Source organism: Lactuca serriola, chromosome 4, assembly GCF_051521515.1.
Source record: "Lactuca serriola cultivar US96UC23 chromosome 4, Lser_US96UC23_V15, whole genome shotgun sequence".
Taxonomy (NCBI): domain Eukaryota; kingdom Viridiplantae; phylum Streptophyta; class Magnoliopsida; order Asterales; family Asteraceae; genus Lactuca; species Lactuca serriola.
This window is the reverse complement of record NC_136411.1, coordinates 32,193,232-32,265,320: the sequence shown is the minus strand read 5'-3', so window position 1 is coordinate 32,265,320 and position 72,089 is coordinate 32,193,232. Positions and strand designations below refer to the sequence as shown.

Below are 72,089 nucleotides of genomic sequence, written 5' to 3'. Positions count from 1 at the left end.
CGTTACGTGCCATATCAAGTCTAAGTACGGTTATGACACTCGCAACCTAGATAACAGTAATTTACTTTTGTAATAATGAAACAAGTGAACTAACCTCATAGTAATAACCGATTTGATTACTAGAGGGGATTAATAATACCCTTAGGATTTAGTTCACCACGTATTTATTAGTTTTATTCAATATTTTAAAAACCGGTGTTTTAGTTGAACCGGTATGGTGACCGGTTCCCGGTTCAACCAGTTTAACCGGTTCGACCGCCGGATGAACCGGTTTCTATATTTTTCATATTTTTTTCTATTTTCCTACACATACATACATATAGAAATTATGAGTTTGATGTTTACAAGTTCAAACATTAAAAATTAACATAAAAATAAATTGTAGATGAATCCAAATACATTAAAATAACACATAATCATAAGTTTTTATGCTTTACATCAATCCATATACGTCAAAAAGAAAATAAAGTATAATACCGAAACGAAATATAGTTTTTGATAAATACAAACACATCAAAAGAATAAAAACATTTACCATATGTTTTTATTTATAGAAAACTAAATAGATTTGAAAAAAATCACCAAAGTTTATTATGTAAATGGTTCTTTTTCATGCGTTTTTATTCAGTTTAACCGGTTCAACCGGTTTTTTCTAAAAACCGGCCGGTTCAATCCGGTTCAGAAATCAATGTAAAACCGGTGATAGTTGAACCGCTCCCTCTCTCGGTTTTCGGTCCAACCGGTTCGACCGGCCGATTCAAACCGGTTTTTAAAACATTAGTTTTATTTATGTAATAAGGCTAATACACCTCACAAGGAGCAAACTGGGTTTTTCAAGAAAACTACGTCTAACGATATATGTATAGTAGATACTTGTACACCTCATACTAGAACAGATAAACAACCATCAGCTATTAAGGGAAAATATAGGATTTCCCGGGATAACTCGATTTCTTATAAACAGATTGTTCAACAAGTAACTAATGGATGTTCAAACACACTTTCTATAAGAAAATATAGGATTTTCATGGGAAACACATTTCAAAGGATCAAAGAAACATTTTTCACCAAAACTAAATATTTATGAACTCACCAGCTTTATGCTGATACTCTTTCAAACTGCTTGTATTCTCAGGGCAACAATAGACAGGTACTCTTGCCAACTTTTGGAGAAGACGGAGCATTTTGGAGTCACGTCTTTTACCTTTGTTATATACTGTTATGTACAAACTATGGTTTCAAACAGATGTAAATAATCATATTGTAATGTAATGGTTGTGTTTACTTTGCTTTCTATGATACAACTGTTGTGATACTGCGCATGACGTCACCCACCCCCGGACGTTTCCGCCATTGTTTTTTGACGGTTAGGGGGTGTGACAGAAGACATTCCCTCTTTGGCACCTAAAGACCAAGCTATAGTTGCCAAATTAAATTAATAGTGTGATATAGTTTGATAATAAAACATGTCTTCCAAGTGTTTGATATAATGTCAAGAAGAGAAAGTTTTTGTGTAAAAGAGGCAGGTTTGATATGTTGGACTTATTGGGAAGATTTTGTTAGAATATGTTAAGGTAACATGTTTATACTTGTGTTGAAATATTTTGTTAGAAGTAAAGTAGATAATATTTTGTTAGACTTCTTAAGGAATTGAAGTTTAAGCAATAAATAGAAATGAAATATTTTTTTAGAATTGATGTGAATATGTATAGTTATGTTATTTTGGTGTTTTTATTTTATAAAAAAAAAGATGTTGTAAATTCTATTAAAATATAAGTTAAAACTTATGTGTATTTTGTCAGAATTTATTTATAGAAATGCATTCTGTCAAAAAGTCTTTAAGAATGTTTTATTAACAACAAATATATTTGTTTAACTGGTAATGCATTCTAGTAGAATTACGAGTAATGCATGTTACTAGAATAACGATAGCATATTCTAGTAGAATAACTAGTAATGCATGTTGTTAGAAAAAATTACAATTGTTTGATGTCTACTACATTCTATCAGAATTTATAGTTGTTATTCTTTTAGAATGCTCCGAATTTTTTAATATTTGAAAGTTGATTATGTTTTTTTTTTGTGGATTTAGGTTTTGAAGACACTGTCATTGATGTGGAAAAGGAGAAAAAACATGGAGAACTAGAGTGTATTCTTGCAAAATGTATAAAGTGTTTCTTAACAATAATATTCTTTTGGAATGGATTAGTGTTTTTTTTTTGGATTTTGATGTTTTTTTTTTCTATTTTAACCATTTTTAGTTTTAATCTTTAAGAATAAATGTAATTCGTATTGTTTAGAAAATGTTATTCTTGATAATATGTTGTATAATTCTGTAAGCATGTTTAATATAAAAAGTATCTTGAATGAAACAATATTCTACAAGAATAAAACCACAAATATATTTACTAGTTTATTGTTGTCTTTTTGTCATGCTGACAGAATAAAATCGGTTATTATTAAAAATAATATTAAAATTTAATTAGTATTAATTTAATAAATTCAGATTTTTAAAAAATAAGAGAATTAATGATCCCTTAAAACCCGAAAATTTCCTTTTTTAAAATAGGTTAATTAACCAAAATACCCTTTTGCTGAACTTTGTGTGATTATATAATATATGTTACCCTATGATAATATCATAGATCCTCAGATCATGATTGTTGATTCTATCCATCCAGTGGTCCAGATCTGTGTATTTTGGCACACAATAGTTAGTAAAAACAAAATAACCTAAGCCTATATATATATATATATATATATATACATACATATATATATATATATATATATATATATATATATTCCTTTTTTCTCGATTTGGCCCTTATAAATTTCATTTTTTTCAATTTGGCCCATACATTTTTTCAGATTAAACCTCAACTTTTTTTTTTTTTCTAAAAAACACTCTTACATATTTGTTATCTTGGAAGATTTCTAGCAATGCCATGGTAAATACTCCCAACTTCATTATGGTTTGGAGTAAATCTAGAGAGATGGTCATGTAAATCTATGGCTTGATGATTGGTCAAGAACATTGTAGGCGCATGTAGTGATATGGAAAAATTCAACCCAATGAAGGGTTATTGACATTGATGGGTTTTTTATGTTGGTTATAGAGAAGGAAGGGTGAAAGTTGTTCTTATTGGCTTTTTTAATATCGTTGGGGAGTCATAGGTTTTTGTGATAGAAGATGAGAAAAAGTAGAATGGAAAAAGGATATCAGCCATTGACGAGAAGAATAAGATGGGAGGGGTTGTTCTTTTTTTATCATTGAACATTATGTCTCCTAATGAAATAATGAAGCCAACAATAACAACTCTCACCATTTCTTCTCTATAACCAACTTCAAAAACTCATTGCTGATAACCCTTGATCAAACTAGTGATTGTTACGCAACTGGTGTTGAAATTTTCTAGATCCTCACATGCGCCTACAATGTTCTTCACTACATCGATGATGCCACAAGAAAGATAAATTTATGAAATCGTCAAACAATAGATTTACAACACAATCTCTCTAGATTTACTCCAAACCATCATGAAGTGAAGCTGGGAGCATCTGCCATAAAATTATGGAACCAAATGTCGAAATCTTCCAAGATAACAAAGATGTAAGGGTTATTTTAGAAAAAAAAAAACAACAAAGTTGAAGTTTAATCCCAAAAAATAGAAATATATAAGGGCCAAATTGAAAGGAAACAAATGAAAATGTAAGGGCGAAGTCAATAGTAAGGGCCAAATTGGGAAAATTAGTAAAAATATATGGATTTTTTTGGGAAAAAATAAAGTTGAAATTTAATCCAGAAAAATACCAATATATATGGTTTTTTTTTTTGGAACGACAAGCAATATATTAGAAAAAGAAGAAGCAACTCAAGCGAGAAGCTCGAGAAAAATTACAAGAAACAGTTTAGAATGGGAGAAGGGCTCCAAGTAGCCGAATCTAAAGAAGTACATTTAGATCTATGCTTAATCCAATTGAAAGTAAATAAATTAATATCATCCGTTGTGACCATGGTAGCATGCATGACGTTCCTAAAGACAACTGCATTACGCTCCTTCCAAATTAACCAGAGAGTGGTATAAACCAAAGACAATCTAAGTTTCTGCATTTTTTTTTGCTGCTGGTACACGAATTGATCATCTCCAACAGGTCAACCTTTGAACATGGCTGATTAACAAGGATTGAAGACCAGTCAAATAGCCACCTCGATAACACCATAGAGAAGGACTTGCAAGTGAAAAAAAAAGTGATTGATATCTTCCTCCACCTCACAACAAAACGGACAACATGCAGAAGTGACGATAATACCCCTCTTAATTAGGTTTGAAGCAGTGACAATTCGATCTTTAAATGAACGCCAAATAAAGCAATTAACCTTTTTTAGAATCCACTTAACCCACTTAAAAACCTCATAATTACCAGTTTTCAATCTCACAACAATCAGATGTCTAAGAGATTTGTCAGAGAAAATATCACCATTATCATCTGTCCACAGCCATCTGTCACCATTCATAATTCACAGTAAAACGAAAGTTAGCGAGACGATTGCACATAATTGAGAGTTGATTAGATTCAAGATCCCTTTTCAGGTTTCTTTTCCAATCCTAACAATAGTGAACATTCATATCAACCTCATTTTTGATCTTATCCATCACCAAGCAATTCTTGTTGTTTTCAACGGCATAGAGATTAGGAAAAATGTCCTTTAGAACACCATCTCCGCACCAAGAGTCTTTGCGGTAGAATGTGTAGTCTCCTTTCCCAACAACCAGCTAAAAAGACTACAAAGAGAGATATCATAAAGATTAGGATCCATGCTAATCTGTGAAATATCCAGCCACACACCTTTAATAGACTTTTTAGCCATTAACTTACCATCAATAAGAAAAGGGTTATGGATTGCTTTAATGCAGGAAAACCAAAACAAATCACACTTATTTTTTAAACGCCACCACCACTTCGCGAGAAGGGATAAATTAGATGAATCAAAGCATCCAACTCCGAGACCTCCTATCTCCTTCGGTTTGGTTGCTAAATCCGAAAGCACCCAATTAATTAATTTTCCTTTTCTCTTCGTCGCCTCCCCAAAGGAACCTTCCTCTTATACCATCAAGAATATTAATAACTTTTTTAGGAACTCTAAAAAGAGAGAAATAATATAATGGGAGATCATTAAGAATAAAATCTATGAGAGTTAGACGACCCCTAAAGGAAACGCATTTTGATTTCCATCACTACAACAAAAATGGGTATCAATAATCAGTCTTCAATTGTCAATAACCAGTCTCTGAGAAGAATTAGGGACTGATTTAGCTAGTCCCCAACTATTCCCCGAAACCTAGTCCTAGATAGTCAAATTTTTATGTATCTAATACATCAAAGCATCAAAGACAAAAAAAATCAGTCTTTGATGATATCTCATTCAACTTGGGTGGACCTAGGGGTGGTCCACGGTGGCACCGGCAACCCCTAACTTTTCCGACCGCAGTGGAAAAATTTTCAAAAATTTTCGAAAATTTTATTTTTTCTACTATCGTGCAACCCCTACTGTAAAATCTTGCGTCCGCCCCTGTCATCCAGTCTCTAATTTTTTGTTCTTCAAATCCTCAATTTGATGTCATATCAGTCTCTAATACTATATTTTAGGGATTGAATATTAGTCATTTATAATGTATCATTCAATCTCCAATTTGTTTTATTAAAATCACTATTTATATCATTTACAACTATGATAGACATTTTACATTTACTTAAAACTATATATTGTTCTAAATGTCTCATAATACTATATATATATATATATATATATATATATATATATATATATATATATATATATATATAGGTAAATCTCCAGAATAGTCCTAAAATTTTAGTGTAATTTATAAAAAAGTCCCGAACTAATTTTTGTTTACAGAAAAGCACAGAATACTGGCTAATATTTCGAAGTTTTAACCGCTATTATGTGCTTTTCTGTAAACAAAATTTACTTTGGGACTTTTTCATAAATTAGATTAAAATTTTAGAAATTTTCTGGAGATTTACCTATATATATATATATATATATATATATATATATATATATATATATATATATATATATATATATATAGGGTTAGGTTATTTTGTTTTCACTATCTATTGTGTGCATGTATGATTGATTCTGGATCAATCATTTTAGTTAATTTAAGAAAGTAATTAATTCATCTTACATGTTGAAGATATAATGGATATTAATTACATCTTCAGCATTTAATATGCATTAATTACTTTCTTAAAATAACTAAAATGATTGGTCCAGAATCAATCATTCATGCACACAATAGATAGTGAAAACATTTGAATTTAACTCTCTCTCTCTCTCTCTCTCTCTCTCTCTCTATATATATATATATATATATATATATATATATATATATATATATATATATATATATATATATATATATAACGTTATATATACAATGAAATACAATCCATTACACAAAAATCACACTTTGTCAATTCAAAAGTAGTGTGCGTGTTTAATAATCATTACTACTTGAAACTTAATTATATAAATAATGTTTTGACATAAGAAATATGTAAATGTTATGTAAAACTTGCTCAAAATTCTACTTTCCTTGCCTCACAAACCCTTTATAAGCTAACCAATCGTCTTGCTAATTTTCCTCTATTGTTCCTTTGACTTCACATTCACATAAGAAACGTACCTAACAATAAAAGTGTATCATAATAAAAGTGCATCGACATTAGTAGTAAGAAACATACACACATCTTCATTAGCATTGCAAAAAAAAAAAATTACCAATTTATCTACGAGTCTTCAGTTGTTTTGAGGAGAATACCAGATGCATTAATAAGGCGATTTAGGCAGCGATGCGTGTTACTATGATCTTTTGCACAGTCCTGCTATAGAGTCTTTTAGTTGATTTTCAATTATCACAATTGTTGATTTAACGGGTAGGTAAAAAGATTAAACTTTGAAAAAATGCAAAAAAAATGACTAATTTAAGACGCCTATACATGTCTGATGTTCCAAGTACTTTTACAGCTTGATCCCGCACTTTGAAAGATGTTACGTCGATTTCTCTTAGTAACTTTGTAGCTAAACTAGTTCCTGCCATAATCGGGTCAAAATCAACAGATGGTTTAATGCGTTGAATGTTGATACTATTAAAGAAAGCCTATATTGATATATAAGTTGATAACAAAATCTCCAACATGAACTTGAAGTTATTATACATTTGACCATACGAATGAACTCGATGTATCTGCCAAGTTATTATACATGTGATCAATCACTTTTGTTGAAATATATAACAACTGATGCATTATTAATTATATAATAAATTAATAATCACTATGACAAGACTAATTATAGGTAAACTTTCACCTTAACATTATCTTGCGAGTATGCCTTTTCTCTTATCATAAATCTTGTCACACTTGGAGATGTCCAAAAATTGGTATCACTCTCATCAACTCATTCTTCCCTACACATATCAAACCTACAGAAAAATGGATATGATCAATAGTAACTAGAAGTGTAAGTGGATGTTACATACCATAGGTTACCCATTTGCAGCTGGATCTGATCAAATTAAAGAAAAGACACAAATTAATCTCTTCTAATTAAAAGTAAATATTATACTAAATGATTATATAGAATTTCTTTTAAAAAAACAATTACAAACTTAATTTCTTCTAACAAACACTAAAACTAAAAACTGGCACTTAGATCTCTATTTGGATTCAAGAAAGAAGCTTTGTGAATTATTTAAACGATTATTATATTGAAAAAAAGAGATCAACACAGAGTTGAAAAACAAGGGTACATATACAAATCAAGGCACCTAAATCATTATCTAAATGACATAACCAAAGTCACTTAAACAAGACCAAATTTATAGAACATACTCGCACTGAATAAACCCAACAAATGTAGAGACCCGATTTAGCCTAGATAAAACACCTCAGTTAGACACATGGCTAAAACACAATCATCAGATAGGATGAGAAGAGAATGTTAAAGACCAAGTGCGAGTATGAACGAAAAATAACACATGAAATCAAAAGAAACAAATGACATCATTTTGAACCTAGACATCAATTTAGGTGACTTAAGCCTCAATTACACAACTTTATTCACATATTGCTCATCAAATCATTAGAGTAAAGAGACTAAAAACCAGAATTAGACCTACATCAACACAAACTGGAATTATTCAAGCAGATGGTGGTCAAAAAGAACATATTCACATAATTCAGGAATTTTAACTTGGCAAAAAAATCTTATGGTAAAGAAAATTCAGAGAAATCAGTCATTAAAATTAAAATATACAGAGCTGCTAATGTTGAAATTTTGATTCCATATGAAGCTAAAATCTTTGATGCATTGTAGAAATCGGTTCCAAACCGTTGATATATTAAAATCGATTCAACATCTACGTTTTATAGAAACTGATGCATCTTAAAAATTGATTTCAAACCTCTGATATGATCATCAGGAAACTTAACTACATAGAAAACATACAAATCTATTAGTATCTTAAGCAAATCAAACAAATCAAATGCGCAAACATACCTTGATACGCTACCTAGCTAAAGACACTGAAATGGCCTGCTTGTCTGACGCCGTAGAATGGAGATGCTCGGCTTGTCGAGAGCACCTAATAGGTTATCGATCGGGGTTAACAAGGTCTTTAAATTTTATTTGGGAAAGTAAAATTTAAATTGTGTATTTTTACTTTTTAGACGTTAACAAGGTAGCCATCTAAAAAAAATATTTTACATTTATATATAAAACTTTTTATATTTCTAAAATCAAAAACACAAGGTTCTATATGTAAACAAAAAAATATACATGTGTAAAAAGTAAACACATTAAACATTGTTACATATTTATATAGAACTAACTTTTTACAAAATTAATGTTTATATCTATAAATATTAATAGCCTTTATTAATTAATAATAAAAAGATACTAGTAAGTTACTACTTCGCATGAGGGAGGGGCAAATTGTGTAACTGTCAAAGTCTAGGGAGTAAACCTACAAATATACAAAATTCACGTAGGTAAAATGTGAAAAACAAAAAATTGAAGGGATAAAACATGACAATGTCATCTATAACTAAATAATAAGTCTTAGATACCAAAATTCAGTCAGATATAAGTATTTATTTGAATGTCAAATAGTGTGTGTCTATTTGGGACTGCAATTTGGTCTTTAGAACACTTCCCATCCAAAGGACAAATTGTTGTAGTTGTATCAATAACAATAACCGGAATTTAGTCCATAATAAGTCCCATACACAATTAAAACTTATACAAGTCTATTAAGGACTGAAATTCAGTTTCATAAAGCTTTCCCTCCAAAGTCAAAATTAGCGCTAAAGTATTCGACATTGAAATTCAGTCCTCGATATGTTTCCCACAAAACCTAAATCGGCGCAAACAGATTAGAGATTGAATTTTAGTCTCAAATAAGTTTGGTCAGTCACTAATGTTACACACATTAAAATCAGTCCTGGATAGAATCCGAGACTAATTCTTCGGTCCCAGATACATAGTATCCAAGACTAAATAATCAGTCTTTGAGATTTTAGTCATAGAAACCCTTTTTTCTTGTAGTGCATAGATATAGTTTACATCGAAACTTCTCAATGATAGGGTTCCAATACCTAGAAAGTTTCATATTTGCCCCTACCGGAAGTCCAAGATAAGTAAAGGGAAAAGAATCGGGCTCACATTTCAAAATGTTAGCAAGTCTTTCGATCTCCAAATCATCAACACCAATACCATAAACTTTACTTTTGTTTAAATTCACCTTCAACCCAGAGGCAATAAAAAAGCAACGAAGCAACCTATTTAGGTTTAGAAAATTAATCTTTGACCATTCACCCATGAAGGTCAACATCTTCGGAAAGCATGAAGTGAGAAATAGAAACGTTGTTGTAAGGGAGAGAAAGACCTCTAAAATGATGCAAATCACAAGCCGCATACATAGAAGTATGGAGACCTTCCATTGCAATAATAGAAAGGAATGCTGAAAGAGGATCTCCTTGTCTAATTCCTCTCTTGATAGTGTATTCCTTTGTGGAGTTCCGTTGACCAAGATGGAAGCCATACTAGACTCAAGACATCCCTTTATCCATCTTCTCCACTTCCATCTAAAGTTCATTTGTTCCATAACCGAGTCAAGAAACTCCCAACTTAAAGAGTCAAAAGCCTTATCAAAGTCCACTTTGAATATTAACGCATTTTTCTTGCTTTTTTCGCCCAAGAGTAAATCTCATTGAGAATAAGCAGCCCATCCAAAATACTCTTACCTTCCATATACGCCGTTTGAATGGGGCTAATGATTTTATCCAAAACTTTCTTAAGCTGATTTGCAAGAGCATTAGAGAGCACTTTGTACAAACAACCAACAAGATTAATTATTCATTTCCACAACAGTATATCAAAATGTATTTCGTAGTTATCAACCTTTTCTACTCTAATCTTTTGTTTTTATTAGTTACTACATATATTGAACAGAAAGTCTAAGCAATAATTATTAAATTTATGATAGCATATTAAATTTAATTATATATAATAATATAATAAAAGATATATAATCATATAGGATTATAGATGTTTATACGTATATGCCTAATCATAAATGATTATACATATATGTCTGTTCACATTGAGTAATCATAAATGATTATGACAGTTGGTGGCAGAAGAAACAGTGGTGACAAAGGTGACGATGGTATAAGTAACGAAGGTGACAATGGTGGGGTCGGCTGGTGTCAGAGGTGGTGGTAGTGGTGGTGGTGGTAGCGGTTATGGTGGTGGCGATGGTGGCGGAGGAGAAAGGAATGGTTGGCGCTGATAATCATTTATGATTATGGCAGGTCTGTTGCGACGGTACGCCGGAGGGTTAGAGCAGTAGATGTGAAATACGTAACTGAGGTTGAATCTCAAGATCTTTATTTTATTTTTAATCTCAACGGAACCTAACTCTCTTTCTCTCTCTCTCTCTCTCTCTCTCTCTTTATATATATATATATATACATATAGAGAGAGAGAGAGAGATAGGTTCAAATGTTGTTGACAAGTATTGTGTGCATCCAACTCCCAATCAGAATTAAGAAAAAATAAATTAAATAATAAATCATAAAAGGGTATAATAGTAATCTTAATTATGATAAATATGGTAAATAATTAAAATCATTAATACCCTTTAAATATGGAAATTTTGTTAATAAACACAACAAAATCACAAAACAGATCCCTTTATTCGACATCTTCCTCTTCTAACCCTAGCCCAAAGTCGACTCTCCCTGTTTCTCTTAAAATCATCATGCACCACCACCATCATTTTGTTCTCTGTTTACAGGCCCCGAAAACCTTTCTCCTCTTCTTATTTCTACACCACTAGAACAACAGCACCACCCCACACCACGATCCAACGACCAACTTTATGAATCGGAGAACCACTAGCTGCGAAATTCCTAGGGTTTGTCCACTAGTTGCTGCCGAGAAGATGATAAGTTTTGTGAGTTTTTTCATTGTTTAAAATTTCATAAAATTCATCTGTGTCTATGTGCAATTCGTTGGATGAAATTAATCCAACTTCGTCTGTTTCAATTCTTACTTTTGTGAGTTTTTTCATTGTTTAAAATTTCGCCAACTTCATCTGTATATATTTCACAACTTGTTGGATGAAATTGGATTAAATAGTTTGTCTAATAATAAGTGAGTTATATTTGGATTAATTGTTGTGTTTGTTCCTTTTTCTTTTATTATGTTACTCTTATGCACATAATTTAGTGTATCACAATCTCGTTCCTGATTGTTTAATTCATATGGACATTATAGATTTTGTTAATGTAAACACCTTCAGCAGTTTCATTTACAAACAATTTGGTTTATTCTGATAAAATTTTAGCATTTATATGTTGATAATGCATTCTAATAGAATTCTATTGTTGCATTCTAATAGAATTTTATTGTTGCATTATAATAGAATTTTACTATTGCATTGTAATATAATTTTATTGTTGCATTATAATAGATTTTTAGTTGATAAGTGTGCATTCTAATAGAATTTTACTGTTGCATTCTAATAGATATATTCTGCCAGAATGTATTCTATGTATTCTGTTATATTCTATGTATTCTACCATAATATATAAAGTGATAGTTAATTGCAAGTATCATGTTTTAACCACTATTAGTTTTTGTTGTATTTATGATAGGAATTGCTGGAAGAATGCATTGAAGACCTAATAGGAATAACTTGAAGAATAAATAAAGTTTGATCATACCCACAATTTAAGAATGTTGTTACTTGTAAGAATTTTATTCATTTTTGTTGATATTCTTTTAGAATATATATAATTATATTAAAATGTATAAGACTTTTAATCTGGAAGAATATGTATGAATTTGTATTTAAGTTTGAATGTATAAAAATATATTAGAATGTTGTTATTTTTCAACCACGGACTCAAGAATTTTGTTATTCTTCAATAATATTCTAATAGAATAGAATTCTGAAAGAGCATCATTCTAACAAAAAAAATATTCTGACAGAATAAAATCGGTTATTTACAAATTATGTTAGAATTAAAATTGAATTAATTAAAAAATCAGATATTTAAAATCATGAGAATTAATTATCTAAAAATCCGAAAATTTCCTTTCATAATTGTAGTTAATTGTCCAAAATACACTTTTGCTAAAGTTTATGTGATTATGTGGTACATGCTATCCCACTGTAATATCAGACACTCTCAAATCATGTTCATTGATTAATTCTATCCGTTGGTCCAGATCTATGTATTCTGGCACACAATAGTTAGTAAAAACAAAATAATCAAACCCTATATATATATATATATATATATATATATATATATATATATATATATATATATCACTGTTGTAAATATCTCGACTAGGTCTCGATTAATCTCCGATTAATCCCTAGGCGCTACTCGACTGATTAGAGGGCGCCTAGCGATTAATCCCTGCATACATAATGAGTGAAACATTATAAAACGATGAAATTTTAACATTTTGAAAATTTTTTATCTCAATGGAAACTATTTGAAGCATGATTAGTGTTGTATTAAACATGTTAACATATTTTGTTATCATATTAGTGTTTTTTACGAACTTCGATATGATATTAGTCATATTTATTTTTTTAAATTCAACAAATTAACAATTAATGGTACCAGACTAATCCCCCGATTAATCTCCGCCTAGCCGATTAATCCCTTGACCCAGTCCACCGACTAGCTAACGTCGAACGATTAATGTTTACTAAATTCTTATTGGTGCATTCTAGCACACAGTAGATGTGAGAAACATTTGAACCTACCTCTCTCTCTCTCTCTATATATATATATATATATATATATATATATATATATATATATATATATATATAGAGAGAGAGAGAGAGAGAGAGAGAGAAAGAGAGAGAGAGAGAGAGAGAGGTAGGTTCAAATGTTTCTCACATCTACTGTGTGCTAGAATGCACCAATAAGAATTTAGTAAACATTAAATGTATATTAAATGATATTCATATTTATAATTCCTTTTTATGGAGACTAATTTAATTCGTCATTAATGTCAATAATAATATTCTTTCGGAATGAATTCATATATAAAATAATAAGAGTGTATTTTAGGAGAATGAGAGTATATTCTACTAGAATACACCCTCATTCTTCATATTTCATACAACTTTATTATATTTTAAGTGAGTGAGTCCTGAAATAATGTTATTACTGACATAAAAACCTAAATACGAATTCATTCTGAAAGAATGTTGTTGCTGATATTAATGACGGATTTAATTAATTTCCATAAAGAGAAAATTATAATTATGGATATCATTTAATATACATACAATTATGGAAACCATTTAATATCTATCATTATTTAATTAAATAATAATATAATTTTACTAAATTCTATTGGTGCATTCTAGCACACAATAAATGTAAAAAAAACACTTTAACCTAACCCTATATATATATATATATATATATATATATATATATATATATATATATATATATATATATATATATATATGGTTAGGTTATTTTGTTTTCAGTATCTATTATGTACATGTATGATTGATTCTGGATTAATCATTTTAGTTATTTTAATAAAGTAATTAATACATATTAAATGTTGAAGATGTAATTAATATCTATTATATCTTCAACATGTAATATGCATTAATTACTTTCTTAAAATAACTAAAATGATTGGTCCAGAATCAATCATAGATGCACACAATAGATAGTGAAAACAAAATAACCTAACCCTATATATATATATATATATATATATATATATATATATATATATATATATATATATATATATATATATATATAAAGACAAACTTACAGGGACCTTTGTAGTAAAGTATCGTCAAACGGAGGGACCAAATATAAAAATTCGACATTTATAAAAAACCCCGCCATAAATCGTCTCTTCACTTCCATTGCTTCTTGTCATCGGCGGTCTCTTCAACTCCCACCCACCGGAACCTTGGAGCTAAACCATTCAGGTTTTCTTTATAGCTTTCGATTATTTCTAGTTCATGAACGTTATTGTTTTAATGGTTTTTTTAGATCGTACAACCTGCTTAAATTCGGTTCATTTGAAGTTTGAATCTAGTTTTTATATGCTTCCATTTTTCATGTTTAATATTACTTGAGGGGTTTTTTAAGTATCGATATAGCGAAGTCAAACTCACAGTTGATTTTTTTTTTCATCTACATGGTTTCTTTATCACTTCTGGTTAGAAGTTTTGTTCACCGGATGTCATTTCATCCCTTTTTTATTGATAGATATGATTAAACATTTACATTTTAATTACCAAGAGAGGGAAATCGTTATCCTATTTATAGTTTCTTAATTGTCAGTGTGTGTTAGACATTCTTGATACCATATAACATGTAATAGCAATTATATAATGCTTCTGAGGGGTGGTCTAAGTCTCTAGAGCGTACTTTTGGAAATTATGTATTGTAATATAGATATAGAAAATGTGGTGACCTTGTAGGCATAATAAGGATTTTAATACTATTCATCTTTGACCATGTGTTTTTTCATTTGTATATTTGTCTTTTCGTTCCAATTGATTGTATCTTGGATTGAAATTTGAAGTGCCCAGCTCATATATATGTTTGAAGCAAACATACTATATATGTATGGCTAATTGATCATAATACAGTTAAAGAGTTTATTGCAATTGAATTTATCTGGCATTGAATTTACTTTACATCCTTGTGGTGTTTCCAATCTTGAGGTACTCATCAAGAGATGAAAGCTCAACACCAAAGTTTGGACAGGATCAGTACTCTCCCTCAAGATACAATGGAAAAAGTTCTGAGTCTTATGCCAATTCGAGATGCATTGAGGACAAGCATTCTGTCAAAGAAATGGAGGTATTGCTGGACAGGCATGCCGACACTTGTATTTGATGACAAAATAGTTAAACTATCATCTAATGTGGAGAAAGAAATTGTAAAATATAAGCTTGTCAATGCCATCTTCCATGTTTTGTTACTACACAAGGGTCCGATATCGGAACTCGATATTTTTATCAGTAATGCAGAAATTGCTAATGAGATCGACCAGATAATACTTCATCTTTCATGGAGCAAGAATATCAAGAAATTCTATTTTGGGATTTATAAATCTTACAAGCTACCGTTTTCATTCTTTTCAATGCAAGGATTAGAATGCCTAGAGCTTTTATTTTGTAAAATTGAGATTCCATTAATGTTTAATGGATTTAGTATGTTGAAGTACCTAAGATTCTATGATGTTAAGATCACTGCCAAGATGCTTCAGCAATTTCTTACTGCTTGTCCATTACTTGAGGGAATTACCTTGGTAAGGTCCATATAACTACTTATGTAGCTTTGTCAACTAAATACATTCTTACAAGCGTATTTTGATGCAGACTGGAAATCATCAAACAGACTCTACAGGAGGAGACAAGTTTACATTTGTTGAGTTGTTCAAGTGTTTACCTTTAATTCAGGGTGTGAAGTTCTCTAGGGTTTATATCAAGGTAATTATATATACTTAACTTGGTAGTTTTATCTCATGCAAGAATATTTCTTTTAATCCTTGTCTTGGAATCTGGTTAAAGCACTTCACTGCAGGTGGTATGTCACAGAAGCTCCCCACTTCACTAGTCTACTTGAGGATACTTTTTCTTGATCAAGTGTGTTTTCATAAACACGATGAGCTTTCCTCCATTCTCTGTGTGATCAACAGCTCCCCAAATTTAGAGAACATTAAATTGAAGGTAAATATAAACTACATGTTATCACATGTGGGTAATAAATATTAATTTTATCGACAATTTTGACATGTTTTTCTGATTAGATGATTCGTCCTGATAGACAATACACTGTGCTTGATCCTCAAGAGTATTCGGATCTCAACATGGCTCATCTTAAAGAACTGGAGATAATAAGTTTCCATAACTATACACCAGAGATGGAGTTTGTGAAACTTGTCATGGCTAAGTCCCCTCTGCTTCAAAAAGCACGAATAGAGCTCAATACATCTGTTTCTGATCATGAAGAAGTTAAGATGCTTCGAGATTTGTTATTTATGCCAATACCACGTGCATCACCGGCAGCCAAGTTCATTATCGAACGACCTAAAAAATAACCTCTGAAGGCAAATTAAGTTTTAGTGATGCCAGTTTAATTGTAATATTTAGTTAAAGTATAAGGATTTAGTTAAAGTATAAGGATTTCTACTCTTATATTCCCAAATTGATCCTAACCATCTATTTTTATGCTTGACCAATAAGCACGAGTAAGTGTTATAAAATGTAGATGCTATATCATGATTAAAATACAAAATATAAATAGAGTCACAAAGGAAAACACAAAATACATGTTAAATAATTTACATATATATGTTTATCAAACTGATTTTTGTAATGATGCACAATGACAATCTTAAGAAATAGAAGACTGAATTTAAGTGTAAATGCAGTAGAAAATAGAAGCGATGGAACCAAAACCATAAATTAGCCATTTATAAAACCAACCAGAAACTTTTTCATTCCTACTGCAAATCCTCTTGGTCTGTTCCTGGAGAAGATCAAAAGAACACCGGAGGGAAATTTATTTGCAAATTTTCTTTTAGCATCTTATAAACCTCAAAATCAAAAATTTATGCACAACCTGTGATTATAATGCCTTTTATACTTGTAATGTAGTATCTGTTAATTTTATTTTAAGACACTGACTGGGAATATGGAAATGTGACTTGTTTGAAGTTTTCTTTGATCATGTTCGCTTTGGGTAGTTGCATGTCATGATTTTGACGAGTTTGATATTCAATATATCTTTAAATATTATTAAAAGAGAAACCTTATGACATCATCTTAATTAATCTGAACCCATGATTGTATTTCAATCTTATTTTTTCCACCCTTAGATCAAATTGTTGGCATCATCTTCCCCATATGGAATGTATTTAATTACAATAAATGATTTCCAATCGTCAACAATAACTTATATTCGTTGAAATGAAATGTATTTAATTCCAATAAAAGTTTTCCATATTTTAAATCTTGAATTTCCGGAAGATTTTTAATATGGTTAATTTTAAAAGCATATTACTAACAAACCATTTCAATCAAGGCATTAATATCAATCATTAATATAAATCCGTTTATATTAATAAACCATTAATATAAAATCTATTTTTATTAGGTAATCATTAATACCCAAAAATCATATTCAAATTATCACATACATATACGATTCATTCTTGAATCCGCGGCTCACACTTATTTTCAATCGTTTATTTTCTTCAAACCTTCTCCTACAACATCATTCTTATTGCTTATAACTTCCATCATCATTCTCTACTTCAAACATTCGTTGTTGTGCACTATAAGGTCAATACCTTCTTTTGCTTTTTATATTTTTTTCGATTATTTTTTGTTGGGAAAATGACGTATAGGCCCTATAATGTTTCTAGGGTTGACCCATTTAGCCACTTATTTTATTTTGTGGCTTAATAAGGGATCAAATTATTTGTTACCTAACAATATAGTCCCTTTTACCTATTGTAGCCGGTTAACGTTGCCACATAAACCTAGCCTAACACGTAAGCGATGACATGGCAAGAAGTTAAATCGTCCAACAACCACAACGACGTCGTATTGAAGACGAATTGTAAGGAGCAAGGATCGACAATTCTAGCGCCTCCATATAAAATGAAGACTTCCTTGACCTAAAAGGGCACATCTGCAAACTTCATTACCCCAATCTCGTCTCTAAGTTTACTCCAAAATGGCTTCGAGCGGACGTGCAGAACACATCTGGTCTCCAAATTACGCCCGTCACATGGATGAGAATCATTCGAATGGTGTAACGAACGAAGACATAGCCATCAGTCTACTGCAAACCCAGACGGAACTGTCTCTTATACGGGAGGACTTCCAAGACCAGTTGCGTGAGCTCCGTCTTGCAGTTAATCGACACTTAGATGCCATGAACCTTGAGGTCGATGACGTTCGCGCTGGTCAGATGGATATCTCACATATGGTTGCTGATCTTAAAAATCATTTCGTTTCTCTGCAAGGAGCATATGTGAAGATGGTCTTCAAGGGCAAGAAACGTAAGAAGCTGATGTCTTGTGTTGGGATTTTTGGTGTTGTTTGTGCATCTGTGGTGATGTGTTTGGTGTTTAAGTAAAAAAATGTTGTGTAGGTTGAAGCATTTCACTCTTGGGTTTGTGTTTTGGTGTGTTGCCTATGTTGTTTAGTGTCAATATTAGTAGTAGATTTTGTGTGGGTTGCTGGTATTAGTTTGTGATGTTGGTCTGTAGATTTGGTGGTGGTGTTGCTGGGCTGCTGATTGTCATCGTTTTTTGATGAAGTTTTTTGTCGATGATCTCTGTAATAGGTTATTGAATAGCAGAAAGCGATGTAAACAAACCCATGGGTGAATTGTGTTTTAATATGTTATTATTAAAAAAAAATTGTCTTTCACTTGTATTTGTATGTGTGCATGAAAGAAAGAAACATTTGGGTATTATATATGTTTCATCGACTGGGACGGCACCACAAGACAAAGCAAAATGAATTTACCTTCTTTATGCGCATAGACAGGGACCACAAATGATGCAGTTTGGGAAAAGGGACAAAAAAAACCTTTGCACACGATTGAACCATATCTACTTGTCTGCAAACCTTTTTTGAAAAAAAAAAGGAATAAAGTTTTCTAAAGATAGCCTTTTCATGTTGAATGGATTAAGTCACAAGTCCCCTGTTTTTTACAATGACTTAATTACCCCTGCATGAAAAATGGTCAATTTACTTTGTAATGACTTAATTACCCCTGCATCCAAAATGGCCAATTTACTTTGTAATGACTTAATTACCCCCACATCCAAAAATGGTTTTAATTTCTAATGACTAAAATGCCCTCACATCCAAAATGTTAAATTTAATTTATAATGACTAAAATGTCCCCACAACCAAAATGGTCAATTTAAATAGTAATAACTCAAATACCCCCACATCATAAATGGTCAGTTTACTTTGTTTTGGCTAAAATGCCCATAATACCCCTTAAAATTCGTAGTACACCATAAAAGAACATACAAAGATCATTTGTTTACTGCAACACACATTCACTACAAATAACAAACAACTACTTAATCCAATTCCATGGCCGTTGCAACACTGCTACCTTCACCTCCCACATTTTTTGCAAGCTTCAGTTTAATGATTCGTTCTGACTTCTTTCGCATTTTAGGTGGTTTAGCATGCTTAAATCGAGCATTGACATTCACCCCTTCATCCCGTCCATTGACTCCCACTATTCGCTCTTCATCTCTAGGCCTATCCAAAGCATCAGTAGCATCTACGATTACCTCATCCTCCCCTACTCCTGTGGTAACGTTTACAGACTCCTGCGTAGGTATCATTTTTTGTTTCTTTGTTCCATTTTGTTTGGATGTTCCTACACCTTTACTACAAGTAGCCTTGTTGTGTCCTTTCTCCTTGCATATGCTGCAAGAAAGTTTCTTCCCTGCCTTGCAGATGGTATGTTTTCCCATCAGTTTAGAAGCATCTCTTCTTCTCTTTATGGTTGGCCTTCCTGGCATACGCCTTTTCAATGGTGGCAAAGGGGGTATCAAGTTAGTAGAAGGCCACATATTTTGTCCATTCATCCCATGGATTGGCTGTTTGTAAGTATTATGGTATAATGCAGCCAAGTACATTGAATCTACATATGGACCGTCAGGTGTCAAATTTAAGTAGGCTAAGGTGGCAACCGAGTGTACGCAACCATATCCATTAAGTTGCCATAGCCTGCAGCTGCATTCCTTTTTTTCAACATCCACAGTAAACGCCTCGTCCATCTTCCTTGCCTCAAACTTCATCCCCCCACAAGAAATGACATGCCAATGCCTACATATATAGATGAAAACCACAAATATCATGAGATGTGAAGAGTAAAGTAGTAATGTAATTGGATAAATGTACAAACCTTTGCTCAGTTTAGAGCATATTCAACCGTATTCTGATATTTGGACAAATAGAATAAGCATTCCATCCTTGTCCGGTTAGTTTCATAGTCACCATCCTTTGCATCACATATATACGAATGTCCTCTAACATGCTTATTATTGGTTTCTTCCGGGCATCCAAAATCACACTATTAAAACTCTCTGAAAAACCATTCTCTACTGACTCACAAGAATTATGAACTCTGAAAAAAGCCAAAGACCAAGTCTTTGGATCTCTAGCCATAAGATGCACAACTGCTTCCGGATTTAATTTTCCAATCTCTAGACTCAATGCATACTTCTTGGCTCTCCAACACTGACTCATACTCACGTTAATCCCAAAATCTGTTTTTACCTCCTCTCTAAGCATTCGGACGCTCATCTTTTGATTGTTGTAAAATTGGTGCTTAAAGTGGGTCCCTATCCATTTGTAAGTCACAATTGATCCGAATTTGAAATTCTTTGCACAATTATGCTCACCGATAAGAGATTTTATCTGGAAAGACTTATCTTCACTCATCCAAGAACCCCAAAGCCTAAAAGTACATTTTCCACCACAACATTTGACAAGTAATCGTCTAGTATCATTCTTAACAAAACATAATTGATAACCATTCGCGACAACATAGTTACAAAGCATGTGTTTCAATTGCATAGGACTCTCAAACCTCATACCTAAAACAGGTTCCTGCTCCTTCCAATTGAGCTTATCATTGAAAATGTTTGGCAATTCGGGATAAACATCTTCATTGTCACCCATGTCTTCTTCGAAAAACTCACCTGCACCTGCTTTCTCACCCATCTCTTCCTGAATCTCATTACCCTTTATAAAAAAATGAGGCTTTTGATGGTCATCCTCATCGCCATCGACATCCTCATCCTCGTCGTCATCATCATCGCCATTCTCTACCTCATCGTTTGTGTCACTATCACCCACATCCCGATACCCTGGTGCAACTACCTTAACCAGTCCTGCACCATCAAGTACTTCTTCCTCAATGTTACCAACAAACTCGTCTTTGTGTTCATCCAACCATTCCTGTATGTTACTATCCCCAAAATGGTCTACATACATAGGGAGTATAACACCACATTCATATGCAATTTCAATGAAGTCGTAATAATCGGGGTCATTGCAAATTAGAGTCAAACCTTTTGGAAAATCAATATCAGGTTGGCAGTAATAGATCTTCTCACACTTTTCCCCAGTGAACCTTTCGATGAAGGCAACACACCCATCTTTTTCCATTCCTGCGAAATCGATGTCCGAAAACCTCTGAGTAATTCCACCGGTGTAGCGTATGGGGTTTCTGGCGAACATTCCTTGGAAGTGGACATCTACTTGTAAGAATACGGGTTTCATGCTTGAGGATTCAGAAGCAACTCACAAAAAAGGGTTTACCGATGAAGTATTGAACAGTGGATGTAAAAGGGCTCTTTTATAAAGCATATACCGACATTACGAAGGAGGTGACTAATTAATGACATGGCATTAGACGAAAGTCACAGTCAGCATCCGATGTGGTGTTAGTAGAAGGAGGTGGACTTAAAATGACCGGCTAACCCCTTCAAAATTGAAATAAGGACTTAATCAACCCGACAAAGACTAATTCGATCCCTTATTAAGCCACAAAATAAGTTAATTGGCTAAATGGGTCAACCCTAGAAACATTATAGGGCCTATACGTCATTTTCCCTTTTTTGTTCCTATATCAATATGTATTCATATGTTTCGATTTTCTTTGTCACAAATTACATGAAATCAGTTAACTATTTCTCTGAAACTTTTCAAATAAACATGAAAAGATATTATGTACCTTTAACAAAACAAAATTAAATATCTTGGGAACTGACATTAATTACGAATATGTTACTTTTATATATTAGAGATGATTATGATTTTTTTAAAATATCATTGAAATTATTATGTTTTTGTATATCATATCAACCTACTTTTTTATCTTTATATAGTAACAATAAAATTTATAAATTTACACAACAAATATACATATTTCGAATTTTGTAATATTATTATACCTTACAAAATACAACTCCCTCCAAAATAATTTTCGCCAGTAATTTCATCCATAATTTCATCAAATTTAAATTTGTATTTTCTTTATATAAAATTTTTTAATGATCCTGAGTTTTTTCCTCCAAAATTATATCAAACATTTACGTCTTAGATAATGCTGCCCCATTATAATTATTACTTTAAAAAATATATACGTTTAATGAGGAATTTGATTTAATGAAGGAAGTAAATGTTAATTAAAACAAGATATATATTCCAAAATTATTACACGGGTTTATTAAAAAAATTAATATCAATTAAGCATTTTTAAAGTGAAATTTTAGAATACATACAAACAATGATGTTGTACAATGAAATATAAAATTGAATAGATTGAAAAAAAACACTATTAAGACAGTCAATTTTGAAAATAACATAGTTATGAAAAATTATAAAGTAAGATTAAAATTATAAGATATTAGGAGATTTGTAAAAACTACAATTAGTAAAAGCGTTATGGTTATTATAAAAAATAAGACCGTTAAGATTAGTAAAATACAATATATAAACTAAATTATCACAATAGTAATGGAATGTCATTATTTGATATTTCATATAATTGAAAGCTATACCAAATTACATTGATGATATACTAAAATTATTCAAAGTTGTGCGAAAACTAATGCAAAGTTCTTGCGAATACCAAATAAATAAGAACAAACATAAAAGCTAGCACTTATATTCATAATCAATTTAAAATAAGTCAATCATGATTTAGAGAATAATCTCCATTGATGATATACTAAAATTAAATCCATATAACATTTAACAATCTATAAACTATACTATATGACTTTATTTGAATAAATGAAATAGTTGTCAATATTTAATGCAGTGGAAAAAATGGTATATTGGTTGTCAATATATGTTTAAATTAGGTAACCTTATTATGGAAGGAACGTCTAATTAAAATGCTTATAATTATATAACAATATCATAACTATATGAGACGAGTAAGGTCGTTCTACTAATAAAAGAAAAAATGTTGTCTACAAAGAGGTCCTTTAATGATTATAGATATTTATCGTTTTCAATGTATTTTTCTACACATTTCAATAATACCAATAACAATATATTTTTTTTATAATCATTATGCAATATCTGTAGAAAATTATATATTTTTTATTCGTTCTCCGCGTTTAACGTGAGCTATAATCTAGTATATATATATATATATATATATATATATATATATATATATATATATGTATGTATGTATGTATGTATATACTAGGTTATAACCTGTGGAATCCACGGTTTGATAACTTAAAAGAGCTAAAATAATACCTTGTATAATAAGTGATTTGCTAAAAGAAGTCTATGTATATAAATAAAAACTAAGAAACTAAAAAAAAAAAGAATAATATATAAATTGTAAATTGACATTATAATGAGAGATCAAATTATCAATTGTTAAAATTTTATATACTTAAGATAACAACCACCATCATAGTAGTAACCTAATGTTTTTCTAAAAATCTAGAAACAAAAGGTAATCCAACAAAGTTACATATACATTGTTTCCAAATTAGTCCTTCCATTTGTTTTCCGAATCAGTTACAACTCAAACGTTATCAACACTACACAGTAGTTCATGCAAAACAAATCACATCCACTGCACCAATTCCTGCTTTCAAAAATAGTTAACAAAAACCTCAAACTTTTGCTATCAAAATTTAAACTCCTCTAGGAACATACATTGAAGCATAACCAAGAGTTATCATCCTTCATAACTCATTTCATAAAATTTATATAATTGCATGACTTTTTCATAGTACAATGTTGCATGTAATAATAAAATATAAAAGTAAGATGTTAAATATTAGAAAGTAGCATGTTATTGTTGATTCAAACTAAAAGTCGAATGTTAATTTTGCTTAAAAATAAAAGTAGCTTGCTATTTGTGGCTTAGAAATGAAAGTATGATGCTATTATGGCTTGAGAATGAAAGTACCATTCACTTTTTTACCTTAAAAATGAAAGTAGCATGATATTTTTACCCTAAAAATAAAAGGAACATCTTATTGTACATTTAAAAATAAAAGTAGAATGCAAGTTTTCATTAACAAAAGAAAGTAGTGTGCTATTTTTGGCTTAAAAAGGAGGGCAGCATGCTATTTTTTTTTTCCATAAAAATGGAAGTGGCATGTTATTTTACCCTAAAAATAAAAGGAACATCTTATTGCTCATTTAAAAATAAAAGTAGAATGCTAATTTTCATTAAAAATAAAAAAGTAGCATGCTATTTTTGGCTTAAAAAGAGGGTATCATGCTATTTTTTCCATAAAAATGAAAGTGGCATGCTATTGTTTGCTTAATAATGAAAGCACCATGCTCTCTTTCCTTAAAAATGAAAGTAGGATGCCATTGTTGGCTGAAAAATGAAAGTAACATGCTCTTTTTTGCCTTAAAAGCAACATGCAACATGCTACTTTTTCTCTAAAAAAATAAAAGTAGATCAACATCAGCATATAATTACAGGATTTTGATAAATGTGAAGTTAAAGAGATCAACATAGCACACACTTAAAAAAAATTATCTCTCTCGTTGCATCAATTTCATGTTTTCATATTTCTAAAAACAAGAATTATCTCTTTCGTTCTTCGTTAACAAGTTGATTTCTCTTTAAAAGCATTAATAAAAATTAATATTGAATCTCCTTTTTCATGTAAGTGACTAAGATTTATTTCCTTCACAAATGGTGAATGAGTTTGTAAAACTTAATCCATATTGCTTATAAGTAGATAAATCACAATTATCACCTTTGATACTTATGGCTCAATATCACACAATTCAAGTTTCAAAAATATTTGATGCCAACCAAAAGTTTGTGCATGTACTTTCTCTTTAAGTTAAATACTTAACTTTTTACTCTTACATGGTATATAATTAATTCTATCCTGGTCAACATTAACAAAAATAACAATTTTAGGTCGATAGAATCATATATATATATATATATATATATATATATATATATATATATATATATATATATATATATATATATATTTGCAGAAGGGATCACCTGATCACTAAAAAAGGCGATAAAATGAAAATCTTCCCAGAGAGACATGCTTTCGCCTCAATTATATCCTAAAACAAAAAATGTTTAAAACAAACATAATTATACCTACAAAAGATTAAAAATAATAATGTAAATATAATAACATAACCATAAATAGGTCAATACTTTCTTCTCTTAAACATTATCGACCAGGAAGAATAAAGATTAATGACAAAAAAAAGTTGAAGAAGTTGTTCCTTTAATAAATCATTCAAAAGTACGAATTTGCCCTTGTGACTTGCTCACACGCTCATATCAGCCGAAATGTATCCGATTGAACCAATCTTTAAAGTTGTATAACAGAAAATAGGCCTTGAACTTTTCCATTTGGATCAAGATAATGCCACATTAAGTCATTGGGATAAAAAGTGTTCTTAATAGGCACAAACTCTAAAGTCTAAACTATAATTTGGATACAATGATGTTGAGGCATTATGTTTAAGTTTTTTTCTTGAGTAATGAATTAGATATTTTTGCTCGTGTCGGGCTAAAATAATCACTATATGATTCTTCTATCTGGTTCTATGTTTTTGTCCAAGAATATGCAGATTACACGAATTAAAATAACACTTATAAAAAAACTAAACCAAAATCCAATAATTTAGGGTGTTACAACCAATTGCATTTACACAGTCACTTATCAAAACTTTGAAAACGAAACACATAAATAGTTTTGAAATTGAAAGTTAGTTAATCTGACTCAACAAACAAAGTTTCATAAAATAGTTTTGAAATTGAAAGTTAGTTAATCTGTCGGAAGACTTCCATAGCCAAAGAACTAAAAAATAGAGTACAAAGAACAAATCGAAACTATTAGGGCTGAAATACACAAAATCAAAACATAATAAATTAATAAAAATGACAGAAGCTTCAAACTTGTTCTACTCTTTGCAATTCCAGTCATAAAAATTTATCAACAAACAAAAATGCTTAACCATTCAACCAATGTTTCAAAAATAAAGATACATACCAATTGCGAGATAATGATGCAAAAACCAGCGTCTAGGGATTTTTAGTTCTCGAAGAGAAGCAAGAAGATACGGTATGCGATACAGAGAAGCTTCGATAGATAAGAGAGACACGACAATGATAGGAAGATTTCAGGAAGATAATGGGTATCGTTTTTAGGGTTTTCAAACTTTGAATCTAAAATCAGGGGAAGAAGTTGACTCATATACACGTATCTCTGTAATTTGGCATGATTATAGTGATTGAGTTCATCTTGATTGCTAATTTTATGGGATTGATAGTAAATACAAACTAAGAATCCGATTCTAAAGGACATGCTTGAGCGGGAAAACACAAAAGCGAAGGTGTAGAAAAGCTACGCGTGGCAGAAAACAGTGCTTAATAGAAGACACGTGGCTGGTGTAGAAGTCTGTTATTAAGAATATATATATATATATATATATATATATATATATATATATATATATATATATATATAAAATACATGTGTTGCTTTGAACAAGTAAACACAAAGTTGTTATTTAAATTTTGATCTTAAATTTACACACATGGCCTACCATAAAAGCACATGCCAATTCCTTATTTTGCCGTTTCAGGCCGTGCTGGCAATTCCGGTTTTGCGTGTGTAACTAATCAAATATAAGCCAAGCCCAGGCTTTTCATGTAGGGCTCCGACCTTTGTGTTTCATTTGCTTTATTAGATCTCTTTCATAATGAATATACAAATGCTTCGTCCCAAACATAACTAAAACACCTAGCCAAAACATGTCTTTATCGTATGAAAACTAATTGACTAAATAAAACTTTTATTAAAATGTCGGCCTTAAATGTTAGCTAAAAGGCCAATAGCATAAAATTGTTTACAATGTGATTTGCGACATGACCATTGGATACTTTTTCAAATTTTCCATGATCTAAATAAATATTATTATAGACTAGGATATGTTTAGTAAAAATAGTCCGTTGCAGGAAGCTAAAGCTTAAGTTGAAGTTAGAGTTGGAGATGAAGCTGGTTTTGGAAAATAGTGTAAACTAATAAGTGAAAGACATATAACGGCTAGGGTTTCGTATTATTATCAAAGAGAAGTATGTATTATTATCAAAGAGAAGTACAAATGCAATGAAAGGGAAAGACATAATATATAGAGTAGCAAATTAGGGTTTCTTAGCTAAAAGGCCCAATCATAAAACTCAATACAAGATAAAGCCCAAAATCTTATTAGGCTAACATCCCCCTCAAACTCACAATGCAATAACAATAAGAATTGAGAGTTTGTCAGACAGAAAATGGAATCGAGGAGTAGTCAATGGCTTCGTAAGAATATCAACAATCTGCAAAGAGGAAGGGAGATGGTGCCCTTCTAGAGATGATGACGTGTGAAATGATAGTCAATCTCAATATGCTTTGTGCGCTCATAAAACACTAAATTCTTGGCAATCATTATCACCTCTCGTTGTCACAATACAAAGGGGTAGGCTGAGAGATGTGAACGCCCATATCTGTAAGAAGCCATCTCAACCAAACAATCTCACAAGTGGCGTTAGCCATGGCTCGATACTCAGATTTTGTAGAAGATCGAGAAACAACATCTTGTTTCTTGCTTTTCAATGATATTAATGAATTTATAAGAAAAACACAATACCCAGTAGTGGACTTACGATCATAAATATTGTTGGATTAGTGTCTAAGCCCGTAACTATTTTGGTATGTACTTGACCCGGTTGTGCATGGTCCTTTTGTGTTGCCTTCACCAAAGCAACTTGATAGGATGATTTATGAAGAGAAAGGTTATTATGATTTATTAATATATTATAAGAATAATATATTAAAGGAGAAATCATATTGTTTAATTAATATTAGACAAGAATTAATTTCTGTGGCTAAAAGAGATTAATTAAATAAAGGGGACTGATAATGCAATTATATGATAGTTGTAAATTGGGCTATGGATTCCTAATGGAAAGGGGATTGGAAGAAATCTATGGGAAGCCCATATGATTTTTGTCCAAGGGCTTTCCAAGGGAACTCCATGGGTTGCTTAAGGCCTAAGCAGAGAAATAGGGTTTCCCCTGAAACCCTAGTAGCCCATACAAGTATATATATATATATATATATATATATATATATATATATATATATATATATATATATATAGACCCCTAAGGCTCCCAAAAATGTGGTGAAGTAATCTCTAAGGGTTCTTAGTTGTTTGGGTGCCTTTCATCCTCTCTCCTCTTCAACATTCTCTTGATCTTAGTGTTTGTGAGCCATTAGAGGAGTGACACTTGTGACACTAAGCTTCTTGAAGATCAAAGAAATCTTGTAACCATTGAAAGGTAAGATCTAAACCCTAATTCATATGTTAATTCGATTATTGTATGCTATATCTAGGGTTTATAAGCTTTGGATTATTATTGCATGTTCATTAGACAAATTGGATCCAAAAGCTTTAGGGTTTTGCATGTACATCATAGGATTGTTGTAGTACTCAAAACACATCAGTGGTATCAGAGCCTAGGTTGTTTGTTTGATGTATTTGATGCCTAATTGTTCATTATTTGCCTGAAAATCAAAGTTTTGTGCCCTCTGCCTGACTGACTCGGCGAGTCAGTGGATGAACTCAGTGAGTCGGCTTGACTCGGTGAGTCCAGTCCCTAACTTGGCGAGTCCATGGGTCAGACAGAGGATATTTCAGGATTTTTTTTTTTGGATTTTGGCTGATTTTGATGATAGATAATTACCATAGACGTTTTTTATTGATAAAATCCGACTTTTATTGATATTATGTGATTATCATTGCCAAAATAGAAGATAATTGTCATTTAATTGATTTATTATTTCCTTATATGATAAAATTTGATTATTTGAATTATTTGATGAATTGTCTTGCAAGAAATTAATTGGATTAGGTCAAATTTAGATAACCACCAATTAATTGTTTAATTGTTATTATTTGTAATTTGATCTAGAATGTTCTTGATAATGTTTTGAAAAGTTTCAAAACTTGCCCTCAAGTTTTGGAATTTAAATTTTTATTAAAAAGTTTAATTTTGAAATATTTAAATTCTAAACCCTAATGTTTTGAAAAGTTCAAAACTTGCCCTCAAGTTTTGGAATTTGAATATTTTGATTAAAAGTTTAATTTTGAAATATTAAATTCTGAAACCCTAGTTTTGAAAAGTTCAAATTACACCCTTATGGTTTTATTAACTTAATTAAGTATATAATTAAAAGAGGGTTAATAATTCCATAATGTTTTGGTTTATATTTAATTAAATTAAAAGTATAATTTATTAAATTAGACCACCTAGTATTTTAAAAGTAGAAATACACCTTATACTATATAACATTTAAAAGTTTAACACAGTATATATGTATGAGTAAAGAGCCAGTCTTACCATTAGTAGGCCTCATTCACGAAGCTGGTCTCTAAGGGGTGTTTAAGGAAATTCCCTATAAAATGGCGATTGAATGGGTATCCACTCTTACCCACCGCACTCTTGACTAGTGGAGGGTCGTCAGCCGAACGGGTAGGATAGGACACAACCTTCCATTATAAGTATAATGAAATACAAAGTAACTAAACGCTTTTATATATTCCCAAATCTTAGTTACTTTAGGAAAAGTGAATTTGATGCAATTCCATGGAATTACACTTTGTACCCTTGCCGAGACAATTAGTGGAGCGTGTGTGGTTAACCGCCACACTAAGTTGGGATTGGCATTGGTGGCAAAGGATGACTCAATGTTTCTCATAGATCGATGGAGCGTGTGTGGTTAACCAACATGTCAATTAGGTGACTGTAACATTGATGGCACCACATAAATTCGAATGGTTATTCACACATTATTTGTGATCCTCGGCATCGCAGTCACATATGAATGGCATAATCGAGATTAAACATGCCATTGAAAAGTTCAATGAATCTCAAAGGATCTAGGAGTTTCAATTCATTTAAAACTTAAACCCTCAATTTTCGTTTTAATGGTGGAAATTGGTAAATCGTTATTTACCTACCTTCAAATGTTCTGCAATTTGGATTACAACATCCCTCTTCCACGTTGTAGAATATTGTGTTTGTTCCTAGCCTTAATATCTCATTTGAGTGTTTTATTGAGGACTCAATCAACTAACTTGAATTTCTCCCGTTTTATAGATGTCAAAATCTGACAACTATGGTCTTCCCGAATCCTTAGGAAAAAGTTTTTCACATGAAGATGATGTTCCACGATTGGATTGTGGAAATGGAAATCATGCTTCACTTCCTCCACCTACTCTAATAATTCTCCCTGACCCACGTGTTCGAATACTTGAAAAGTTCAAGGTCACTCAAGCCCTATTGACAAAAAGACACAAAGATGGAAAGTCTGTATGTGCTCATGTCTTGGATATGAAGTTGCATATTGATAAATTGGGAATGTTGGGTGTCGATGTCTCAAGGAAGTTGGCCGTTGACTTGGTTCTTTAGTCACTTCCCGAATCATATAGTAAGTTCATTAGAGAGTACTATATGATGGACCACGACGTAAGCCTCATTGATTTGATTTATTTGCTTATTGTTGTTGAATCAGCGATGATTTGGCGCATTGGTCAAGCAAATTTGTCTGGAAAATCAATGTCCTATCCTTCTATGGGAAATGGCAACATTGGAAGTCTAGGAAATTTTTCTCTACGCAAGAGAAAGGATACATCTGAGATAGTCCCGTGTACCATACCAGAAGAATCCATATGATTCTGCTGCCAAAGGAGGGGACATTGTTTACGAAGCTGCCCTTACTACCTGAGAGATCTAAGAGATGGGAGAGTCAAGATGTATGACTCTCCTTCAGGTAAAATCCATTATCTAACTCTATTAAGTTACTTTTTAGATTCTTAATACATGATGTGATAAGATTGCAATTGGTGTTTTGTAGGATCGAAGAAAAAGGAAGCTTTAAAGAAAAGAAGTGAGCTGAATCTGGTCATGAAGAAATGGATTTCGATCGCATGATTCAAAGATCGGATTTTTAGCTGCTACTTTAGAGTTAGGACAGATTGCTAAATAATATTTACATATTTTTCATTTGTAATCGCATTGTAAGGACAAGATTTTTCCGCAATGAAATAAATTTTAATTTTTTCTTATTTATGTTTCCTTACGATGGCTTTTATGAAAATTGGTGTTTGAATGTTTCTATTGTTAGAAATGTAGTGATTTATGAACATTGGTTTGGCATGCGGAATTAAAGATTGCACAATGAACACGGTGATTTCGGAGTTTAAGAGATGTATTAAATATGTATGGTGTTACAAAAAGGGACATAGATCTACATCTACATAAATAACACACACTTACACACTCACTTTTACACCTCTCAAGCACACCTCTACAAGTGGAATAAACCCACCTTATATAGAGGTGTTTACATGTATCTCTCTCACTCTCTATCTCATAAGTCATAAGGCTAATACACCACATGCAAGTGGGTCTACAAAAGTCAAACCATTTACAAAGTCATACATGGATAACATTGTACCCCAACATTCTCCCCCTCAAAGTTAGGAATGGATGACCCACTTCAAATCTTCCAAAATCGAGCAACTACGCGATCCGAGCCTCAAGCGTGACACATGTTGAGATGAACTTCAAATCTTCAATTCTTCCACGATTCTTCAATTTGGGCTCTAGGATGTGATACCAAATGAACCGAGCATCAACGAATGATCAAGAGCTTCTCAAACTCCAAATAATCACCCTAAAGTTGAGCATAAAAACACACCTAAAAAATCTTCAATAAGTCCAAACCCATCTCGAACCGAAATCACTTCCGAATCTCCAATCACATCATTTCATAAACTTCAAAAATTCAAGGTCACTTCGGTCTTCAAGTTCGCGTAATATGAAAAATTCAACTTCGAATTTCCATATAAATTTCTCCCCCTTTTTATAATCGAAATTTGATTATAAAACCATCAAGGAAATAGAACGTAATCTATTCGGAATTTTTCATGTCAAAACTCCCCCTTAACATGTGGCATAAAACAGTCGACTCAAAATCTTTGCGATTAAAAATCTTCGACTATCGCGATCAAAAATCTTCGTTAGTCGACATCGATTCCCAAATCTTCCACAATCGAATAATCAACTCCAATCCATTCAATTTCTTACTCATTATTCGATATCAAGCAAATCAACTTGACCAAGCCTTCACTTTCGTTATTGACTATCTATAAACCGAGTTCGACGATTTGACTGGTTAACAACCAAAATCAAAACTCCAAACTTTGATTTTGCAATCAGTTCTTCAAATAAGACCCTCGAAATCACAATCAAATCCAAAATCGTGAATCGTCGACCCGAAATGCTTCGATTTCAAATCAACGACTATTAACCATTCGATTCTAGTCCTTCATTCACTTTTCAAAGTACAAACCCATCGATCATCACATAACCAACTCAGGTTTTGAATATCGACACCCCAAACACAATCTACTGATGAAATCAAATGAGCCTAGCAATCGACTCCAATACCTTTTGAAATCAAAAGTCAATTTTCGTCATCTGTTTGCTATCAATCGTCGACCATCAAGTCTTTCTTATTCGCTTTTCATTCCAGTCGATATCTATATTCAGCAACCCAACCATCATCAATCGAATTCAATTCTTACTCAAAGCCCAATACCACTCAAAATTGAGTTTGACTCCTTAGCCATTTGATTTCCGATTCGAATTCAATTCTAGCATGTGAGTTTGACTTCAATCCCCATTCGATAGTCGTAATTCAATGATCGAAAATAAAAAAAAAAATCAATTTTGACTTTTTGTTTGACTTGTCCTTAACCCATCGTAACTAGTTTTTTCTACTGCAAAGTCGACAAACACAAATCGATTTTCAGATCAAACACAAATTTCAAATCCTTTTCGTCTGTTCTTTAAATGTTCTTCACTGAGTTCGTTAGAACAAAATCAAACAGTTCTTCATCTTGTCTTCATCTTCCAAAATCGAATTAGAAATCAAATTTCCATTTTCAAACAAAATCAGATTTGTCTACATCAGTTCATCGTAGAGTTCTTCAAATCGATTTTGTTGGAGAAAATTGAATACGATCAAGAACAAATTGAAATTATCAATGAAGCATCGATAATCAAGAACTAATTGAATAATCAATGAATAACTGATGATCAAGTAGAAACTGAATCAAACAATCAAAGATGAAACAATGCGATTATACTTCAATAACAATTTCGATTGTGATCTGAGACATAAGTCTTCGATGGTACAACTGGATAAGCAAACATACATGTCGATCTAGGAACAGTGTTTTTAGAATAATCCCAATTGATGACTTCCGATATCAATCAACGATACGTCGATATTGGATTTTTTTAAAAGAATGATTGGGCTCCTAATAATTGATCAATGAACAGTAACGGGCTCAAATGATTTATGAACAGTAAATTTTAAAAAAAGGATCACAAAATAAGTTTTGGGATAAATCAAGAAAATGATTGTATCACAATGAATTTTGGGCTTAAAACTCGATTCAAATGAACAATTGCAATTTGAGAATCATATTGAACAACAAATAGGATTGGATTGAGACTTTGAGCAATCGAAAAATAATTAGATCATAATAAGTGGGGGTTTTTCAAAAAAAAATTGATTAAATGAGTCAAAATGATCAAAAATTCAAGAACACAACGCATGAATCAACGAGATTTAGAGAAATCATAGAGAGACTCACCATAAATGTTCCAATTGTGATGATTGTAGCCAAACTGAGAATCGTTTCTTCAAAAAACCATGTTGATCTTCGAAGACCCGCTACGATACCAAATATAGTGATTTATGAACATTGGTTTGGCATGTGGAATTAAAGATTGCACAATGAACATGGTGATTTCGGTGTTTAAGAGATGTATTGAATATGTATGGTGTTACAAAAAGGGAGATAGATCTACATCTACATAAATAACACACACTTACACACTCACTTTTACACCTCTCAAGCACACCTCTACAAGTGGAATAAACCCACTTTATATAGAGGTGTTTACATGTCTCTCTCTCACTCTCTATCTTATAAGTCATAAGGCTAATACACCATATGCAAGTGGGTCTACAAAAGTCAAACCATTTACAAAGTCATACATGGATAACTTTGTACCCCAACAAGCAATATTGTGAATGGATTTGATTCTTAGTTATGTTATTTGTGGTAATGTTGGAAATTTACCAAATAAGGAAAGATTCTCATCGCCCAAGTTTCAATTAGACGGAAACTTGGAATCATGCAACTAGTATTATGTGATAAATGAGAACCTTCGTATTTGGGAAATTGAGACTAATTTCTTGTTCACATAAGTATGTGAGTCAAGTGAAGGACTATGAGATCTGGTACACAATGTTGTGCACTGGTCGAGTCCACCACAAAGAACGATAAAATATTCGTCATGATTTGCTAAAAGATTAGTAAATGTGGTTATACTTAAAAGATTAAGTATGATTCTGAATCATTGGAAAAGTTTCAATAAATAGCAGAACGAATAAGAAGAATCAATTAAGCAGGAAGATAAAAGTTTCTCCAATCTGAAAAGATGGGAGAGTACTTAATTATCAGTTTTATGATTAACTTAGTGATTATATAACCGTGTCACAATTGATCCTCTAAGGACACCTTAGTACACTAGTATGGCTAAGAAGAGGAATCAAAAATTGTTAAAATGGTTAAATCAAAAGGTGAACCATACTTCGTTCCAAAATCAAGTCTTAGAGTCATACTCCAAGATTATGACTTGAGTGACACATCTTAAGAAGTTTTAACACACTCATCAAATGTGGAGTAGAAGAAAAATGTTTTTCTTAATCTTGCACGTTTGAAATTGGTAAGTTATGATGTCATGGATAAGACAAAGACCAACTTGTTGGGTTAGTGTCTAAGTCCATAACTATTTTGGTATGTACTTGACCCGATGGTGCATGGTCCTTTTGGGTTGCCTTCACCAAAGCAACTTGATAGGATGAATTATGGAGAGAAAGAATTAAATATGATTTATTAATATATTATGAGAATAATATATTAAAGGAGAAATCATATTGTTAAGAATTAATAAGAATTAAGTTTGTGGCTAAAAGAGATTAATTAAACTTAAGAGACTGGAATTGTAATTATAAGATAATTGCAATTGGGCTATGGATTACCTTATAATATAAGGTTGGATGAATTCTATGGGGAAACCCATTAGAAATCGTCCAAGGCTTATTAAAAAGGGGTTCATGGGTTGCTTAGGGATTAAGCATCCAAATTAGGGTTTCCTTGTTTGATAACCCTAATAGCTTCACTATTTAAAGATCCCTAGAGCACCAAAAACGTGGGCAAGTAACTCCTTAGGGTTTTGGACAGTTTTTGGGTGTCTCCTTCTCATCTCTTCTTCATCCTCTTGCTTTTGGTGTTTGTGAACCATTAGAGGAGTGACATTTGTGACTCTAAGCTTTCTAAAGTCAATACAAGGAGGATTTGAGATTGTTATTGCTACATAACAATCAAGGTATGATCTAAACCCTAATTTATATGTTATATTGATTATCATATGCTAGATCTAGGGTTTATAGTCTTGGATGAATTGCATGTACAATAGAGAAACCTAGATCCAAGCATTAGGGTTTGTATGAGCACATAGGATGTTCTTATGGCTAAAACCCATCAGTGGTATCAGAGCCTTGATTGGTTTCTATTGTATTGATGCCTTGTATGTTTGTTCAAGTTGCGAAATCGAGTTTTGAGCTCCCTTCCTGATGAACTCGGCGAGTACCACAGTGTACTTGGCGAGTAGGCCTCAACTCGGCGAGTACAGTGTGGTACTCGGCGAGTTCGAGCGTCAAATGGAGCTATTTTCGGCATTTCTTGCTGTTTTACTCATGGATACTTGCCTTATCTGTTTTAGATCATTAAAATCCGATTTTATACATATTTATGAGTATATCCTTGATTAAACAAAAGATAATTACCAATTGATTGGATAATAACTTCCTTATATGATAAAGTTTGATTATTTGTATTAATTGGGTAACTTACTTTGCAAGAAATTGAAATTAGGTCAAATATAGATGATGATGAAATTAATTGTTTAATTTATATTATTTGTTATTTGATCCTTGTGTTATGAAAAGTTTCAATTTTTCCCCTTTAGGTTTTATAGTTTAAATTTGAACTCAAAAGTTTTGTTTTGAAATTTAAATAGTTGAAACCCTAATGTTTTGAAATGTTTCAAAAATTGCCCTCAAGTTTTGGAATTTAAAAGTTGATTAAAAGTTTAATTTAGGAATGTTAAATTCTAAAACCCTAGTATTGTTTTGAAAAGTTCAAATCACACCCTTATGGTTTTATTAATTAATTAAAGTGTATAATTAAAAGAGATTTAGTAAATCCATAAAGTTTTGGTGTACAATTTAATTAAATTAAAAGTATAATTATTAAATTAGACCACCTAGTATTTTAAAAGTGTAAAATACACCCTATACTATATATAACATTAAAAGTCTAACATTATATATATGTATGAGTAAAAGTCAATCTTACCATTAGTAGGCCTCATTCACGAAGCTGGTCTATAAGGGGTGTTTAAGGAAATTGCCTATAAAATGGCGATTGAATAGGTATCCACTCTTACCCACCGCACTCTTGACTAGTGGAGGGTCGTTAGCCGAACGGGTAGGATAGGACAGAAACCTTCCATTATAAGTATAATGAAGTACAAAAGTAACTAAATGCTTTCATAAAATTCCCAATCTTAGTTACTTTAGGCAAAAGTGAATTGATGCAATTCCATGAAATTACACTTTGTGCCCTTGCGAAGACATTAGTGGAGCGTGTGTGGTTAACCGGCACACTAAATGGTTCTAAGCAAAAGTAGCAAAGGGTGACTCAATGTTTGTCATAGTTCGGTGGAGCGTGTGTGGTTAACCGACACATCGAATAGGTGACTGTAACATGTGGGGGGCACCATGTAAGTTTGCATGGTTATTCACACCCGCTTTGTGATCCTCGACATCCCAGTCACAAACTAGAGGGGCATATCGAGATTTAAACATGCCATTGAAAAGGTTCAATGAATCTCAAAGAATCTAGGAGTTTTCAATACATTTAAGACTTAATCTGTTTTTCGTTTTTCATTGTGGAATATTAGTGAATCGTCATTCACTTACCTTCGAATGCTCTGCAATTTGGGTTACGGCATCCCTCTCCCGAGTTGTGGAATATTGTGTTGGGTCCTAGCCTTAATATCTCATTTGGGTGATTTATTAAGGACTCAATCGATCAACTAACTTGAATTTGTTTTCTCCTGTTTTGTAGATGTCAAAGTTCGACAACTATGGTCTTCCGAAATCCCGTGGAACAAGCATTCCACATGAAGATGATATTCCACGATTCGATCGAGGAACAAGAAATCATGCTTCACTTCCTCCATCTCCTCCCGTTATTCCACAATATCGAAGAATTGAAAGGTTCAATATCACTAAAGCCCTATTGGAAATGAAACATGAAGATGGTAAACCCGTGTGTGCCTACGTTCTAGGAATGAAATCACACATCGATAGGTTGATAATGTTGGGTGCGTCATTCCCGGATAAGTTGGCTGTGAACTGGGTTCTGCAGTCACTTCCTGAATCATATAATGAGTTCAAAAGAAAGTATTATAGGATGGATCATGACGAAAACCTCATTGACCTAACTTACATGCTCATTGCTGCTGAATCATAAATGATTTGGCAAAGCAATGGAACGTATTTGTTGGGAAAGTCAACCAACCATGCTTCCGAGGACGTTCTAGGAGAACCGACCTGCGTTTGCTGCCAAGAGAAAGGGCGTTGGATACAAGTCTGCCCTAAGAGCCTGAAGAGTCTAGAATATGGGAGAGTCAAAGAGTATGGTTGTGCTTCAGGTAAAATCCACTATCTAACTCCATTAAGTTCCTATTCATTGATTCTTAATACATAATGTGATAAGATTGCATTTGAATGTTTTGCATGATCAGTGAAAAGAGAGGAAGCTTGATAAAAGAGCAAGATGAGTCTAATCACGAAGAAATGGATCTCGATCGCATGAATTCGAAGATTAGATTTTGAGCTTAGAAAGTTATGATAGAATTGTTAAGGATATTTGATTACATAGTTTTTCAGTTGATTTTGCATTGTAAGGACAAATGTTTTCCGCTGCTGTTATGAATAAAAAATAAATGTTGGTTTGACTCATTTATTTATTTATTTCCTTGCAATAAAATCGTTATGAAAAGTTGATGCTTGCATATTTCTACAACAAATGGATGTGATTCTTAATTATGTTATTTGTGGAAAGGTCAAGAATTTACCAAATAGGGAGAGTTTCTCATCGCCCAAGTTTCAGTTGGACAGAAACTTGGAATAATGCAACTTGGTTGCACGATGAATGAGAAATTTCATATTTGGAAATTAGACTAATTCGTTGACAAGTGTCAAGTGAAGGACTAGGAGATCGAGTACACAAAGTTGTGTGTTGATCAAGTCCACCACAAGAGTAACAAGACATTCGTCATGGTTTACTAAAGGTTTAGTAAATATGATTATACCAACAAGATTAAGTGTAATTTTGAATTGATTGAAAAGGTTTAAATCAATAGCAGAACGAATAAGAAGAATGAAGTAGGCAGAAAGATAAAAGTTTCTCTATTCTAAGAAGAAGGGAGAGTACCTTTTATGCTTTATGATAGGTCTTAATGATTAAGAACCATATCTCAATTGATCCTTTAAATGAATCTTTGTGCAATTGTATGTCTAAGAAAGAGGAATCTGGAATTGAAGAAATGGCTAAATCAAGAAGTCAATCATACTTCGTTCCAAAAACAAGTCTTAGAGTTAAGATTATGACATTGAGTGACAAGTCTCAAGAAGGTTTATAACATTCATCAAGTGTAAAATTTGGAAAAAGGATTTTCTTATTTTCGTACATTTGAAATTGGAAAGTTGTGATGTCTTGGATAAGACAAAGACCAATTAGGACCAATTTTATGAAATGTTTTGTCTTGATAAAAACTACACTAACTCTTGAATATTCGTTTGTCAAGAAATGTTCATTGACAAAAGAATCTTATATGTCAAGGAGTCAGTGGGAGTCTTAATGGTCTTGAAAATTTTCAAGAACTAATCAAGAATAAACCTTATCGATCATCACTATCACACGAGTTGAGGTTTACAACCTATCGTGTTGACACTATCTTGTTTCTATGGCATTCCAATTGAGTTAATTATGCATGTGAGTTCTATGAGTTCTCATTTGAACACATAAAAGGCAAGCACCTTGATCAATGAAAATTACATTGATAGGAAAGGGTGAGCTGCTTGACTACTTGGAAGACATGGTGGGCATCCGTGTTACGATAAGGCAAGAAATCAAGATTGAGAAAGTTCGGTCCATATGAGTTTGAATTTGTCGTAAACTTTGGTTTTGACAAATTCACATGAATAGGAACACATACACCATTAAAATCTAAGTGTCATAAGATTCCATCCTTCATGAAAATGACTGTGAGAAAATACTTTCACTAAAAGAGATTTTAAGAAGATAGTGATTGTGATAATTGGATTCTCGAATTCAATTATGGTTACGGTATCCCTTTCCATGGTTCGAATTGTGAGATTTGGCAATTAGTCTTAATTGTTTAGACACACATATGAGCTATCTAAAGGAAATGTGTATAAGCTTAGATAAAGGATTATCAAAGCATTAGGTATTAGAAACATGAACTTAAGAAATTCAATAAGTATTGTTTTCTGGAAGTTAAGTTGGTTTCTGAATACATGTCAAAGCAAGTGGGAGCATAAGTGTTACGTTTATAATAATCATCATGATAGTGGGAGCATAATGTTATGATTGTATGATTATTAAGGCAAGTATTGCAAGTTAGCAATATTAATTATAGAAAACAAGAGTCATACTTTGCAAAGTAGTAAGGATGTAAAGTTGTTTTGCAATAATTAAGGGAGAGAATATTATGCTTCATTTCAAATCTAAAAGCTTAGGTTGTGGAATGTTAATAAATTTAGTCAAGGATACATAGTGTGTTCTTAAATTTCGATTATGATTACGGCATTCCTCTTCATATTTCGAATTATGAGAACGTAGCACATAAAATATTATGGCAGAAGATTGATAAAGTATCAAATCGTTATGTAAGACATTGTGCATCGTGTCCCATACGCTTCGGGTATAGGATCGATTGCAAATGCTATAATATTTGACCATTCAAATTTTTTTCCAAATGTCTAGCGCATTTAGAAGGAAAAAGGACAAGAATCGTTTTGACTAAGATAATTAAACAACTATCAAAGGACAATCCAGGGTTCGCCGAGGATTGGTCCCTTGTGAGTAGTTGGAAGTATGATATTGGATGGACCATATCGACTTTATTATGAATAGATAAGATTCTATTAAGGATGAGTTGTCATATGGAAAATATGGAAATGTTTCCATGTTGGGAGTTAGATATTGAGAATCAATGTCTAGATTTGAAACTTTTATGCAAAAGGATGTTCAAAGGAATGTACTTTGAGTGAAAGACATCACATCTATGGAATTGTCTTGTAACAATCTCCGATAGAGGACTTTGTAATTTCATTGGCAATAGTCTTTGTGACTTTTGTGCTATGACATTACGAAAGGATCATTGCATAAAATGTTAGAATCTAGCATATTCTATAACTGGCAAGAATTTGATATTCTTTCACTTGTGATAAGGATTGGGAGTTGTGAAATGAGTATGATTGGAAAGGTGTTCATTTGATCTATTTCACAAAGTAAGGACCGTAGGTTAGCATTGTGTGTGTGCTAAGAGCATGGGACAAGTGTGGTAAGTAATTCAAGTAAGAAGTTGATTACCCGAAACGACAAATAATGAGTAATCGATATGGTGATAAATAAAAGGTGTTTTATTTATACTCAACGGTTGAGGCCATATGGGATTAGTATTATTCTTGTGTTTCACTTTGCATGTTTTGACTTCCTGAATAATTTAATTGGTTAAGAACAGTCAAATTATTCAAACGGGCCACAGTCGTTCATATGTTGGAAGTAGGTATGAATGAAGACTGTCGTGAATTGGTGTGTGGATTGTCTAAAGAGCATTAGACATAAGCAAATGTTTGCTGCAACGTTCATGAGTGCTTATGAATATGATTTGAGCATTGGATTAAACCCACGCTCACTTGGATCACTTCATGGATTTCATCACGAGTGATTGGTGAGACGATAACATCTTATATTCTTGAAACCGAGATGTGTGAGTTGTATCTTGCGAGTCGGTTGCACATTGATAATATGTAAACGCACCAGTAACTTGGTGTTATAAAACATATTGTTGTGTGTGATTTGGTGAGTGAGTGCAAGCGAGCATTGAGTCAAAGTTTATCCGTTCCTTTTATCCAAAGTAGGATAAAAGCGATATCTGTGGGTCCCTCGATGATTTAGTGATGGCACCTAAGCGCTTGGCCAAGCCGGGACTAAATTGATGTGTTCAATTGTAGCTGTTGTCAGTCGTCATAAATCTGAATTCGGGAAACAACACATAGACAGAGAGAATGATTTAGATCCATGTCTCAGTCTATACGATGTCTAGGATGGAGGAATATATGATCCGTTATCTAAAGGACACGCGTATCTGATAAGATCAGAGTTGACAGCGGCTTTAGAAAGCTATGATTGCAGATCAGGATCTGAAGTCATACACGGAATAGTTATTAGACTTATCCAAGTGGGAGACTGTTGGATTAGTGTCTAAGTCCATAACTATTTTGGTATGTACTTGACCCGATGGTGCATGGTCCTTTTGGGTTGCCTTCACCAAAGCAACTTGATAGGATGAATTATGGAGAGAAAGAATTAAATATGATTTATTAATATATTATGAGAATAATATATTAAAGGAGAAATCATATTGTTTAATTAATATTAGTCAAGAATTAATAAGAATTAAGTTTGCGGCTAAAAGAGATTAATTAAACTTAAGGGACTAGAATTGTAATTATAAGATAATTGTAATTGGGCTATGGATTACCTTATAATATAAGTTTGGACGAATTCTATGGGGAAACCCATTAGAAATCGTCCAAGGCTTATTAAAAAGGGGTTCATGGGTTGCTTAGGGCTTAAGCATCCAAATTAGGGTTTCCTTGTTTGATAACCCTAATAGCTTCACTATTTAAAGATCCCTAGAGCACCAAAAACGTGGGTAAGTAACTCCTTAGGGTTTTGGATGGTTTTTGGGTGTCTCCTTCTCTTCTCTTCTTCATCCTCTTGCTTTTGGTATTTGTGAACCATTAGAGGAGTGTCATTTGTGACTCTAAGCTTTCTAAAGTCAATACAAGGAGGATTTGAGATTGTTATTGCTATATAACAATCAAGGTATGATCTAAACCCTAATTTACATGTTATATTGATTATCATATGCTAGATCTAGGGTTTATAGTCTTGGATGAATTGCATGTACAATAGAGAAACCTAGATCCAAGCATTAGGGTTTGTATGATCACATAGGATGTTCTTATGCCTAAAACCCATCACAACTAAGACCAATTGTGTGTAGTATTTGCCTTGATAAGGACCTACACTAACTCTTGAATATTTTTTTTTGTCAAGAAATGTTTGTTGACAAGAGAATCTTATATGTCAAGAGGACGGTGGGAGTGTAAATGATCTTGAAAAGTTTTAAGAACTAATCAAGGGTAAACCTATTGTTAAACACTAAGCACACTACTTGAGGTTTGTAACCTATCGTGTTGACACAATTTTTGTTTCTGTGCCATTCCAGTTTAAGTCAACTATGCATATGAGTTCTATGAGTTCTCAATTAATTGCATAGAGGCAAGGCATCCTGATCAAAAAAACTTTTAATTAAATTTAGTCAAAGGACATATATATGTGTTATGTTGAAAAGATTCAACATAAAGGAATTCTATATATGGAAATATTATAGCAGGAGACTGGTTAAGTATCACGTTTTTCATTATGAATCGTGTCCCACACGCTTCGGGTATAGGATCGATCGCATATGCTATAATATTCGAACGTTCTAAAATTTCCAAATGCATAGGGCATTAAGAGGGAAAAAGGACTAGAATCGGATTTGACTAGAATAATTAAACAACTATCAAGGACAATCTAAGGTTCGCTAAGGATTGGTCGGTTGTGAACAATTGGAAGTGTAGTAATGAATGGACCATAATGACATTATTATGATTAGATATGATTCTATTAATAATGAGTTGTCATATGGAAAATATGTAAATGTTTCCATATTGGGAGTTGGACGTTAAGAATTTATGTCTATATTAGAAAATTTTATGCAAGAAGGATGTTCAAAGAACTGTACTTTGAATAAGAGACATCATGTCTATGGAATTGCCTTGTAACAATCTCCAATAGAACACTTTGTAATATCGTTGGCAAAGTCTTGATGACTTTTGTGCAATAAGATTACAAAAGGGATCATTGCGTAAAATGTTAAAATCTAACATATTCTGGTGGTAGCAAGAATTTTGTCTCTTACACTAACAATAAGGATTAGGGATCGTGAAATGAGCATCATTGGAAATGTTTTTCAATTGATCTATTTCACAAAGTATGGACCATAGGTAAACAGAGTGTGCATGCTTGGTGCATAGGACAACTGTTGTTATAATTCAGGTAATAAGTTGATTATCTGAAACATTATACAATAGATAATGTGTAATCAATATGGTGAGTAAATAAAAGGGGTTTTATTTATACTCAAAAGTTTGGTGCCATATTAGATTCAATTATTATTGTGTTTCACTTTGCATGTTTTGACTTTCCGAATAATAAGATTATTCAAACCATCCACAGTCGCTCATACTTTGGAAGTAGGTATGAAAGAAGATTTTCATGAATTGGCTTGTAGATTGTCTAAAGTGTATTAGACATAGCAAAATTCTGCTACAACATTCATGAGTGCTTATGAATTAAGATTCGAGCATTGGATTAAACTCACGCTCACTTGGATCGCTTCATGGATTTTATCACGAGTGATTGGTGAGACAATAATATCTTACATTCTTGAAACCGAGACGTGTGAGTTGTAATTTACAAGTCGATTGCACATTGATAATATGTAAACGCACCAGTAACTTGTTGTTATAAAACCTATTGTTGTGTGTGATTTGATAAGTAGGTACAAGCGAGCACTGAGTCGAAGTTTATCTGTTCCTTTTACCCAATGTGGGATAAAAGCGATATCTGTGGGCCCCTCGATGATTTAGTGATGACATCCTAAGTGCTTGGCCAAGCATGGACTAAGTTGATGTGTTCAATTGTAGTATATTGTCAGTCATCATAAATCGGAAATCAGGAAACACATGAACACAGAGTATGATTAAAATCGGGAAACATACGAGATTCATTCTTGACGTTCTATATATCGACAAATTCGTATTTATGAGGACATCAACTTCCATTTAGATTGTTTTGACTAACAAGCAACCGATATACTTTTCATCTTTTATGACACACATTGTTGTATCGGGTTGAACGTAAAACTTTTAAAAATCATAAATTATGCATACGAAGTAAAATTTGGGCGTTCTTTATACTCATGAAGCTGTCATCACGACTACCATAATTTTCTTTATGATTATGTATCCTAAATAATCTTCTTTTTAAAATGTTAATTTATAAGATTTCCTACAAATATTATATACTCATAATATGTGTCTATATAACGTGTATACAATAAATAAATATTTATATACATTGTAACACGTATAATGAACAATTATCTTATTCAAGGATTTTAACTATTCAATAAAATGAACAATTATAACTAAAATCATTTAATCGTTTAGTCATAACTTATAAGCATTATAGTGTCAGACCCCAATTTGATAGGGAGTAGTTGGTCGTAGAGTCATGGGGTGCACGGAGGTGGTGCTCAAGACCACATAGCTAATACAATAGGTATACATGAGGCTGGAGACTGTGCATGGATGGCATTAGAGATATACAGGTTGGCGTTGGTTTGATCTCGAGTTCTAGGTCGTAGATTTTATACCTTTGAAGGTGTCACCCTGGAAGGGTGTTATTTGATTTTGGAAGCGGGGTAAGTTAGGCCCCAGATTCATCAGACCATGCTGAGTGATTGCTAGGGTGGGCAAGGGTGCTTATCGGTTGGATCTACTCGAGGATCTTAGTCAGATTCATTACACTTTTCATGTCTCCCATATACAAAAGTGTTTAGCAGATTATTCAATGGTAATGCCTTTGAACGACATTTAGGTGGAGAGAGACCGATAGCCTTATTGATAGGAAGATAAAGGGCTAACGCAACAAGAAGGTGACTTTGGTAAAGGTGTAGTAGCAGCACCGAGAGGGTTCTAAGTGGACCTAGGAGCCTGATGAGGAAATGCACGAGCATTACCTAGAGTTGTTTATTGTTATGGATTTTGAAGAAGAAATTTGATAAGTAGGGGAGAGTTGTAACATCCCTATCATCGGTATGTAAATTATTTTGGTTCTATTTTGCTTACTTGCTCAAAAACTGAATATCGAAATTTATCGCAATAGGTGCGAAAAGCATCTTTAGGGTGTGACACTCCTAGCCCATGGGGTGAACATGTATTTAGGGTTTTGGGGGAGTTTAAATGTAACATCCCAAGATTTTGCAGGTATTCCAAACCCTCTTCTATCATTACTTTGTCATTTATAGTCCTTGGGGTTGGAAGTGAAGAGCCAAGATAAGTTTAAGTGACAAGTTTGCAAACTTGGGCCAAGAAGGAGTATGATGCGCTTACATAAGAGTACGCTAAGCGTACTAAGGTCCGCCTTAGTATGTTGGGCGTACACTTGTGTACGCTTGGCGTACTAATGTCAAGGTGAAACCCTAATATTTAGGGTTTGGGGCTTATATTAACAACATTATGAGCACCAAACCTTCCCTTACCTCAACCTCCACTGATTATAGTCGTCTTCCCCAAACCCTAGCCTTTCCTTTGTGTGTTTGAGCTTATTGAGTGTTTTCTTGAGTGCTTTAAGAGGAAGGTATTGCATCAAAGAGTTGGAGAAGAAGATCAAGCTTGTAGATCTAAAGTTAGCTTGTGCCCTAGAAGCTCTAAAAGGTATAAAGCTCCAAACTTTATGCATATATGTATAGATCTTTCCATTTTTCTTTAAAAGAACCATTTATTGTCCCAAAAAGCCATAAGGTGGTGCATGATGTGATTTGGATGAAAAGGACTGTCCTTCTAGACTCTTGAAGGGACCTTGAGTGATAAAAATGAGGTCCCATTAGCTGAATGTGTCCCATGCATGGAAAAAGAAGGTCTTAATGGACATTAAGAGCTTTTTAGACGTCCAAAGTAATAAAGTTCATGACTTTATGGGTCCTAGGCATGTTAGGTCATTGGATCTGAAGTTTAGACTTAAGTGCTTAAGCCATTATGCACTTAATAAGGTTTTGGCAAACCGTCGAGTACGCCCAACATAAATCCAATACGCCCAACCTACTAGGTCAACCACCCCGATGGTGGTCAATATCTGGACAAGTATGCCTCACGTACCAAAGGAGTATGCCCCGCATACGTCCTCTGTTGGGCCTTTGACAAATGGGCTTCGGGTTTTGGGTTGTTTATGGACTAATTGGTTTTGGGCTTTTGCTGGACTTTATGAATAAGATATTTTGGGCCATGTAGTGATAATGGATCATGGGATTAGGCCCAATTAGGAAGTTCGGCCCAATTTAGTAAATTGGGCCAATAATGGGCCTTATATACATATGGACTTTCAAGGTTATGGACATGGTATTGGGCCTTGGCCCAATAAAGAGAATGGACATGATGGATTGTGTGGAAACATAGTCAAGACTGTAATGTTGAGTATTGACTTGATATTTATTATGTGATAGTTCGGGATTTCCGATGAGACAACGATCAGAGATTTTCGGTACTTCGGCACTACTTGCGAGGTGAGTTACCTCACTATACTAAGGGGTCTAAGGAACCAAGGCCAGCCCATTGGATATGATATCCTAGTAGTGGTAGTATGTTGAGTATGAGTTAGTGTTGCATGCTAGTTGTTATGTCAGTTAGGTAGATCTGTAGGACTACCTGTAGTATTATGTAATCATCTGTATGTGCATTAGTTGTGTTATATGTCGACATATTATGTGGGATGGGTTTAGGTGATACCACTTCGTGCGGTAACCAACAAACCCGGGAGCATTCTAGATACGAGCTGACGGCCAGGTGGGGCATGCCAGACTCGTACTGTGGGCTCGGGAGCATTCCAGTTATGAGCCGAGGGAGACTCGTACTGTGGGCTCGGTGAAAATCCAGATGTGAGTTGTGGGCCCGGAAGGCAATCCAGACTCACACTGTGGGCCTAGAGGAAATCCAGTCTGTAAAGTTGTGGACCCAGTGCATACTGTTATTTTGTATATGTGTTATGTGCAGTGTATCGGTATTTTGGGGGAACTCACCAAGCCTCGAGCTTACTGTTTCAGTTTATTGTTTCAGGTACATCAGGGGATTGCAACAAGGCAAATACATGATCATACAGCTTCTCATATTTATTTTTATGTTTCTGGGATACTCTGATATTATACATTTTGAAAACAAGTTTTGTAATGATTTATGGTTTTGAAATGAATTTAAAAGTTTAAATTTGGAATGATTTTTATGGGTGTTATATTAAAGACCCTTAAATATGAAGGTTTGGATCACTTATGACCTCCTTCGACCTTTGGAGAGCTACTCGAGAAACCCTAGTCCTTATTTTCTCTTCTTTTGATCATTTTGACACCTTGAGAGGTCATTTTACCTTGTTTTGTGCTTAAAGCTTGAAGATAAAGATCATCATTAGTGCTTGGAAGTGAAGAGAGGTAGAATAGTCAACTTATAAATAGAATGGTAGAAATTTAAAATAACTGAAATTTTTTTTAATAGTCAATAATATATAAGAGAGGTAGAATAGTCAACTTATAAAAATAAGTATTTTGAAAATATTAGAAAACGCTTCAAAAAAATGTTAAAAATAAAGGTTTGGGCAAAATTTGATATTTTGAATATTTATAAAGAATAAATATATTATTTACAAATAAAATTGGACAAATATAATATTTTATGTTTAATAAAGGTATATACAAAGTCTCATTTTTTACGTTTTCATTTTAGACTTTGGCCACAATTGTTCCTTATGTAGAACATCAATTACAAAAGCTCTCCCTTAATTTATAGAAAAGGTCCATATACATATTTTTTTACAAAATATTTCATATGTTTAAATAGTATACTCTTTGGTGTTATGTCACAAAAGCTTCCCACTTCACTAGTCTACTTGAGGATACTTGTTTTTCAAGTGTGTTTTCATGAACAAGATGAGCTTTCCTCCACTGTCTGTCTACTTGAGGATACTTGTTCTTCAAGTGTGTTTTCATAAACAAGATGAGCTTTCCTCCACTGTCTGTGTGATCAACAGCTCCCCAAATTTGGAGAAGATTAAATTGAAGGTAAATATAAACACTACAAGAAAAGTCCTTTTTAGTGACCAGTTTTTTAGTGACGACCAAAAATATGGTCACTAAGTATATCGTTTAGTCACCATGTATTAAGTGGTCACTGAATTTTGATAACTCTAAAAATTTAGTGACCAATATTATGATAGTCGTAACTCACGGGTCACTAAAGTGTAATTTTATAATTAAATTATTTTTTATAACATGATAATAAATATTAGTGACTAAAAATGGTTGTCACTATATTTAAATAGTGACCAATAGTGGTCACTGTATTTATGGTTTAGTGACCAAAGAAAGTGGTCATTGTATTGAAAACTTACCAACTTACTAACTAAAATGTCACATAGAAACATTGCGATGACATCACGAGATCTAGCTGAAAAAATTGTAGATCTGAAGGAGGAAATTGTAGATCTAGCGTCAAAAATCATAGATCTGGAGCCGGATCTCGTAGATCTGCAGAAAAGAGTGTGTAGAAGCAGTGGCGATGGATGTTCAGACATGAAGGGGGTGGTAATGACGTGACATCAAAGGTAGGAGGAAGATATTCTAATCAAAATATGAGAAAACACACCATATCGGAGATACTAGCGGTGGTGGAGACATCGACACTGGTGGTGGTGGTGAAGTCATCGTCACTGGTGGTGGTGGTGGTGCAACAGCCGATGACAGTGATGATGTTAATCAAATTGGTTGTTGAAGGATATAAATGAATGTTTTTGCTCTAAATGTTAAAAGGGGAGAATTTGAAGTTAATAGATCTTAGACGCATCAGGTAATGGTTCTTATTCTTTTTTGGTTCTCATTTGAACATTTACCTATATATATATATATATATATATATATATATATATATATATATATATATATATATATATATATATATATATATATATATATGGAAAAAAGTTAATAACCATAAAATGATAACAGGAAATTTAAAAAAAAAATATATGACATAATGGTCATAAAATATCTTAAAATCGTTGGGGCCAATTGGCCAAAATTCATAAAATCATTCTTGAGATAGCATCTAAAAGTCAGAAATATATACGAGGACCACATTGACATTAAAGTTTAAACAGAGTGGTCAAAACTTCAAAAGATAAAACGTTTTGGGCCGGTTGTGCAGCAATCAAAAAGTTATAACCTAACGAGTGGAAACCCTTCGCTGCCTGCGGTTCACTTTCTCCGACACAGTAATAATGGTGGACGTTGTGCAAGCTCGAGGCATGTTCAATGAGTTCGACGACCTTGAGCACCATGGCTTGTTCTCTAGCCGTGAAATTTACGACATGGTGAAGCAACGTTGGAAGTTCGAATATAGAGCAAACGGTCAAGTCCCCTGAAACATCAACTACGCGAAATTTCTAGATTAGCTCATTCTCCTCCATAATACAGGGATGAATCGTAGGGATCTTCAACAAATTTGAACATGTATTAACATCTCTTATTCCATTTCTGTGAAGTTCTAACACATCAAACGTCCTTTATTTGGAAAACTCCTCCTGATTTGAATTTGTGACGTTTCTTTCCATTTTCGGTTTTGGTATTCATCTACTACCTTCGACCTATCTTTTCAGTATCTAAGGACACAATACATGAACTGGGAGTGCATTTTGAGTATATCTATCTCCCTCTTTTCATAATCGGTGAGCTCTCTCTCTCTCTCTCTCTCCAATTTACTTTACTCAGTCCAGGTGTAACAAACTCAACCTAATTGTGCATTAGTTAAGTTTCTCACCATGTTATAGATATAATTCATTGGGTAAAGAAATTGCTAATTACTGATTCTGGGAATATGGGGATCTTATTCACATTTGTAGTTCTATGTGAACAAGTAGTTTGCATGTTCAAACCTCAAATGAACTATTAAAATCAACAAAATGTTGAATAGGTATGTGATCCATTGGAATTGGATCATATTTTTGATAAACTGATTGTGCATGATTAGGGCGACATTGGTCTCGGATTCAACAAATGATTTGTATGTGTGCTTGACGTAATTATTTTAGTCACTTTGAAAATAACAAATACGTCTCATCACTTCCATCAAGGCTATTTTAAGTCTTTTTTTTACATCTTCTAACTCCTCTCTTTTTTATTACTATTTATTGAAGGAAATCTCTTTCACTATGCCTCTTTGCAATTCCAAAGGGGAGCAAGCAAAAGTGTTGTTTGTTTACAATGCTCCTTCATTAATATGTCTTTCTTGTGTTTCTTTATTTTTATTTCATCTCCTGATTTTAAATCTGAGTCACTACCATATGTAACTACTAATACTAACAATTTATGTTCATTGCCTAAGTGATAAAGCTGTTGGAAAAAAGTAATGGTGTTGGTTCTCAATGGTGGAGTAATTGGAGTGTTGGAATTACAAACACAATTGGCCCTGCAATGGGGATTGAAGCTCTAAAAATATCTGTTATCCTGCTCAGGTATTTAAATAGTATAAAAGAAAGTGATTTTGTAACAAATGCAATTTTTATTATCACTTATAAAACTTAGCTTCATAATAGAGAAACCTAGATCCAAGCATTAGGGTTTGTATGATCACATAGGATGTTCTTATGCCTAAAACCCATCACAACTAAGACCAATTGTGTGTAGTATTTGCCTTGATAAGGACCTACACTAACTCTTGAATATTTTTTTTTGTCAAGAAATGTTTGTTGACAAGAGAATCTTATATGTCAAGAGGTCGGTGGGAGTCTAAATGATCTTGAAAAGTTTCAAGAACTAATCAAGGGTAAACCTATTGTTAAACACTAAGCACACGACTTGAGGTTTGTAACCTATCGTGTTGACACAATTTTTGTTTCTGTGCCATTCCAGTTTAAGTCAACTATGCATATGAGTTCTCAATTAATTGCATAGAGGCAAGGCATCCTGATCAAAAAAACTTTTAATTAAATTTAGTCAAAGGACATATATTGATGTTATGTTGAAAAGATTCAACATAAAGGAATTCTATATATGGAAATATTATAGCAGGAGACTGGTTAAGTATCACGTTTTTCATTATGAATCGTGTCCCACACGCTTCGGGTATAGGATCGATCGCATGTGCTATAATATTCGAACGTTCTAAAATTTCCAAATGCATAGGGCATTAAGAGGGAAAAAGGACTAGAATCGGATTTGACTAGAATAATTAAACAACTGTCAAGGACAATCTAAGGTTCACTAAGGATTGGTCGGTTGTGAACAATTGGAAGTGTAGTAATGAATGGACCATAATGACATTATTATGATTAGATATGATTCTATTAATAATGAGTTGTCATATGGAAAATATGTAAATGTTTCCATATTGGGAGTTGGACGTTAAGAATTTATGTCTATATTAGAAAATTTTATGCAAGAAGGATGTTCAAAGAACTGTACTTTGAATAAGAGACATCATGTCTATGGAATTGCCTTGTAACAATCTCCAATAGAACACTTTGTAATATCGTTGGCAAAGTCTTGATGACTTTTGTGCAATAAGATTACAAAAGGGATCATTGCGTAAAATGTTAAAATCTAACATATTCTGGTGGTGGCAAGAATTTTGTCTCTTACACTAACAATAAGGATTAGGGATCGTGAAATGAGCATCATTGGAAATGTTTTTCAATTGATCTATTTCACAAAGTATGGACCATAGGTAAACAGAGTGTGCATGCTTGGTGCATAGGACAACTGTTGTTATAATTCAGGTAATAAGTTGATTATCTGAAACATTATACAATAGATAATGTGTAATCAATATGGTGAGTAAATAAAAGGGGTTTTATTTATACTCAAAAGTTTGGTGCCATATTAGATTCAATTATTATTGTGTTTCACTTTGCATGTTTTGACTTTCCGAATAATAAGATTATTCAAACCATCCACAGTCGCTCATACTTTGGAAGTAGGTATGAAAGAAGATTTTCATGAATTGGCTTGTAGATTGTCTAAAGTGTATTAGACATAGCAAAATTCTGCTACAACATTCATGAGTGCTTATGAATTAAGATTCGAGCATTGGATTAAACTCACGCTCACTTGGATCGCTTCATGGATTTTATCACGAGTGATTGGTGAGACAATAATATCTTACATTCTTGAAACCGAGACGTGTGAGTTGTAATTTACAAGTCGATTGCACATTGATAATATGTAAACGCACCAGTAACTTGTTGTTATAAAACCTATTGTTGTGTGTGATTTGATAAGTAGGTACAAGCGAGCACTGAGTCGAAGTTTATCTGTTCCTTTTACCCAATGTGGGATAAAAGCGATATTTGTGGGCCCCTCGATGATTTAGTGATGACATCCTAAGTGCTTGGCCAAGCATGGACTAAGTTGATGTGTTCAATTGTAGTATATTGTCAGTCATCATAAATCGGAAATCAGGAAACACATGAACACAGAGTATGATTAAAATCGGGAAACATACGAGATTCATTCTTGACGTTCTATATATCGACAAATTTGTATTTATGAGGACATCAACTTCCATTTAGATTGTTTTGACTAACAAGCAACCGATATACTTTTCATCTTTTATGACACACATTGTTGTATCGGGTTGAACGTAAAACTTTTAAAAATCATAAATTATGCATACGAAGTAAAATTTGGGCGTTCTTTATACTCATGAAGCTGTCATCACGACTACCATAATTTTCTTTATGATTATGTATCCTAAATAATCTTCTTTTTAAAATGTTAATTTATAAGATTTCCTACAAATATTATATACTCATAATATGTGTCTATATAACGTGTATACAATAAATAAATATTTATATACATTGTAACACGTATAATGAACAATTATCTTATTCAAGGATTTTAACTATTCAATAAAATGAACAATTATAACTAAAATCATTTAATCGTTTAGTCATAACTTATAAGCATTATAGTGTCAGACCCCAATTTGATAGGGAGTAGTTGGTCGTAGAGTCATGGGGTGCACGGAGGTGGTGCTCAAGACCACATAGCTAATACAATAGGTATACATGAGGCTGGAGACTGTGCATGGATGGCATTAGAGATATACAGGTTGGCGTTGGTTTGATCTCGAGTTCTAGGTCGTAGATTTTATACCTTTGAAGGTGTCACCCTGGAAGGGTGTTATTTGATTTTGGAAGCGGGGTAAGTTAGGCCCCAGATTCATCAGACCATGCTGAGTGATTGCTAGGGTGGGCAAGGGTGCTTATCGGTTGGATCTACTCGAGGATCTTAGTCAGATTCATTACACTTTTCATGTCTCCCATATACAAAAGTGTTTAGCAGATTATTCAATGGTAATGCCTTTGAACGACATTTAGGTGGAGAGAGACCGATAACCTTATTGATAGGAAGATAAAGGGCTAACGCAACAAGAAGGTGACTTTGGTAAAGGTGTAGTAGCAGCACCGAGAGGGTTCTAAGTGGACCTAGGAGCCTGATGAGGAAATGCACGAGCATTACCTAGAGTTGTTTATTGTTATGGATTTTGAAGAAGAAATTTGATAAGTAGGGGAGAGTTGTAACATCCCTATCATCGGTATGTAAATTATTTTGGTTCTATTTTGCTTACTTGCTCAAAAACTGAATATCGAAATTTATCGCAATAGGTGCGAAAAGCATCTTTAGGGTGTGACACTCCTAGCCCATGGGGTGAACATGTATTTAGGGTTTTGGGGGAGTTTAAATGTAACATCCCAAGATTTTGCAGGTATTCCAAACCCTCTTCTATCATTACTTTGTCATTTATAGTCCTTGGGGTTGGAAGTGAAGAGCCAAGATAAGTTTAAGTGACAAGTTTGCAAACTTGGGCCAAGAAGGAGTATGATGCGCTTACATAAGAGTACGCTAAGCGTACTAAGGTCCGCCTTAGTATGTTGGGCGTACACTTGTGTACGCTTGGCGTACTAATGTCAAGGTGAAACCCTAATATTTAGGGTTTGGGGCCTATATTAACAACATTATGAGCACCAAACCTTCCCTTACCTCAACCTCCACTGATTATAGTCGTCTTCCCCAAACCCTAGCCTTTCCTTTGTGTGTTTGAGCTTATTGAGTGTTTTCTTGAGTGCTTTAAGAGGAAGGTATTGCATCAAAGAGTTGGAGAAGAAGATCAAGCTTGTAGATCTAAAGTTAGCTTGTGCCCTAGAAGCTCTAAAAGGTATAAAGCTCCAAACTTTATGCATATATGTATAGATCTTTCCATTTTTCTTTAAAAGAACCATTTATTGTCCCAAAAAGCCATAAGGTGGTGCATGATGTGATTTGGACGAAAAGGACTGTCCTTCTAGACTCTTGAAGGGACCTTGAGTGATAAAAATGAGGTCCCATTAGCTGAATGTGTCCCATGCATGGAAAAAGAAGGTCTTAATGGACATTAAGAGCTTTTTAGACGTCCAAAGTAATAAAGTTCATGACTTTATGGGTCCTAGGCATGTTAGGTCATTGGATCTGAAGTTTAGACTTAAGTGCTTAAGCCATTAAGCACTTAATAAGGTTTTAGCAAACCATCGAGTACGCCCAACATAAATCCAATATGCCCAACCTACTAGGTCAACCACCCCGATGGTGGTCAATATCTGGACAAGTATGCCTCACGTACCAAAGGAGTATGCCCCGCATACGTCCTCTGTTGGGCCTTTGACAAATGGGCTTCGGGTTTTGGGTTGTTTATGGACTAATTGGTTTTGGGCTTTTGCTGGACTTTATGAATAAGATATTTTGGGCCATGTAGTGATAATGGATCATGGGATTAGGCCCAATTAGGAAGTTCGGACCAATTTAGTAAATTGGGCCAATAATGGGCCTTATATACATATGGACTTTCAAGGTTATGGACATGGTATTGGGCCTTGGCCCAATAAAGAGAATGGACATGATGGATTGTGTGGAAACATAGTCAAGACTGTAATGTTGAGTATTGACTTGATATTTATTATGTGATAGTTCGGGATTTCCGATGAGACAACGATCAGAGATTTTCGGTACTTCGGCACTACTTGCGAGGTGAGTTACCTCACTATACTAAGGGGTCTAAGGAACCAAGGCCAGCCCATTGGATATGATATCCTAGTAGTGGTAGTATGTTGAGTATGAGTTAGTGTTGCATGCTAGTTGTTATGTCAGTTAGGTAGATCTGTAGGACTACCTGTAGTATTATGTAATCATCTGTATGTGCATTAGTTGTGTTATATGTCGACATATTATGTGGGATGGGTTTAGGTGATACCACTTCGTGCGGTAACCAACAAACCCGGGAGCATTCTAGATACGAGCTGATGGCCAGGTGGGGCATGCCAGACTCGTACTGTGGGCTCGGGAGCATTCCAGTTATGAGCCGAGGGAGACTCGTACTGTGGGCTCGGTGAAAATCCAGATGTGAGTTGTGGGCCCGGAAGGCAATCCAGACTCACACTGTGGGCCTAGAGGAAATCCAGTCTGTAAAGTTGTGGACCCAGTGCATACTGTTATTTTGTATATGTGTTATGTGCAGTGTATCGGTATTTTGGGGGAACTCACCAAGCCTCGAGCTTACTGTTTCAGTTTATTGTTTCAGGTACATCAGGGGATTGCAACAAGGCAAATACATGATCATACAGCTTCTCATATTTATTTTTATGTTTCTGGGATACTCTGATATTATACATTTTGAAAACAAGTTTTGTAATGATTTATGGTTTTGAAATGAATTTAAAAGTTTAAATTTGGAATGATTTTTATGGGTGTTATATTAAAGACCCTTAAATATGAAGGTTTGGATCACTTATGACCTCCTTCGACCTTTGGAGAGCTACTCGAGAAACCCTAGTCCTTATTTTCTCTTCTTTTGATCATTTTGACACCTTGAGAGGTCATTTTACCTTGTTTTGTGCTTAAAGCTTGAAGATAAAGATCATCATTAGTGCTTGGAAGTGAAGAGAGGTAGAATAGTCAACTTATAAATAGAATGGTAGAAATTTAAAATAACTGAAATTTTTTTTAATAGTCAATAATATATAAGAGAGGTAGAATAGTCAACTTATAAAAATAAGTATTTTGAAAATATTAGAAAACGCTTCAAAAAAAATGTTAAAAATAAAGGTTTGGGCAAAATTTGATATTTTGAATATTTATAAAGGATAAATATATTATTTACAAATAAAATTGGACAAATATAATATTTTATGTTTAATAAAGGTATATACAAAGTCTCATTTTTTACGTTTTCATTTTAGACTTTGGCCACAATTGTTCCTTATGTAGAACATCAATTACAAAAGCTCTCCCTTAATTTATAGAAAAGGTCCATATACATATTTTTTTACAAAATATTTCATATGTTTAAATAGTATACTCTTTGGTGTTATGTCACAAAAGCTTCCCACTTCACTAGTCTACTTGAGGATACTTGTTCTTCAAGTGTGTTTTCATGAACAAGATGAGCTTTCCTCCACTGTCTGTCTACTTGAGGATACTTGTTCTTCAAGTGTGTTTTCATAAACAAGATGAGCTTTCCTCCACTGTTTGTGTGATCAACAGCTCCCCAAATTTGGAGAAGATTAAATTGAAGGTAAATATAAACACTACAAGAAAAGTCCTTTTTAGTGACCAGTTTTTTAGTGACGACCAAAAATATGGTCACTAAGTATATCGTTTAGTCACCATGTATTAAGTGGTCACTGAATTTTGATAACTCTAAAAATTTAGTGACCAATATTATGATAGTCGTAACTCACGGGTCACTAAAGTGTAATTTTATAATTAAATTATTTTTTATAACATGATAATAAATATTAGTGACTAAAAATGGTTGTCACTATATTTAAATAGTGACCAATAGTGGTCACTGTATTTATGGTTTAGTGACCAAAGAAAGTGGTCATTGTATTGAAAACTTACCAACTTACTAACTAAAATGTCACATAGAAACATTGCGATGACATCACGAGATCTAGCTGAAAAATTGTAGATCTGAAGGAGGAAATTGTAGATCTAGCGTCAAAAATCATAGATCTGGAGCCGGATCTCGTAGATCTGCAGAAAAGAGTGTGTAGAAGCAGTGGCGATGGATGTTCAGACATGAAGGGGGTGGTAATGACGTGACATCAAAGGTAGGAGGAAGATATTCTAATCAAAATATGAGAAAACACACCATATCGGAGATACTAGCGGTGGTGGAGACATCGACACTGGTGGTGGTGGTGAAGTCATCGTCACTGGTGGTGGTGGTGGTGCAACAGCCGATGACAGTGATGATGTTAATCAAATTGGTTGTTGAAGGATATAAATGAATGTTTTTGCTCTAAATGTTAAAAGGGGAGAATTTGAAGTTAATAGATCTTAGACGCATCAGGTAATGGTTCTTATTCTTTTTTGGTTCTCATTTGAACATTTACCTATATATATATATATATATATATATATATATATATATATATATATATATATATATATATATATATATATATATATATATATATATATATATATATATATATATATATATATATATGGAAAAAAGTTAATAACCATAAAATGATAACAGGAAATTTAAAAAAAAAATATATGACATAATGGTCATAAAATATCTTAAAATCGTTGGGGCCAATTGGCCAAAATTCATAAAATCATTCTTGAGATAGCATCTAAAAGTCAGAAATATATACGAGGACCACATTGACATTAAAGTTTAAACAGAGTGGTCAAAACTTCAAAAGATAAAACGTTTTGGGCCGGTTGTGCAGCAATCAAAAAGTTATAACCTAACGAGTGGAAACCCTTCGCTGCCTGCGGTTCACTTTCTCCGACACAGTAATAATGGTGGACGTTGTGCAAGCTCGAGGCATGTTCAATGAGTTCGACGACCTTGAGCACCATGGCTTGTTCTCTAGCCGTGAAATTTCCGACATGGTGAAACAACGTTGGAAGTTCGAATATAGAGCAAACGGTCAAGTCCCCTGAAACATCAACTACGCGAAATTTCTAGATTAGCTCATTCTCCTCCATAATACAGGGATGAATCGTAGGGATCTTCAACAAATTTGAACATGTATTAACATCTCTTATTCCATTTCTGTGAAGTTCTAACACATCAAACGTCCTTTATTTGGAAAACTCCTCCTGATTTGAATTTGTGACGTTTCTTTCCATTTTCGGTTTTGGTATTCATCTACTACCTTCGACCTATCTTTTCAGTATCTAAGGACACAATACATGAACTGGGAGTGCATTTTGAGTATATCTATCTCCCTCTTTTCATAATCGGTGAGCTCTCTCTCTCTCTCTCTCTCTCTCCAATTTACTTTACTCAGTCCAGGTGTAACAAACTCAACCTAATTGTGCATTAGTTAAGTTTCTCACCATGTTATAGATATAATTCATTGGGTAAAGAAATTGCTAATTACTGATTCTGGGAATATGGGGATCTTATTCACATTTGTAGTTCTATGTGAACAAGTAGTTTGCATGTTCAAACCTCAAATGAACTATTAAAATCAACAAAATGTTGAATAGGTATGTGATCCATTGGAATTGGATCATATTTTTGATAAACTGATTGTGCATGATTAGGGCGACATTGGTCTCGGATTCAACAAATGATTTGTATGTGTGCTTGACGTAATTATTTTAGTCACTTTGAAAATAACAAATACGTCTCATCACTTCCATCAAGGCTATTTTAAGTCTTTTTTTTACATCTTCTAACTCCTCTCTTTTTTATTACTATTTATTGAAGGAAATCTCTTTCACTATGCCTCTTTGCAATTCCAAAGGGGAGCAAGCAAAAGTGTTGTTTGTTTACAATGCTCCTTCATTAATATGTCTTTCTTGTGTTTCTTTATTTTTATTTCATCTCCTGATTCTAAATCTGAGTCACTACCATATGTAACTACTAATACTAACAATTTATGTTCATTGCCTAAGTGATAAAGCTGTTGGAAAAAAGTAATGGTGTTGGTTCTCAATGGTGGAGTAATTGGAGTGCTGGAATTACAAACACAATTGGCCTTGCAATGGGGATTGAAGCTCTAAAAATATCTGTTATCCTGCTCAGGTATTTAAATAGTATAAAAGAAAGTGATTTTGTAACAAATGCAATTTTTATTATCACTTATAAAACTTAGCTTCATAATCATACCATGTTTACAAAATATTAATCAATCTTAATCTTTTGCACAGTGATGCTAATGGGGTTTCTAGTTTATGTTGATGGTGCCGTTTCGTTATAATATTGGATCACTTCTTCAGTAATGTGTGTGAACTAGATTTGGTCTTCAACTTCTAAGGCACTTCAAATTTTTTTTTTTTTTTTTGATGTAGTGAATATTTATGTTTTGTTGCCTGTTATTTTCTATATCTAAGACCTAATTGTGATTTGTTAAAAGGTGTATTTGATTTTAGACTAGTAGGTAATCATTTTCTGGCCCAGATGATGTATAACACATAACTAACACTCTTTTGTCCAAACAATAGGTCATATTTCCAAAAAATCATCTTCTGCCAAAGCTGTTCACTTATTCACTGACCCAAAAATATGAAGAAGTCTACCAAGAGAATGGTGTCAACCTCATGAAGGTTCTCCCTCCTACCTCTTACCAACACATGCTTAAATCTTTTGTTGACATGATGTTTCATTTTCAGGGTGCCTCTATAAAAAGCTTGACATCTGGTCCTTATGGAAAATGTAACTGGTGTTAAATTTGAAAATGGATATACCATTGAAGCAAATTTGGTAATTTTACAATTACATTGATCAATTTCACTGTTTTATGTTCTAACAACTTCTTGATTAACCCTTAAGTGCATGAAAGGTAAAATGGGTATATATGTTTCATCTCCCCTTAAGAACATTAAAGGTTATGGAGGGGTTGTTCCCATCACATTAGTTGGAGTCACCTTGTTTTCTCCAGGGAAATGTATTTTGAAGCTTATAAAATATACTCCTGTGACAAGTAATTGGTATGATACAATGATACCCATTTGTTGTTTTTCCCATTTAGGTTAAGTGATTGGGGCTTTGTGGTTAGATCAGAGAGGATGGAAAGCAAAATGATGTACGTAGTTGTATGACTACAGGTAATACATGTATGGTTTTTGTTAAATAAATTAATAATAAACAAAAAGAGATTTGTATTTGGCTATTTTATAGATGTTCAAGCGTTGTGGAGGGTGTTGTGTCTTAGTTTCAAAGAGTGGTTAAAAGTTTCCAAATTGATGATGACCAAAATACTAGTGATGAAGGAGAAAACATCTCACTGCTACTACACGATTTCAGAACAACTCACTTCATTTGCGTCTTTATAAAGCAAAAATCAAGGTAACACCCACCCCACCTCCACCATTAATTTCATGTGAAAAAGACAAGAATGCCCTTCTCATTAAATGAACAAACCTAACTGATATCGTTGTTTTGTAGGCAAGTAGGCGGTTACAGATGCAAAATTCAATTAAAAAGGCCTTAGAGGAAGCTAGTCACAAGGCCTCCCTATACCCATAATAGTGATTGATAACGATCTATATCACATTCTTTTGTAACAACTATATTTGTATACAGTTTATAAAATGAGTAAGCCAATTGCAACAGGAATACTTACTGTTTTTGGAAATCTATTTTGTTGGTTGTTGTTGTCCAAAATTTGTTCTAAGGTGAATATATGATGTTTCTAGCCATTTCAGTATTGTATATTGTAGGTTAATTTAAAGTTACTTAAATGGGTTAAATACAAGAAATAGCAGCAAAAATCAGTGACGAATTTTTTGGTAACTAATTGAATTAATCAGTGATGACTTTTTATGGTTACTAATTGGATAAATCAGTGACGACTTTCTATGGTCACTAATTGGACAACACAGTGACGACTTTTTATGGTCACTAATTAGATGAAACAATGACGACTTTTATGGATTAGTGACAACATTTGGTGACGAAACCGGTCGTCACAGAGTTAGTGACCAATATATTTTAGTCACTATTTAGTGACTGGTTTTATATTTTGGTCACTAATCAGTTTTTGTGACGGACCTATAGTGACGACAAGTGACGACCAAAAGTTTGGTCACTAAATCATTTAGTGACGACTACTTCAACTGTTAGTGACCATTTCGTTTTCGTCACTAATTGGCATTTTTTTTTTGTAGTGAAACATGTTATGATCACACGTTGTAATGGATATCCATAATTTTATTCACAATTTTGACATGCTTTTTTATTAGATGGTTTATTGTAATGAGCAAACTTTCGCTACTTTGCTTGATCTTGAAGACTATTCGGGCCTCAACTTGGATCATCTTAAAGAAGTGGAGATTACAGGTTTATATAACTATGCTCTTGAAATTGAGCTTGTGAAGCTCATCATGGCTAAGTCACATGTGCTGAAGAAAGCACGAATCGAGCTCAATGCATCGGTTTCTGTTGATGCAGAAGTTATGATGCTTCGAGATTTATTATACTTGCAATTTCCACGTGCATCACCAGCAGCCAAGCTCATTATTGAACGCCCTAAAGAATTACTTGTGAAGGCAAATTAAATTTTAGTGATGAAGGTTTAATCGTTAAAATATAAGGATTGTTAAAGCGCAATGCCTTTTGTCTATTTTGAACCTGTTTAGTTTAGATGTCTCTTTTGGATTGATTACGACTACTTTTTTATACTCGTAATATATCTGTTAACTTGATTTTAAAACACTAATTTGGAGTACGGATATGCGGCTTGTTTGAAGTTTTCTTTGATCCTGTTCGCTTTGTTTTGTTGCATGTCATGATTTTGTCGAGTTTGATATTCAATATAATACATTTGTGGCTTTGAACAAGCAAACAAAATGTCGTTATTTCAGTTTCAATCATAAATTTACAAAAATGGCAAACCATAAACGCACATGTCAATTTCTTGTTTTGCCGTTTCAGGCCATACTCGCAATTCTGCTTTTGTGTGTGTAACTTATAAGAAAAGAGATAATTGCATTTAAATATACTCTCTCCGTCTCAAATTATTGTCCACAGACGAAAAACACATAGATTAAGGAAACATTAATTAACATTAACTTTATACAATAAAATGACTGTTTTGTCCTTACTTTGCTTTTAATGTTTCATTAAATGCTTAGTTAGTTAAGTAATAATGAGGGGTACTTTGGTAAAATGTTATTTATTTTTAGAAATTGACTATTATTATGGGACAAACCAAAAAGGAAAGATGGACTATAAATTTGGGACAGAGGGAGTATAATATTATCTTCATATTTATAATCTACATGCTTATTAAGTAGAGTAAAACACATCGATCCAACTTGAATAAACTCATGGAAAAAAATATTCTAAAATTCCAAAATTTTATACAGCTTAAAGGAAAACTATGCTTATTAGCAACCTACTTCCACTTCATTTCTACTTTGGTCAACGCTGGTGTTTGCAAATGATAACTAATAACCATTGAACTAAGACCGATTGTTTTGATTAATTTTGACCAGAAAACTTGTAAAACTCTGTTGTGGTTTGATGCTTGTCTTCAAGTGATAAATGACATAACATATATATATATATATATTGCTGATAGCTTTGTTCTTCAGGAGAGTTCTTGCCAAAGTGACGCAGAGGTGGGGAGTTTTCGAAAGAAAAGTTAAGTTGCAGAGGTTTCTTTCAATCAAAGAAAATGTTAAAATAGGAGAAATCAGCAAATATTCCCCTTCATATAAAATTACAACCAATACATTTAGTGGGTCTATATATCACAGTACCCAAATAATTGGCAAATGGTGTCCACTAAAAGAAAAAAAAAAAAAAAAAAAACTAAAAACAATAAAAGACATATGCATAGAACACCTAATATCGTTCAATAGCGTTTTGTCAAACAACTGCGGTGCAGTAATGAAAAACCTGAAATCATCCGGATGGAATTTGATTTCAGAGGAGATGATATCCTATTCCATCTAGCCTATGCCAAAACATGTCTTTTTCAGATGAAAACTAATCGACTACATAAAACTTTGGGAAATTAAGTAATCTAATCTATACAAATGGCATTTTTGATAATAATAATAATAATAATAATAATAATAATAATAATAATAATTTTTTTTTTAGTAAAATGACCACTATGTCCTGAACAATGTGTTCTGGAGTGAAGTCCGGAACCCCTAAGGAACATTTCGGACCGGAATTTAGGAGTAATGTTTTTTTTTTTGTTTTTTTTTTTTAAATTAAATTAAAGGTTGGTCCTTTCTAAGGTGTTCATTTGTGTGTTTAATTATGGTTTATTGGTTGTTAACTTACATATGGTTTTTGAAAAACAAACTGTATTTATTGCAAAAAGTAACGAAAAAAATACATGAAACCCTTAAATATATTGCAAAAAGAAAATCAACATCTTTACTTTTGTGTTTTTCAACGGTTACCTTAAATATTTGGCGCCATTATTTACAAGGCAAAACTTGAAGCATTTAAAACTACAAAAGCAGTCAATTCAACCGCCATATACGTTCTCTGGATTTCACTGGTTGACAAGCCTGAATTTTTACAATGCTAACATAACTTCTGGTGATCTTCTACTATTTCCAAAACTCGTCGATACTAAAAACTATAGTATTGGTAAAATCATTCATTCTACTTATGTTCATTTTTAGTAATTTCACTTATGCTTAGTTAATTCCTATATTTTTTGTTTTTATCGTAGAGATGTACTACTGGTTGTAAGATTATTAATCTTAGGCTGTTCTTTGCATTATTAGTTATAAATATATATCCATAACACATTTCCTCGGTCCCATGAATTCCATAGATTCCTATTGAAGGTCTGAATTCCAGAGGTATTTGACATTCATGGCCTCCACTTCCCTTTGTGTACCTTCTTATTTTGTTTACACAATCCAAATTTATTTGTAATAAAGATAAAGATTATAAACTTATTAGTAAGTTTTAATTGTTAATAAACATACATTTCTTTAATTGTTAATAAACATACATTTCTCTATTTGAGGAATCTCTTTTACTTTAGAATTTCGTTGGCGTTGCCTTGATTTAATCGCAGGGTTGAAGCGTTGTTTAGGCAAACCATGATTGCCAACAGAAATCTAAAGTTAAAGAGATTGACCATATAAAGAAATTAGTGTTTATTAACAATTAAAGCTTACTAATACATTTATAGCATTTATTACAAATAATTTAGGATGCGTAAAAACCGAAGAAGATACACAAAGGGAAGTGGAGCTCATAAATGACAGTTACTTTTACTTTTAGAATTCAGACCTTAATAAGCATCTATAGAAGTCGCTAGACTAAGGAAATGTGTTATGAGCATATATGTACAACTAATTTGCTAAGAATCAATCTCACGAGTAGCTATACATCTCTACAATACAAATAAAAGATATAGGAATCGATTACGCGTAAGTGAAATTGCTACAAAAAAGAATAGAAGTCGAATATATGATTTTACCAATGTTAGAGTTTTAAGTAGCGGCGAGTTCCAAATAAAGAGCAGAAGATCACCGCATGTTATGCTGACATTATCCAAGTGTAGGCTTGTCGGCCAACGAAATCCAGAAAATGTATGTGGTCGTTAAATTACAATTATTCTGTAGTTTTAAACACGTGTTGCCGTATAAAGAATGACATCAAAAGCTAATGGTAACCGTAAAAAACTACCAAAGTAAGTTGTTGATTGTCTCATGCTTTATTGTTTGATGACAGATAATGGTGTCAATCTCAAAGCAACTTTCAACCCAATAAAATTAAGAGAAACCTCCGACAACAGTCTTTAAATTAGCAATAAAATTAAGTACATATAATGTGAAAGTTTGTAGATCGTGGGTAACTGACGCCTAGAACTATTTTACCTAATTTTAACCGAATTTAACCGTAGAACAACATTTTTAGCTGATTTGGTACCTTAATGAATGCTCAATGCATGTATACTGCTATGAGCTCAATTCCTACTTAAAACGGTGAATTTTCCAACAACATTAGGTATTATGAAACTTGGTACTATGAGCTCAACTACTACTTAAAGCAGTGAATTTTTACAGCAACACTACGTACTATGAAACTTGCAATTCTTTTGAAATGGAAATAGTAGTATATATGTTTCACTAAATTGGGTACATAAATAAAACTAGCAAGACATGTTGAAATACTGAGTTTGGGGCAAAAACACGTGGCCAAAAAACAAGAACATGACGGTAACAACAAAAATATATACACAACTTTGATGACGATGGGCCTGGATATGAGGATCTAGATGATCTTTGATTTGTACTTGAATTAACATTTTATCTTCGATTTTTATGTTTAAAAACATACTATAAATCTTTGTAATTTGCATCATAACATGTCGTTAAAGCTAAAATGTTTAAGTATTTTAGCTAGTATCAGGGTTGTTTGCTTATTTAATGACTATAACTGCAATAATATTTGAATTAATAAATATCTTTTATTTTTTTTAAGTCTATCGCTACGAAATAAGAGACACTAGTTCATCTCTATCTCTACATAACATATAGGTAGCTTGTCGTTATTTGTCACTATTCGATATCGACAGCTATAAAGGTCATTTTACTTTTTTAGTATTTGTGATTGAGTCGGCAGACGAAGCTAGCCACTTTCAGTTCAATTGAACCTCACTACTATTAGCATTTCATAATCATTATCTTCTAAATAGACGACATTGTAATTTTTTGTGCTTCAGAAATATAGAATGTAAATACAATATGAAGAAAAAAAAACTTAGAATACAGGTGAGATGGAGGTGGAGATTGATTGAAGCTGGAGGTGGAGCAGTCGAGGTTGCTATTGACAACAATTGTTGTATCAATTGTAGTAAAACAAATATTGAATACATATTGAATACCACAATTGAACATACGCTTTGAAATCATTATTTGAACTAATAGAAAAGATGCAAAACTAATATTTATGATGAACAAATGAAAGTGTAATGTTAGTCCAAAGAAAATACATCAAACTAATACATGGACACAATTGGACACCTAATCTTCGAAATGATAAGACTAGAAGAAGTCATTTTGAAGATACATAACATTCCATATAGGAAAACTATGACATGTATACAAAGAATATTTAATGATAAAATCACATTTAAATATATATTATTATCTTCATATGTAGTAAAGAAAAAAGGAGATAATTGAATGGGATAACAGGGGAGCCTCTAACAACCTAACCAAAACTACGGCGGATAATATCCCATCCTACTATATCCACTAGTCTTTTAACAACCTAACTAACCATGACAACTAATATTCCAACCGATTATATCCACTAGTTTGTCAACATGAGATATACTCTACAAGTTTATTAAGTAGAGTAAAACATATTGATACAACTTGAATTGAAACTCATGGAAAAAACCTTGAAAATTTCAAAAAATTATACGGATTAGAGGAAAACTATGCTTATTAGCAAGCTACTTCCACTTCATTTCTAATTTTGACAACGGAGTTTGCAAATCATTCCTAAAAACAATTGACCTAAGACTGATTGTTTTGAGTAATGTTGACCAGAAAACTTGTAAGATTATGCTGTGGCTGGATGGTTTTGTAACTTCAAGTGATATGTGACATACCATGTTGTGGCCGGATGGTTTTGTAACTTCAAGTGATATGTGACATACCATATATATTGCTGAAAGTTTTGTTCTTACGGAAGAGTTCTTGCCAAGCAGAGTTGCAGAGGGTTTTTTTTTTCTAAAAAGAATTTTCATACAAAAAAAGTGTTATAATAGGAGAAATCAACAAATATTACCCTTCACAAAAAATTACAACCAATCCGTGGAGGTCTATATATCTCGAGTACCCGAGTGGATAAGAGTGATAAAAAATGTTGTACACAAAAAACAACAACAACAAATGTCATATACATAGAACACTTATGATCGTTCAATAGCATTTAGTCATGAAAAGAGACATTTCCGGCTATAGACATACATTCCGCGGAGGACCCTCTGCGGAGCTCTGCAGAACGAAGAATTCTCTGCGGAACGATAAATGCTGTACTTTTTTAGTCTTAAAATCTGTGTCCGCATAGATACCTCCGCAGAGATATCAAGCCCTCCGTGGAGTGTTTGGTTTGGTTATTCATTAAATCCTCCGTGTAGGAGGTTACAAGGGGCTCCGCGAAGACCATAAAATCTCCACGGAATGGGTGGTTGCAACGCTATTAGCCACGGTTTTTTGTGATATAAACGATTTTTTTTTCATTTTTTTTGATCTATTTGTAATATTCAATCGATTTTAGTGTTGAAATTTGTTTTCAAAAAAAATATGAGTTTTGTTATTTTATATACGGGGGGGGGGGGGGGGGGGGGGGGGGGGGGTTTGGCAGGTGAGTTATGGAATTAACACCTACGTTAGACCAAAGTTTAACAACTTAGGTTTACTGTTTCCGCCAAATTTTGACCGTCGAATATTGTTTGATTTGGTTTAAAGTAAGGCTAATGCGTTCAGTAGTAATATATCATTGTCATTTCAAAACCCGGTTCATGGGTATGTTATGAATATTGTAGACGAAGCAGATGTTCATCAACTCAGAAATATAATGTCTGAAACGAAGGAGATTGTACAGTTGTATTTGGTGGTGTTTGAGGGATGGGTCGAACAAACAGAAGTAGTTGGCAAGATTGTACCATACAATGTTGAAAACATTGTATCTGATAATGTTGAAGAGTTTCCACAAGATGAAACTGTGGCAGTGAATACGGTGGAAGAAGAAAATTTATATGAGTTTGGAAGACTGTATGACAAAACTTTGTCAGACGATGAAGAGTCAAATGAAGGCTGGTCAGAAGATGAGTTCACACACGGAAAAAAAAAAGATTCAGAAGTCTTTTATGTTATGCCTCCCATACCTGATTGTCCTGATCCTATTGTTGAACCCGTACCATTTCATAGTTTAGGTCAAAATGATGATATGTTTGTTCGCCAAACGTATGATAACAAACAATAACTAATATTTTCTTTGAATCTTAAAGCAATCAGAGAAAAGTTTCAGTTTAAGACCAAACATTCTAACAAAAACTGTTACGAGATATATTGTGAAATTGAGAATTGTACTTGGCGTTTATATGCAAAACGCATTGATCCGACTGATGAATTTGAAATCAGGACTTTCAACAACGAGCACACATGTTTTTCATTACAGATACACCCAAATCATAAGCATGCAAATAAAAAAGTCATGGGTACTACATTGCATGAGATTATGGGAAAAACTCATTCCAAGGTTTGGAGTACTAATGAAATATCAAGGGATTTGAATGCTTTGCTGGAAATCAATGTAAGTTACAAACCAGCTTGGCATGCAAAACAATATGCTATGGAATTGTTATTGGGATCCTCTGAAGAAGGTTTTTCCAAACTTTCTATTTATTTTCACAATTTGAAGAGGCATAATCCCGGTATAGTGGCCTATATACAAATAGATTCTGAAGATTGTTTCGAGTGTTGTTTTTATGCCATTGGGAGCACGGTAAATACAAAAAACTTGTTGTTATTTAATATATACCTATTTGTAAAAAAAAATATAGATTGTTTATGTGTTCCATTTTATTATATTGCAGATTTGAGCGTTCAAACGTTTTTGTCGTAAAGTCATAATTATGGATGGTGCCCATTTGAAGGGGGATTTTAAGGGAACCATATTGCATGCAGTAGCTATGGATGGAAACAACCAGATAATGCCCCTTGCGCACAGAATATGCAAAAAAAAGAGTGGTCTTAGTTGGGCATGGTTTCTTGAAAAAGTTGTATGAATACGTTGGTGATTGTTAAAATTTGAACTCTGTAACTTATAGGGCCGATGCAATTCGGGTTGTTTTCCCACACACTCATCATGACGTGTGTGCTTTTCATCTACTAGGAAACATAGTACACTAGTTTGGGAAAAATGATAAAACAAAAGTGTTATTTTGGAGGCTTGTGAGATCTTACAAAATAAATGTAGTTGAATATTTATGGTATAGATTTAGTTCTACTAGGCCGCAAGTAGCGGTGTACATAAGTGAAATTCCACGTGCTAAATGGACTAGAGCATATTCCCCGTCGAAACGGTACGATTACATGACCTCGAACAGTGCAGAGTCCATGAATGCTTTATCTGTAGATGCAATGTAACGCCCATAGATTAGGGCTAGTCAATTTAGAGACGATAAGCATCAAAAATGACTTTTTGATGGAAGATTATTTAGAAGGATTAATCTTAACTAAGTTGTAGTATATGTTATAAGGATTCCGTACATATAAAGAACGCCGAAATCCGAGTTATAACGAAGAAGTTATGATCTGTCGAAGTTTCTCGACAGAATCGACACGACTCAGCGCGACATAAATAATGAATTTACGTTAGACCAATATTTAGCCTTAGTGATCTAAATGAAAGTGTTATTACATTAATCTTGAAAACGTCCCTTAAGCTCAGCATAATACAGAAGGGATAAAATATCTAAAATATTTTATAAAACTGTAGAAACTATATGTTTGTTCTGATTTCGTCCGTTTAAGTTTACTGAAATCCGTTTGTGTAACTTTCATAAAATCTGTTATGTTTGGCTTGTATTCCCCATTGAAAACCTTAAAAACTCAGAAAATGTAGGGGTATGAACTCACCTTGAGCGAGTGGTTTGATTGAAGGATCGACACAGAGGCTGAGTGTCAAGTGAAACCTTGAACACGATTTGATCCCAAATAACATGTAATGAAACATCAAGGAGTCAAATGAAGGTATTTAGCCACTAGATATGATGGGGAACCACTCTAGGGACTTGGAACTACTTGCACTAAGTGTTAGAACCTCATAGGATTGAAGGGAGGGTGTATGGCCACCTTAAAGGTGTGTGCGGCCGTACACTCATGATAGAAGGTGTCTTTGAGGTGTTTTCAAGGTTCATACTTGAATCCATGAAGTGTTCTAGGTCCATGCTTAGTTGTAGTGCAAGTTTGAGGTCAATAAAGGTCATAGAAATGGGTTTGCGGCCCTAAGGTGTGTGTGTGTGTGGTCGCACAAAGGAGTGTGCTGTCAGAAATAGGTGTGTGTGGCCGTACACCCTTCATGTTTATGCCCAAAATGCCTAGTTTGAGGTACAACAAGGCTAGTGTCATGTCCAACTCAAAGATAGGAGTCAAACTCTCACTTTGGAGAGCCTTTAAGGAGTGTACGAGCCACCTTATGAAGGTGTATGGCCGTACTCTTTTCAAGACATCAAAAACATGATGAATCTTGTAGCATCAAGTCTTAGATAGAGTGGTCTTTCAAGGATATCAAATTAGAGGATGAATTACTCACGTTTGTTGAAGCTTTGGAGGGTTCACGGTTGAAGAAGCTTGAGAGAATGGTGTAGTGTGCGACCAAGGAGTGAAAGGAATGAAAGGAAAGGGGTCTACCCTTTATATAAGAGTGGGTGTGTTGCCATGAGGTGGGTGTACGGCCGCACACCCATGTGTACGGCCGTACACTCCTCCCAAAGGAGTGTATGGCCCGGTTTTGTCACTATACGAATTTTTGACTCATTCCTAACCTCAACCTTGACTGCACCCAAGCTTAGAACACTTAAATGAACCCTTAAACCGTGCTAGAAGTTAATAGAATAAGTTTAACGTTGATTGAATCGACTAGTTGTACAAGGAAGAAGTTTCGGGTTGTTACATCAGAATTTCGTCCCGAAATTCAAGAGTAGAGTACAAATTATGAACTTGGAAGTAGATGAGGGTACTTCTACTTCATTGAATCCTCGTTCTCCCAAGTGAATTTGGGTCCCCGCTGGCATTCCAGCGGACCTTCACTATCGGGATGCAACTCTGCTTTGCGAATAGACAAGTATGTCTTCACTGATCACGACCACGAACTTGTGTAGGAAAGGGCGGCACACCCGATTCATCAGATCCAT

The 72,089-nt window shown here is 33.2% G+C and overlaps 1 protein-coding gene and 1 long non-coding RNA gene across 3 annotated transcripts; both read left to right on the top strand.

The window, feature by feature from the left end:
• Nucleotides 1-15,406: 15,406 nt before the first annotated feature.
• On the top strand, nucleotides 15,407-16,720 carry LOC145098191 (F-box/FBD/LRR-repeat protein At1g13570-like). The gene is made up of 4 exons (XM_079035854.1): nucleotides 15,407-15,928; nucleotides 15,999-16,109; nucleotides 16,191-16,349; nucleotides 16,430-16,720. The coding sequence occupies exons 1-4, from the start codon at nucleotides 15,407-15,409 to the stop codon at nucleotides 16,718-16,720; spliced, it is 1,083 nt and encodes a 360-aa protein (XP_078891980.1).
• Nucleotides 16,721-59,409: 42,689 nt separating this feature from the next.
• On the top strand, nucleotides 59,410-61,863 carry LOC145100029 (uncharacterized). Of its 2 annotated transcripts, XR_013704775.1 has the most exons (6): nucleotides 59,410-59,463; nucleotides 60,124-60,774; nucleotides 60,841-60,931; nucleotides 61,200-61,275; nucleotides 61,349-61,516; nucleotides 61,616-61,863. It is a non-coding gene; the product is annotated as an uncharacterized LOC145100029 (long non-coding RNA). The 2 variants fall into 2 exon arrangements; XR_013704774.1 differs by having other exon boundaries at nucleotides 61,200-61,516.
• Nucleotides 61,864-72,089: the final 10,226 nt, after the last annotated feature.

Coding starts and splice junctions, on each gene's coding strand:
- LOC145098191 (XM_079035854.1), top strand. CDS start 15,407: ATGGAAAAAGTTCTGAGTCTTATGCCAATTCGAGATGCATTGAGGACA. Junction 15,929..15,998: donor TACTTGAGGGAATTACCTTG/GTAAGGTCCATA, acceptor ATTTTGATGCAG/ACTGGAAATCATCAAACAGA. Junction 16,110..16,190: donor TCTCTAGGGTTTATATCAAG/GTAATTATATAT, acceptor ATCTGGTTAAAG/CACTTCACTGCAGGTGGTAT.